Source organism: Hermetia illucens, chromosome 2, assembly GCF_905115235.1.
Source record: "Hermetia illucens chromosome 2, iHerIll2.2.curated.20191125, whole genome shotgun sequence".
In the NCBI taxonomy this organism is placed as follows: Eukaryota; Metazoa; Arthropoda; class Insecta; order Diptera; family Stratiomyidae; genus Hermetia; species Hermetia illucens.
In genome coordinates this window covers 163,349,505-163,421,593 of record NC_051850.1, presented here as the reverse complement: position 1 = coordinate 163,421,593, position 72,089 = coordinate 163,349,505, and positions in this window count along the sequence as shown.

The window sequence follows — 72,089 nt, the reverse complement described above, 5'->3', positions numbered from 1 at the left end:
AGAAGTTCACTGAACTTTGTCCAATCCGTTTTCCTAGGATTCCGCCTTTGTATCACAGACGAACAGCATAACGGTGATCTGAAATTGGGACTTCATCTAGTACTCCTTTTTAATCAACTCTAAGAACTTTAAAACTTTAAAGCTTCTCTCCTCTAGGTTTGCGTTTGCCACTGCCCCAACAAATATGCTGAGCATTAGCATCACAGCCTATTAAAAATTCAAGGCCACTTGATGCAGCATACACTACCAGATCCCTTAGTTCTTGCGTTGGCGGAGGGCACATAGGGTAAGTAGGCAGAGGCAACTATAACGTTTCTCCTTTTATTATTAACCTGGTATTGTAAGATGACCGCAACAAGGTCCTGGGAACAGAATTGTCTCAGCATGGTTGCCGCTAACAATTTTGACATCAGAACGCAGGCCCTCGGTCTCGAGGGTCCTTCATCCTCGTCTCCTTGAGTGATCCAATACCACAGATTCTGTTAAAACGAAACCATGGCTCTTGAACCAAAAATACAGTCCTGCAACTTTGTCGCCAGTAGATTGAAAGAAGCTTTGGCATGCTGCAGGTTAGTTTCACTAACTCTTATGTTTATAACCATAAGGGCAGTCTAATGTGAAAACCGCTGCTAACTGAAAAGTGTGCTGCATTCAGTGTGGATCTCACCGGAGTTACCGGCTTGTCCTCACCTTCCACCGAAAGTTCCGCTTTGATGCGTCCGATTTCTCTGGAAATTGACACACTTGGTGGTGTAGTAACGTCCAATGTCCCCAGTGCAAAGAACCTTCGCTATCTTTTGCAGTGTCGTCGGTTAAAAGCCCTCCCAGGTTCACGGAGTTCGGGCTGCATGAATCTATTTTCACATACCGGCGTTAGACCAGTTGCGTCCGCATTACCAGCTTCCCTTCCTTCCGTTTTTCCGGGTACAGGCGGAGAAGAAGGTTCTGACAGGCAAGCTTGTAGTCCCTTCTCCTTTGCCCCGTATTTTAGAAGAATTAGGTAACAGTATCACCGACCGACCGGCCCTAGCCCGATTTCCAGTTCTCTCATTAAGGGAGTTGCTGTACTATCCTTTTTGGCTGACTGCGCTGCAGACACCGGGCTCCAATGAAGTGGAGAGCCTGTCTTCCACAGATTTCTCCGTGGGGGGAACATGATTTTTTCTTTTGATTTACAAATTTCTTCCGCAAAGCTAGAGTATATGCGCTACCGTCTTTTCTGAAAGTTAGGATTGCCAATCTAAACTTCTTCCACTGTTGAATTGGAATAACTTATGTTATTCTCCGAATTTCGTGAGATAAAAGGATTTTAACGACTTCTCTGATAATGTGTGTGTTATACAGAGTCACCTCCGGTTTCTTGTCTAGTCCGCACCCTGTGACGCTCAATAAATTGTGCCTTCAGAAATATAAAAGATAACTAACTATACCCCCCCCCCCCCCCCCCCCCAAACAAATTATAAGTTTTCCTACCACAACATTTCTTTTCTGTAACTTTGAAACTACGTCACATCGCAGATATCAAAAACCTTCTGAATGTAATTGAAAAAACGAAGAACATCTGTTTGATAAATATTTACTTCTCACATATGACTCTCGAATTCCGCTCGGGCATCAACCAGACAGGTGAGTAATCCACCTTGCGACCTTGGCTTGCCATTGTGACCTTTCATCCCAACAACTATACTTCATGGCTTTATTGATTCTATCTGTTTTCTGAATTCACAGATAAAGTTTCTGTGGTGGCAGATTTTATTATATTTTGCGATTCATCGCACAGACGTCAACGCCAATTATCGAAAAGCCAAAATTATTTGCGCCAACACAGATTTTCTAAAGTGCTAAATGTACGTAACACGAGACGTGTAGTCGTGTCCCGTTTTCCATACAATATAAACTACTTCAGTTTGTTATTTAAAAATTTTCCATAAATCGTGTCAAAATGGTTCAATTTGTTGGTGTTTGCTAATGGAGCAGATTCAATTTCTTTCATGCACGCTTGTCACCTCTTCGCACTGTTTCTGTTTAATTTTTTTGGAGAGGTTTTTTCCACTAAATGAGGATTTTTGGTGGAATTTTGAATAAATTGATGAATGCAACCTGCCAGAAAATTAAAGAGATGATAACGTGCTTCAAGAAATATGACTACAAACGACCTTCATTTAGATGAGCCGGAACTTCTGTGTAGTCACATATTAAAAGTTATTAAGATAGAAATAGTTTCAGCAACAGCTAGTTGTTTCTTAAGGAAGAACTAATGTCTAAGAATTGTGTCTATTCAAGTCAATGTCCTTGCAGTAATATTACACGATTGATTAAGCAGCGATGCGAATTCGATTGTCTTCTCTATGCAGCCCCCGAAGATTCTTCTCCAGGAAAGGTATAGATTTGAATGAACATCCTTCCAGAGTATTACTAGGAATCACCGCTAACCATATGTTTGATCCACGTGCTGGTAATCTCCTTGTTAAATCAACCGGATAAAACTCATTCCACATTAAGCAGGTACTTCAGAGCAAGTTCGTTGAGCTCAGCTGGAAGCAGATTCATATGATATAGTATACTATTCTAGAGTCCATAAATCTATACGACCTCGATGCGGCATACCCCTTGGTAAGGCAGCCAAAACGATTCACTAGAAACTAGTAAACTGATCCAGCAACCTGCATCAAAGGGTCAAGCATTTGACTGACATTTTAGAAAATTACCATCAGAAACGATAGCTAAAATGTATCTATGCGTATAAGAACTCCACATATCGGTAAGATACTAAGATGAACTAGGAAAGATATGTAATTGGATCATGGCAATATGCTGAAAGGAACAGAAATGCCTGATGATGTTTAGTTTAATTGTGCTGACTTCATGTTAGAAATCTAATTAATATAGGAAACATTATCACCATACTTCAAACCTCCACACAACAAAGGATAATTCTTTTTTCTAGGGAATTTGGGTCATACGGAGCACAACTCAAGCTGCTTTCCTTCATTCTAAACGCTTTTGTCAATGTCAGTGAGACAAATTCGGCACCCAAACATGAGCTATGCATCGTAATAGAAACTTTCTCTCTCTACGCAAGAAAAGTACATATATTTGCCACTAATGTATTTACTTTCTTCTTTTTTTATTTATATACGAGTAAACGACATTAAGCAATTATATAACATAATGTCCTTCTAAGGAGGAGATAGCAATAACCTTTACCTATGTTGATGATACTGGGAGTTCTAAATCCGCACCAACTAGATGACGGATGATGATCTATGATTAACACTTCTAAAGGAAGAACGGTGTTAAAGGGGCGTTGCTCGTCTTGTTAGAAGCGGTGCGGCAAATGATGTCAAGCAGAGAAGTCCATCAGGCCTATAGAAAGTTTGAAATAACTACCAGGTGGGCTGAAAAGTTCGAAGGCTAACACACAGGTCGCGCTACTAGTGTTAAATCCGTATGAGTTTTAGTTAACCTTCAAAAAACAAATATACAAATTTGACAGCTGTCGGACAATTAGTTTGTGCTAATAAAGCATTGCTTTTCGGCCAAAGAAAATACTGAGTTCATTTTGAGTCAAGACGGACACTGGAGCTAGTCGGCCACGACGAATCGTGAAGGGAAAACCTACAATAAAAGCTCGCTAAGAGTTCCACTCTTTCCGACGGTAAGCTATTAATATTTCTACTTTTATCGTTTCAGACCTCAACTTTTAGCTCTAAAAGCTAAAAAAGAAAAACAGGATGAGCGAAGCACCCACCGGCTCCAAACGCAGGAAAACTAGCGGAGGCGCCACCGATGACGCCCCGACCAGCGAAGTCCTGAAGGGTGACATGGAGTTGGAGTCCTCCCTGCCATCCGAAGACGAATCCGAGTACGCGACGGACTCCGACAGCTCGACCTCGTCATGCGCCAGCGCCTCGGCGGTCGAAATTCAAAATTTTGTACGCGTCAAGAAGGAAAAGCGCGCTCTAGCTTCCAAGCTACGCGCTAAGGAAATGGAGGTGAAATCACTCCACGCCATCATCCGCGACCTGCAGCAGCAAGTCAGCGCCCTGAGACCAGCGAAACCCGGCACCAAGGACGACGACCATTCCGAGACCCAGCATCCCAGCACCTAAAGCAGCCCACCCGAGGCCATCGAGCAGCAACACCGCTCCATCAGTCAACCAAGCCGGCCAGCCGACATCAACCAACCGCAACACCACCTCATCCAGCAACAACGCTTCCAAAGTGAGTAGAATTCCCCCCCTAGTGGTAGTAGCCCCCCCAGTGACTTCTCATCCACAAAGAGAACTCTGCAAAAATCGCTGCCCCATGATTTCCTTATCAAGAAATCTGGTCCCGAGTCCCACCAAATCCTCGTTAAAACCAAAAAGGAGTTTAATAACACCAAAAAACATCTGGTCGATAGCAAGACCAAGTTTTACACGTACACGCCCGCTAGCGAGAAAACAACCAGCCTTTTCCCCCCAAGAAATTATGGAAGACCTGCACGACCAAGGCGTCCATAACATCCTCTCGGTAAAGCCATACCAAACAACCCGTGCCTAGATCGAAAACCGCACGCTCGATCTTTGCCTCATCACCTTTGATGCTACCTTCGCCGAAGAGCAGCTCAAAAAGGTCAGAGCCGTCCAACGGACCATTGTCCATTTCGAAGAAATTCGAAACAGACAGCTACTGCAGTGCAAGAACTGCCAGAGAATTGGCCATGCCGCGCCAAACTGCAATCTTGACTACCACTGCGTGAAATGCGACCAAGTGCACCCACCAGCGGCCTGCCCCAAAATGGCTGAAGAAAAGCCGAAGTGCGTGAACTGCGGCTCAAACGAGCACCCGGCAAATTATCGAAATTGCCCCACTTTTACCTAAGCGCAACGCGCAGAGACGTACTCGCACGCCTCAACCACCACCGAAACAGACACCCCGCCCAATCAATACTCCCTCCTTCGTACGTCCAACAGTGTCGTACGCGGACGCCACGCGCACCCAAACGACCTCCTCGACACCCACCGCCAGATCCTCTAACGCGGTACCAGCAAACGTTAGCATGAAGCAGTTGTTCGACATGTTTTCCATGATGGTCAGCTCTCTAACCTCCAACAAGGGACGTTAGATTTATAGAGCTGAACATCAACTCAATCGTCGGCAGAGCACGCCGACACGAATTTGAGCTATTAAGCACAGTAGGTCCCCGCAACTCATCCTTGATCTTCTGGAGCACGGCGACGTGTTCGATGAAGAAGGAAGAGTCACCCTCTACACAGGCCCCTATTCCCCTTCACAATACGTGAAGCCCAAACCCACCATGAACCGCGTATAACAAACCCCTCCCCCTCCCCCCTTTTCTCACCTTCACTCTCTTTGTGTTACCTCTTCTTACTATCTCTTTCACTCCTTTCTTACCCTTATCCCCGTCCCCGACTACTACTACAACAGTGTGGAGGTTTTCTTTGCAGGTTTTCCTCCAATTTCTTTCAGCTACAGTCAACAACAATCAACATCAACACGTCATTCAAAACATTTAGTATAGACCTTAGATTAAGTAGTTTACTGTTAAGGTCCACTTGTTTAGGATTAAGAATACAATGTACAGAATTTCGATAATAAATAAAAAATGTGTTTCTCTAAAAAGAAAATACTATCGAAGCCAAGGCTTCGCTTGATAAACATTACTCGGACTTTGCATCAGAAAAAGGAACGGTTGGGAAGTTGTTTGTGAAGTTTAAACAGGGTGAAGAATTAACACCGAAGACGATGCACGCAGTGGACGCCCCAAAGAATCTGTTACTGACAAAAACATCAAAAAAGTCAACATAATAATTTTGGATGACCGCAAAATGAAGTTTATCGAGATAGCGGAGGTTCTAAAGATGGAAGGGAACATGTTGGACAAATCGTGCATGAATGTTTGGGTATGGGAATGCTCTGTTCAAAGTGGTGCCGCGCGACCGAAAACAACAATGAGTTGACGATTCTGGGCAGTGTTCCGTTATAAAAAAAACCCGAATTTATGCGTCAATATGTGGCAACGGATGAAACTTGGCTGAACTAGAGGAGGCGATCCTGTCCATGAAGGACAAAAACGCACCAGGAACGAATGGTATTCCCTGAGAAAAGGCCGAAACTCGTATATAAATATAAGCCGAACTTGCTACTCGATGTATTCAGTACATGTTTGACAGCGGTTGTTTTTTCTTTCCGTTGGAAGGTAGCAAGACTGGTGCTGATAAGCAAGGGCAAAGGCGACCCGAGACTCCGCAGCGTATCAACCGCTCAGTATGTTGAGCAGGGCGGGGAAACTGCTTGAAAAGCCACGACTGACTGACGCAGTATGTGCTTCAGGAGACTACTCATAACACAATATGGTTTTAAAGCACGTCACTGTCGGCAAACTGTGCTCCTTGTGACCCTAGACGTAAGAAACGCCTTCAACTTTGCGAGGTGATACCAAACGCTTGAGGCACTGGAAAACAGTTTCCATATTCCAGGCGATGTTGAGTGACTGTCCGGGAAGGATAGCGCAGCATGAAGGCAACTTCGGGGGCTAGTTACCGGTTGAGCAAGCTCAGCACAAACTGGGATCAGTATTAGTAAGGAAAAACCGCAAGTGCCTAGCGCAAGTTAAAGACGAGGGGCTCTGCGAGTTGTGTCCTCCTATCGTATCGTCTGGGAGCCAACAGTAATGGTGATAGCGGGAGTTATTCCGATCGCTCTCCATGATGCTGAGCAGAGACTTATACATATACAGTAAAGGCGAGGAAAATAAGGAAGCTATCGCTTGTGAAGAGCCCGTACTCTCTTTGCATGGAAGCAATTTTCGGAAAAACAAACGAGAGGTAGATCGACCGCGCATCTCATAAATGACGTGCGGCCATGGCTCAATCAATGAGATTGACTGCAACTTAACCTAGCTGATCAGCGAACATGGGTATTTTCAATCTCCCCTGCACAAATGGGGAAATCATGGTCGCCCGACTGCATTTATTAGAAGAGTGTGATGGAAGATGCCTGCCAGACCATTTTGTTCTGCAGAAGGTGGGAACCCCATCGCCATCAGCATCACCTTACGATGGAAAGACGTTTTGCATCCCCGGACACCATAATTGAGGCCATGCTGTAGAGCAGGGACTCGTGGAGCTGATTGGTATGATACACTCAAGGCATTCTTAAGGTGAAAAAGGGAGATGTGGAGAGGAGAAATGCCGGGGTAGCTGAGGCTACTGAATAGGACTGGCCTGAGGTAATGTACTGAACGGTTCCGAGTCAGAGTCCTAATCACCGTGCTGCTTCGGATACAGCAATTCCTCGACCTCACAATTCTGGCATCTGGATGTTTGCCCCTTGTAGAATTTATTGAAAGGTAGAAGAACCCTGTAGAGTATTAGCATACTTTCTAGAGTCAGAACGGGATGACCAGAGGAAAATCTCTAGGCACCCCAGATGCTAGTATCAGTGAGCTTACATATATTCCAAACTTGCACTGTCCCGTCATAATAATAATACCATCAAGGAATGTAACACTACGTCCTAAGAAACTGTTGTGCCTCTTCAGTGATTATCGTATACCTGCAAACTATATTATGTCGTTTAAACCTATAACCAACAAACACTTTATTATGTTCCCTACTTTCCATGCCTACTTGGCATGTGGTATTAAGTATTTTGCCAGGTGCCTGAACCCACTTTGCACAAGTGCCAGACACTGTCCCAGAACATATGCGGAGGTTCTATCACTCACCTGACAAAATCTACAGACAGTGTCCGTAGATATCCCTAACTGCCCAAGGTGATAGTTTAGCCTGCAGCGACCAGTGATTATTCCCACTATGATCCGGGGGTTCTTCTTGGTGTGGTTTAAACAATCTTTTGGGCACTTGACTTCGTATCTCTCCATGAGCACTCTGGACTGTTCCATTCCTGATAAGTTTGCTCAGTAAAGTTCCCTCGGTCGTTCCTCTTCATTTTTCAATGTCGCGGCCATGAACCCATTTCTGACTTCACAAAGTGGTTCCAGCTTATATAGCCGCGACGCCAGTTCGTCCGCTGCTTCATTGCCTTTTAACCCAATGTGACCTTGTTTAGAATTTACCTCGTAGGACCTAAGTGCTTTAATAGCCGTTTGGCTGTTGGTTAGAAGTGTTCTATTCCTTACAACTCGTTTGGAGGTTGAAAGAGGCACATCTGTCTATGGTGTACATTTCCGCCTGAAATATGTTGGTATGCTTACCCGTTGGTTCAAACTGCGTTTTCCTTGGACCAATGACTTCAGCATCTGCTCGCTCTGTTGTAAAATATCCATCAGTGTACCAGATAATCTTTCGCTAGTTTGCTCCAATGTGTTTCAAAATTCTTATTGATGTGGAATCTCGTCGTCATCCCTTATCAGTAGTTCGGGATGCCGCCTAGAAAGAATATCAATTGTCCCTCGATTTAGGCAGCTCCTCGCCTCATTGGTACTCTCGGACATTCTGAAGATCGCGCTACTTGCCTACTTCTATATGTGCAGGAGGAGAGTAGTCAAGGACCTCTAGAAATACCGTGGGGCAAGCCCTCATTGCCCCATTGATACACACGCCAGCCAATCTTTGAAGTTTCTGTTACTCCCTGGTTATTGTGATCAGTTTCGTCCTGTCTGCCCGAATTACCCTGCCATAGGTAATCATTGGCCTTACTATTGCAGTGTTTATCCAGTGCAACATTTTCGGGTTGCATCCCCATTTTGTCTTTGCTATGAACCTGCAGCTCATCAGAGCCCTTGTAATTTTCCTACATATGTTTTTAGTATGTGTTTTCCAGAGTAATTTTTAATCTAGTGTGATTCCCGAATTGTTTACCCCTGGTACTCGTCTCACCTTCATGCCATGTAGTCTAATGGCTCTCAGGTGATCAAGCTTGTGCTTCCTATGTGAATGGTACCATATTGGACGTGGGTGGATTTATGCACAGCCCCGCCATTCTGCACCAGTTACGTGATTCGCAGTCCGGTTTCAAGTCCGTCACATAGGGTATCCTCATATTTGCCCCTACATATTAAAGCAATATCATTAGCGTAACACTAGACCAGTATTTGTTAACTCTCCTAGGAGCTCATCAATTACCATGCTCCATATTAATGGTGATAATACCCCACCTTGTGGTCAACCTTAAGTAGTATTCATGACAATAGAATTTGTACATGTCGGTACTTCTATTTGCTTACTCTCTGACGTTCGTCCCATCCAGAAAGCCCACTCCATTGTGGGATGTAGGTGATTGTGTAGTAGCACGTTAGTTCTAATATATTTGTCTATGACCTTCTCCACTGTGTTAAGTACGAAGGATTTCGTTTTGCTTCCTCGATTGCGTTGCTATACATTCCCGGTTCACTTCGCACCTTCTTTCTCATCCTGGGAAGATTCTTGCTCCCCCAGAGTACGTCCTTTGATAATTTGACTGTTTTAGGCGGACAGGTGGCCTCATATGTGTTAATGATAACTCTGTTGAGGCCTTCCACCATTATTTTTAGCTCTATTTGACTGCTGATGTCACTACTGACCTGTAGATGAGCACTGCTGCCACTCAAGCGTCTTGAGTAGCAGTCCCATTCTATTTTCCTGTGATTTCTTATTATTCTATTTACTTTCAGTTGCCCGCAATGTCGAATCTGATTATTCTGTGATCAGACATTCATGGCTCATCGAACATCCTCCAGTTGTTGACTCATCCAACATCCTCCAGTTTTTGACCAAGCCTCTCATCAGAGTGTTCACTAGAGTTATGTCTAGTACCCCTTGTCTGGTGGTAAGCATGAACATTGGCGTGTTCTTTACATTATGTATTTCTAACTTATTACCGAGGGTAAATTCCTAAAGACGCTCACCTCTTCGATTAATGTAGCTGTCATCTCCTGAGAAGTACTGTGATGCTAGGACCCCCGAGTTGTTCCCCCGGCTTGGATAGCCACGAGGTCTCCATTTAGAAACCCAAAAGGCGTATGTATCTTAAGTTTATTTTGAGAATGATGGAAGCTCTTGGTTTTTCACAAGAGGAATTTCAAATTCTCAGCATACTTGCCCCCGGTATACCCAGGGTTCTTGACCCAGCACTATTCCAATTATTAGTGATTAGAGCTCTTCTTCAATGTCGGAATTACCCTGCTCCTCTGCAATTGCGGTTCCTTGCGTTTCGCTGTTCAACTTGAGCTCTAGAAGGCCTAGATCCGGTCGTACCACTTCTCCTCTGCTGTGCGCAGTAGATCCACTTCCCTACTCGATCCAGCCTCTAAGGCCTTCGCAATTCCTTCGGAGACCTCGGTAGGCTTACTACCCATCGAAGGTCCACCGAGGTATCCTTCCTCGGTCTCTCCCTCTGCACGTGCGTAGGTATGCTTCCAAATCTGTAATTGATGAACGAGCTACCACGTTTAATTGTCTTCAGGAATCAGTAGTCTATCCCGATTGCGAGGAGTTTTCTTTTGCCCTCCTCTTTACTTTTAAAAACTCCATAACCGAGTGTGGAGGTCTATGCTTTGGGTGATGAGGAAGTATGAATGCTTCTCCGGGAAGTAGACCGTCACTATGTGTGCACCTGGTATATCATCCCCAACACATGTCGGCAGTTCCGTTCACTTCCACTTCTACTACTGTAAGACTTGGTCGAAAACGTATGCTGGTGAACGCGAAATTCTTATTTTATCCTCACACATCTTCATGACGAAGAGGTCTGCAATTTTTTCCTGTTCATCACGAGTGAATATTTGCTCCAGAAATACTTTCGGCAGTGTGGTCAGTCGAATGCTCGTTACCATATTAGCCTAACTAACGGCGGCAATTTCCCCTCTCTTGTGATCCGGTTTTGGTTTCTTGGGAGCATTTCCCTTTTGCGGGCTGATTCCCGCTGCTCCCCGCTTCCTTGGCTCTAATTATGAAGGCTTAGGTAAGGCTTAGGACGTTTCCTGGTTTCAGGACGTCCTTCAGATGAGTCCTGTCTTCTTCCTGACGTCTGATATGGCCTCAGTCGTATCTTTGCTCGTCCTTGCTTTTTGAGCGTTAGTTTGTGTACTTACATGGTTTCCACTAGTATGGGGCTTAAGAGGTCTGCGCCATAGCCCCCTAGCACAATAAGGTCAGGCTTAACCACTGAGGCGACCAGGCATCAGTGAAGCTCCGTTCGAATACTGTCAATTACCAGTGACTGTAAACTATCCAATGGGCACGGTCCGGACTTCGCGGTCTAGATCCACTTTGCGCGTTTTGTTACAAGCTGGGTCACCACGTACAGGGTGTGGCTATCACCAACCACTATCCGCTTTGGTAGATGACTTGGCTTGACTTCTGGAGAGCCACACATCAACCCCAAGAAAGATAGGTTAGCTCCCAGGAGGGCATATTCCGCATATGTAGTCTATTGATTGAATCCGAGTTATACATACTCACGTAATGGCAATAGTGTTCAACCATATCTGAGAGGTCGATAACCTTACAGTGGTACGAACTATATCGGAATGGACACACTAGTGGCTCCCAAATTTCTTTTAGAAAGTAGAAGGGTTTCTTTCCACCTTCTTCCTGAGATGCCTGGATGCTTATTTGTTTTCCACATTATAGAGACTCTTCCTTTTTCCTTTTTAAAATCGGCTAAGATGTGTATACTCAAGTAAAACACATACTTGGATATACGTGTGGGCATAAAAAATGTAGAAGGTCTAAGAATTTAAAAAAAAATTAAACCACGTAAACCACGTAGAAGCCTTCTTAAGTCCTAATCACTCGTGCGTCTATTCAGTTGGATGCCGATACCATTGAATTTCCGCTGATTGATTGGCTTATTATCATCAATGGATGACACCTGGAGGTGAAAAACACTTCTTGAATTTGATTACTTTGTTTGAGTTATTTCTCCGTGATAAACACATAATATTTGCAGAGAAAATAAAAAGTCGTGCCCCAACACTTAATTTCGTCGAAAACACGTTGGCTTAACACTCTTCAGACATTCATGGATGCAACAGAAATGTATGTACGCCCATAGTTAGTTCGTGTGAAATCAGGTGGTCGATCGCACACCGTCTTTAACAGGTAACCAGCCTTCTAATTTGCCTCCATCGGAGTCTCCCATTCATTGGTTCGACTGTTTGTTGGATAAATTGTCTGATGCATGGGAAATGCAAACAAATCCACTTCATACTTATGTCTGTTTGCTTTCCTGGCCTCCACTCCGACGTGAATTAATCGTGCTCAACACCGACCGGCCGGCGGCTCATTTGACTTTAATTACTTGAAATTCTTTAATTTCATTCATCGATGAAATTGAAAATAGCTGACTTCCTTTTTGCCCTGGCCCTATGCAGTCCTTCATCCAGAAACTTACAGGGTCCTCTGTGGCAATGACCAATTTAACGCATATTATCTTTCATTCCTCTTAATGGTTCCTCCAAGATTTCCACGCTAAATTGGCGATTCGGATTTGCATTCCCTCAACTGCGATCGTAACATGAACCTCAGATCCTGCTAAACCCTTAATTAAATCATGCAGAAAATGTAAAATTCATATGATGTGTGCGAAACTCGATACTTTGAATATCGAGTTTTCGGAATGGACTGGACGGCAGTAAGCATCGAAAGCTAAGAACGTCTCCGAACTATATGCCGAGTTGGAAATCAATAGCTTTGGTAATAGAATATAAACCCAACGAACCATTTCATCCTTTGGAAAATGTTGGCGCGACGAAACATAGTGTTCCACAGGCTTGTCTGCGTTATTAAAAGGCACCCGTTCGTTTTAAGAAGGGACATAAGTAAAAGATCCTCTCACTTGGAGACACGTTAATAATGTTACTGTCTGCTTCCCTATTTAGGACAACGACCAGGGAAGTATAAGAATCCTGAAGAATCATAAACGGATAATGATTTTGCCCGCCTTGCATTAATGTTGCGCATTCAATCAAAATTCCTATTCATCTTTCCTTTGAGTCGCAGTCCTTTTACCTGAAACGTGATTGATAGTGTCGCTGCGATCCCATATGTGGTTCAATCAACTGAGAAGAAGGGTTCCTTGTGATTATTACCACAATTAAAGTCGAATTTTGCAAATCATCTTTGGATGCGATCCTTTTGTTTCTTTCTCTTCCGCACTCATGATCGTGTTGGGTTACGCATTTTAAGGGTTATGAATATTCAAGGGCGATAATCAACATTTGTGCGGAATTTCGCAATGACGGTTTAAAATTACGATTGTCTTGCAGTAAGGATGCTAATGGAATTCCTGATGACATGGCAAATTATGAATGAATGGCAGTATCGGCTACATATAAGTAATCTTTAATGGTAACTGATAGTCTCAATGCCACTTCACTCTTTTGCGTGAATGAAACCTACCCGCGGTAGACGTGGTACCCTATCGATGGATATAAACTAATGATGCTTCACAACTTACCGTGCCAAGAATTCGATAGGAAACATGATTAGCTGTAATTTCCTATATTCTATTGTAAGTAGATTTTGCATTGGATGCTCTCTTTGGACTGCAGTGCCGTATCACAAATAATTTCCATGTACATCCTCAACTGGCCTCTGCTTCTATTGATATGACCTTGTTCCGACTTCATTTTGCTCTAAAGGTTGACTCAACTGGAAATTGATCTAATGGATGCTACAATGTAAGTTCCTAGTCTCCTTTTTGCTAGTGAAAGGTACGATGAAGTTAAGCTTGCTATTAGTCTAATGTTAGTGTGACTCCAGATTTCAAATAAATTTAATCACACCTGGTTTTGAACCCAACTCTCTCCTGAGGATATCAAATACGTAACCCTGTAAAAATTAGGGTTGTACTTATCTAATTCTCTGGTTCTCTTCTTTTCGTTTCGGCGATAAGTTAGCTCTGCATATTTCAGGCAAATAACGTTAACATTTAAATAAGAAAAAGTTGATTTCTTCTTATTTGCAAATACGTATTTCAGGAACAAGCTGTTCCCTTCCTTAGAACCTGATCAATTAAGGTATTTTGTTCTATTCTACTCCCTATCTAACATGTATATATGGTTGCCCTTCACCTCTTAGTGGAGTATAGTGCCATCGGTCGCGGTTACCTGAAATGCTCTTCAGCTCCCCCACGACTTCTCGAGACGCTCGCACTCGTCCTCTACTGTTCTACGCCAAGTGCCCTTGGGGCGACCCACTTGTCGCCATCTTGGGAGAGTGGATTCCACTGCATGGCATAGGCCGAAATGCGGTTGTGACCTGTTCACTGCCACTTCTACTTTCCGATCACATCGCGTACGAGTGCGCTGTTAATGCGTCGAACAACATCTAGTTCAGTGAATTCGTTGGCAGAAGCCATCTTCTAAATGTACAAATTGATCGACGCCTTTGAAACTCTGCCCATTAAAGCAGATAGGGAGAAAGTGATGACCCATCAGACGAAGAACCTTGGCTTTGTTAGTGTTTATCTCCAGTTCAGCTCCACTTGCCTCTCTTTCTAAATCCATATCCATTTGGTCGTTGAACCGTTGAGAGAGCAAACAGATGTCATAGCCCATTGCACTCCTTCACGTGTTCCGGACAAGGCAGCAAGAACATTACCGATAACAAGAAGAAATAATAGCGATGACAGGATACAACTCTGGCGGACTCCGCTTTGGACCTCAAAATCTTGCGAGATTTTACCTCAATGCACAACATGACATTTTGCGCCATCATATATCACTTTGATAATAGCTATTACTTTCTCTGGAATGCTCCTTCTGCGTAGAGCACTACAAATATACTCCCTGTTCACGCTATTGAAAACTTTCTCGAAATCCATATAGAGCAGGTACAACGAAAATCGCACTGTTCCGAATTGATCCGTTGGGTTTTGATGTGGTCACTCCTGGAGGATGGAGAGCGGAAATCAGGCTGCCCTCTGTTGATCAAGCTTTCGAGAGGTTCTTTGATGCGTTTTAGAATTATTTTAATCATTATCTTTACAACGAATCTTTCACTCTCTGGGAAAAGTCTCGGATTCCCAGTATTTCCGTACAACTGGAAGCAGCAAGTTTGCAGTGACTGCAGGTGGGGCGATAAATAACTCTGCGGGGGGACCGTCAACACCAGCGGCTTTATTTCGTTTGAGTGCATTGATGGCGAAAATGATTTCCCTTCTGTTTGGAGGAACAGTCCGTATCCACATGTTACGATTACTGCCCACTTCACCCACCAGAGGAGGAACCTCACCTGATGTAATTCGATTAAGAAACATGGTGAAGTGTTCTCTTCCCCTCTTCAGTTGATCATCATCGTGGATGAGAAGTCGGCCATTGATGTCTTTCACAGGATCATTGAAAGACAACATGCAAGCTCTTTTCTGATGCGGTATACGATCCTAAAATCATTGTTATCTGTGTCATCTTCCACTTCCTTGACCAGCGCAATAGTAAATCCTCTCTTGACACGGCATATACTACGCTGATATTCTCGGGATTTCGCTCGAGATGGAGCATTTTTGATAGCGGCCCAAAGCTCCTTGATATTCCCAGGAGCGATACTCTCTATTTGCCGTTCGACCAGCAAGATAGTGACAACTGGGTCATACCCTGTGAGAAGTGGCGGACGCAACACGCAAGAAAACATAAGCGAGCATCAGATGTTGATCCCTTTCGAAGCCGATGTCAACGCCTCTCTTGTTATAAACATCCAACCGGCAGCTTCTAAATCTACAGCTGATCAATCTGATTACTCCTATGGCGTCGGTCAGTTGAAACCTAACTGACCTTATGGCAGGCTCTGTGCTCCAACAATGTGTCACCAATGACGAGGTCACCATCACTGCTACAGTTGCCAAGACCGTGTTTCCTCATCACATACCCGAGCACGGTGTTATTAGAATCCACCTTGGCATTCGGATCACCCATCACGATCATAATGTCACCCTTTGGAAGCTTCTCCTGAACTGCATTTAATTGCTCGTAGAAAGCATTCTTCCGCACTATATTGGAAGTATTCGTTGGTGCGTTGCATTGTGCAATTGTTATGCTCCTTAACCTGGACGTTTGCTACGACTTGGTTTTCTAGTGTACTAAAGCACATTGCCATAAGAGAGAGAGGAGTACCCTCCAGAGTCCCACCATTTTACTTCGCTTAGTACCAAAATATCCATACTCAAGTTGGGGAAAACCAGCATTCTGAGGTTCTCAATACCGTTGTCGAGAACCGTATGCACATTCCAGAAACCAAACATAGTCCGCTTTCGATAGCTAAAGATCATTGCCGTGAGGTCACTCCCAATCCAAAGCGTTATTGGCGTTTCGATAGCAATAAAGTTTCAACATTTGCAGGTTGCTAGCGCACAAATTTCTATCGCTTTTAGCCGCCTCTTACAGCAAGCAGGGAAGGCTTTGAGTATATTCTTAAGCCCCAACTCACAGGGTCTCCTGTTGCCCGTGTTGTGGTTCAATCTGTTCCCTTCCAGTGCACTTAGGATCGCCAAGCTCTCTTTCGCATCCAACTTTCTACTGTTCCTGCATTCCGGTACTCTAAGGTAGTGCGGAGGCAGAGGGGGCAGCAACCCTGCTGCGAGATCAACACCAAAATCGCTAAATGGAAACCTCCACGGGGTGACACCGAGAAATGTGGTATTCACTATGGTTTACTGCCCGTGATGCAGTAGGTGGGTCCTGAGGCCTCGCACAAGGCTGTTGGTAAAGTCGTCAAGCACTATATTAATGTACTATTATGTTTTACATATTGGTTTCATTTAGTTCTGTGAACCCAAATCACAGCATTGGTACGAACATGCTGAACCAATAGCGCAATTTAACTGAGGGATATATGAAGGTTCGAAAGAGACAGGTGAATTTTGATTGCGTCAGCTTAGGAGGAATCTTTGGCGAACTTATGCCTCGGGCGAGAAGAATAAAAATAATCTATGAGCGATGCCATAACCGTCGGGTTGTGGATAAAATTCGGCTCAATGGGTTGCGGTAGGCGGGTCACTTAATCCGTATGGATGAGGATGATCCACCCCGGAAAGTCTGTAAGGCAATATCTATGGTAGAAAAAGAATACGAGGCAGACCCTACCTGAGATGGAGCGATGCCGTAGGTCAGGACGCCAGACAACTTTTAGGAATATCGAACTGGTGGACCTCCGCACAAAACCGAGATGTCTGAAGTTTCTTATTAAGGCAGGCCTAGACCGGATACCGGTTGTTGCTCCGTTGATGATGATTCCTCGGGGTTGAGCAATAGTCCAGGCATGTTTTGTATGGACTCAATAGTGGAGTTGGACTCGAGGTGGCTGTAGTGTTAAACAAGCCAACGTGGTTGAATTGCGCCACCAGTGAGGGTCTCGTAAGGTGCACCGTTCGAAAAATCTTCCATCTGGTTTGCCAGAAAAACGCCGTCTCTTCGGAGGGTAAGTTTTGCCGAAAGACTTAAGCAGTCCCAGTGAGAGGTGCAGTAGACACAAGGTTCCCGCATTCTTTGTAGACCTCTTCATTGTCCCGTGTAATGTGATGTGTGACGCTCAAGGATGTGCCATGCTATCATTGATTTAACTGTTGTGCTCTTCCTATTCTATCTCCTGGCCGTTTTCGCTTCCTTCTCGTGCTCTACCCAGCGTATCAAAACCAGTCTTTTTGTTTATCCTACGTAATACTTTCTACAATCTGGACATGTCACTTTATATGTCCCGCTGCACGATCCTAGTCTGCTTTTGAGCTGGTGAATTTTACTCGATGGCACCATATCGATGTTTAACTCGTTCATCGTTTTTATAAATTTAAATTATAAAATTGCAGAGTGTGTGACTCCTATTCTTCTTCTCGCTTCCAAGTTATAAACCAGTGATGTCAGTGCCCTTATTTTATGCCGTTTCGTCATTTTCCACATAAGTCTTTAAATAATCGACGTTCGGAAACCATTCTTAAATTTGGTGTCGATGATATACTGTTGCTCTTTCCTAAATCTTTCAGCAGGGACACGGGGTAAAACCGTAAGGTGGGTGCCGTTTCGACTCCAGATGGCAGCGGTACCTGATATGTGAGGTGCTAAGTTGCCCCCTCCCCCTAGATAATACCCAATCAATTCTGATTTCACCGCAGTTAAGAAATTTCTGCGCGTATTGCTGCGAAACTTTCACCATAGCGAGTTTTAGCCTTGAGAACCTCGCAGAGTTGATACTAATTCGGACATTGGTTACATCCGATCATTCGCGCTTAATGGCCTCTTCTGCTGCGTTCTTTTCTGTGAGCCAGTCAAGATCACGAATTTTCAGAGTACACGTAGGTTCTAAGTTGGAAACAATAGCTTCCTCTCACAGTAGCTTCTCAACTGCTTCACAGAAAGTGTTTGTTGTCTTTTTGCCTAATTCGACGAGGGTTGTACTATCCTTTGTATTCCGAATCGAAGACTCTTCTGCTCCTATGTCTTTGGGCTTGATCCTATAGCCAATTTCGGTGATAACTTCCACAAAGGTCTTGCCTTCCGCCGGCGTAATAGGCAGAGCTGGCGGTCTAGTCCTCCTTTGTTTTCCCACCTTTTCTTTTGATGCTCCACCATTCGTGTCCGTCTTAATTCCAAGTGGAGGATTTTCTGGCAGCGTGTTGCTGCTTTTTGTCCCTCTCCACCTTTTTGTAGTCTCACTCTCCCCTTCCTCCTTTCGTTTTTCTCCAACTCGCTCTGCAATGGGCGATCTGCAATCCGTTTGGCACTTACGGTGTTCTCAGCGAGAGCGCGGTTGCCTCTGTTTTTTGGGCACCTTGCTTTGCTCTCCATGTCTGCCTGTAGTATGAAATAAGATTCAGAAGTATCACCGGCTCCATCCGCCCGTTTTTCACGCCTTTGCTGACTTCTTCTGGAGGAACGTTATAGACCGCATGCACTTTACAACTGCCGTGCATCCCTTAATTAGCCTTTGCTCTTCGGCTTTCGCGAGAACAGTTGATTGCCCTTCAACTCAGTTTATATTCGAAGCCCACGAAGCTCAGTTTCGGCGGTTTCCACTTTGCCTTTTTCCGGAATAACAGCGTTGTGTTGCGGTCCCCGTCCGGGGTGCATCACTTTGCGAGTTTCTTCCATTATTTGGCTGTGCGCGTCCCGATATCTCCTAGGGTATTCCAGCCCGGCGTTTTTTCCCTAATTGGATAGTCAACAGGCAGGCAGACGCGTTTCGACGAAAACTTCGACGATACTGAACTATCAACTGCATATGCGGAGCAAATGCAAGTCCGCTTCTCTCGCGAATCTTTAAAGATCCTTATAAACTATTGCACCGGTAAGAAATGCATTCTTTTTAGGAGCAAAAAATAACTGTGACCAGCATTTCAGTCACAATCAGCATATATGTATATAAGTATTCCCCGTATTCCCGCTTAGAAGATATTAGCGTAGGTAGATAATTCAGATTGTGTAAATATAGTCTTCAAGCAAACGACCGCAGCAGCGCCAATAAATTTAGCATTATATCTTGCAAATGTACTTATTCATAAATTATAAGCTTAGATAAATACAACCTCTCTCCAAATTATCTTTCGTCTTCCCATCTCATAATATATGAATCTCATCATCTTCAATTAATAGCGCTTTCTTGATTCGGAAGACTCTTTCGTCTAACACGTGAATAGAGTCATTTCAGTGTTCATCATTCATAGTGGATATCTATGTAGGTATGCTGAAGGTACGTGAACTGAGGTACTCATTCCTCCAACATTTGCATTTAACACCGATGGCATGCCTAGGCACTACCTATTGAAGACCAAAATCTATTCGGCTCTAAAGTATCAGTGCTCCATGATTTTCATGAGGGACGACCGCCCCAAGGTGCCATAGTAAAGAAATTCCAAAAGGAAGAATCAGACCTTCAGTGGCCGCACGTCGATACCAACCAAAGGCCAAGAAGCCAAAAGCCATGAGTGCGCATAGCATCAAATGGCTCAGCGGCTGCACTCATGGAACTTGGCTATCTTCCGATTGGAACGCGAACGTGCCTTCTGAAGTATTGTTCGCACAAAAACAGCAAAAACCACCATAAAAGGAAAAAATAAGGAGTATTACTGATAAATCACTTTAGGAGTGTGGCCTGGCATCAACGAAATAGTTGACGGAGTGGATAAGGCAGCCTCTTCGCCTTCACTTCAGTCTGCATTTGAAGTAGAGATAATCTGTCCCTGGTGACCCCATAATTTCACCATAAGCAAGTTGGTTGGATCTCCAAAAACCAAGTCCATTATGATGCACACTGATAACTTCTTTGCTTCCAATCTTCAATCCAATTCCACAATCCTGTAATAACCGATCCCTTGAGGACTGAACTTCATTGGATGGAGAACTGGAAAAAGAACAGCACGAGCCTGGGAACTTGAGCTTACTGTTTGTTCTCACGGCCTTTATATGACTTGAGGTAGGATTTCAAAACTACTTTAAGATAAAATTGCAGGCTGCTCTGGCCACAGTCGGCCCAGCGTTCTTGAGCCGCTTGTCTGAGTTCTTCATCATTGCAAAAGTGGTATAGCCACGCTTCATCTTGGTCGTAAATGTACATATTTGAATTTATAGGTATACGTATGCATCTGGAAGAAGGTACCGGCTCACAGTGGTATGTTGGCTGAAGCAATTTCTTTAAATTGTTCGTTTGTAGATTAGAACAATGGATTTGAAAAAAATCCTTACTAAGAGGAATAGTGTATTGTGATTTGAAATTATCTAATTGGTTCTTGTTGAAGATTGATGTGGTATTGCAGGGGTAGTAACAAGTTTTGATATTCATTTGAATCGAATATTAGCGATATCACGGCTTAATATCATCATTATCATCAATGGCGCAACAACCGGTATCCACTCTAGGCTTGCCTTAATAAGGAACTCCAGACACCCCGAGTTTACGCCGAAATCCACCAATTCGATATCCCTGAAAGCTGTCTGGCGTCCTGACCTATGCCTCGTCAGGTTAAAGAGGACGCATGTTAGGGCATCCCTTTGTCTTAGACCGTTGTTGATGTTGAATAGCATCGAGAGTGATCTTACTGGTTTTATCTGGAATCGCAAATTGGACAGGGTCAGCCTAGTCAGTCTTATCAATTTCGTCGGAATACCGAATTCCCTCATGGCCGTGTACAGTTTTACCCTGACTATGCTATCATGGGCGGCTTTAAAGTCGATGAAAAGATGGTGCAACTGATGTCCATATTCCAACAGTTTTCCCACCGTTTGTCGCAGAGAGAAAATCTGATCTCTTCTTCTGTTTACCTGGAGTGGAGCCTCTTTGGTATGGGCCAATGATGTTCTGGGCGTATAGGGCTATCTGACCTAGCAAGATAGCGGAGAATATCTTATAGATGGTACTCAGCAACATGATACCCCTACAATTGCTGCACTGCGTGATATCTCCCTTTCATGTATGGTACGGATAATGCCTCTTTGCCAGTCGTCAGGCATGGATTCGCTGTCCCACACCTTGAGCATCAGTTGATGAATCACTTGGTGCAATTGGTCGCCTCCATGTTTAACCATGTTATTCCATCGGCTCCAGGCGACTTATGATTTTTAAGCCGATGAATTGCACGGATTGTTCCTTCTATGCTTGGTGGTGGCAGTATTCGTTCGTCGTCTTCAGTTGGTGGGACCTCCAAATCGCCGATGTTCTGGTTGTACAGTACAGTTCATCAAAGTACTCAACACATCGCTCCAATATTCCCGTTCTATCGGAAATCAGATTTCGCTCTTTGTCTCGGCAGGATGAACATCGAAGTGTGTAAGGCTTCATGCTGCTGACTTGTTGGTAAAACTTCCGCCCTAGTGCGGTTGCTCGCTGTACTTTCCGAGTTCACAGGCCTGCTGGTTCTCCCAGGCTTCCTATTTCCGTCTGTAAAGTTGCTTCTCCGCTCGCCGGAGATTGTGATAAGTCTCCGCGCGTGCTCGCGTTCTTTCTACGTTCCGTTGCTGGCTTACATTCATCGTCGAACCAGCCGTTCCGACTCTTACGTGGTTGGGACCAAGTATGTTTGTGGTTTTATTTATGATAACGTTCTTCAGGTGGTTATGAAGATCATTTGTTGATGCTTCATCTCCGGGATATCTGCTGGCTGAGATTTCCCCCGTATGGATGCTACGGAGAGCTGTGCTGTAGATGGCTTTAGTGTTAACTCTCACCTGATTGTCAGAGGGGATTGTAGGTGGGGTCGCAATTCGAGCTCGGAGCATTATGCCAACGAGATAGTGGTCCGAGTCTATATTGGCCCCCCAATATGTTCTGACATTCATCAAGGCTGAGAGGTGGCGGCGTTCGATCAACACGTGGTCAATTTGGTTGAAAGTGGTCCCGTCTGGAGAGGCCCACGTATGTTTGTGAACCGCTTTCTGTGCAAACCAGGTACTTCCAACAACCATTTCGTATGACACTGCTAATTAAATAATCCGCATGTATTTTGTATTTTGGTCTAAGCTATGGGAGCCAGCGTATCGCCTGAATAAGGGCTCCTTCCCTACTTGGCTGTTAAAATCCCCAATTATGATTTTGATATCATATCTGGGACAGGCTTCGAGGGTTCGTTCTACTGCCTCGCAAAAGGTATCCTCCTGCGACTCTGCAGTCTCCTTTGTAGGGGCATGAACATTTATGAGGCTTATAATTCTAAACTTGCCTCTCGCTTATATTTTCAAAACCGATAACAGCAGGTTTCATTTTTTGGCTGACTAAGAAACCTACTCCGAGCACATGGTTTATTGGATGGCCACTATAATATATGGTGTAGCTGCTCTTCTCCAGGAAACCGGTCCCTGTCCATCGGATCTTTCGCACCGCTGCTACAGCAGCCTTCTGTTGTACAGGGTATCGGCTATCTGCTCAGCAGCATTCGGTCTGAACGTTCCACCAGAAAATACGCAAATCGTTAATCCGTTGTCGTTGTCGGGTTCGTCGTTGTGTTATCAGTCCAGTCCGAGGCTCCTTCCGTGGCTTTGTAACATCGGTTTTCCGTATGGAGTTGTCGGCCCTACCTAACTCCCAACCTGGAGGACCAGTTGGTACCTTTTGCCCCATTTTTAGGCGCGGGAGACTCGCCTTCATCCTTCTCCGTATGCAGTTTTTTATGACGAAGAACTCCCAGCGATTACCATGCGGAGGTGGAGATAGGGGTTAGTAGTAGAGCGTTTTATGTTGTTTCAGCAGCCGTTATACTCGTGGGTGTCAATCCACGTTTTGCCCTGGGACGCCCTGTCCTATTTTACGGCGGTGGAGTAGAAAAACGACCAAGCGTCATATGGCAAAATCACGGTGGAGACGCAGGTGACGCCTCTCCAATATAAAGTAGGCAAGGACGCGACAATCGTGAATTCCTTGGTGCCCAGCAAGCCGCCCACAAGAAAAAGATCTCCTCGCCAAAGAAAGCTAAGATGCTGGGTGAGCAAGCTGAGATAAAAGCTCGAAAAGCAGCAGATAGTAATCGAGTGCACACACCTAGACGAGGTCACATCATGAGAGGATATTGGTGCTGCGCTAAGGGAACAATTCAACCTTAACGTAATTGACGAAAACCCGATAAAGGGAATGAAGAAGGCGTATGGAGGTACATAGACCGCTATTATTAGCTTATTCAAACAGGGATCACCGTGGGCAAGGATAGGGATCGTGTGTTGATTTAGGGAGCAAGTATCTCTCAAGAGATGCTTCTGATGTCTCGATTTCGGTCACTTTGCAGAAGCATGGATTAGCAGCAAGATAGATCGAGAAGGTGCGGGAAGTGTGGTAATTAGACCCATCTTGTCAAAAACTGCCCCGGAGATCCAAAGGAAAGAAGACTGCACTGGGATCTAGAAAGGAAGCAGATGACGGGCAAATTGCAGATGGTGGCAGGTGCCCGGCATATAGGAGGGAGTTGCATTATGGGGCCAAATAAGATTGATAGAAATCAACCTCAACCACTGCGAGACAGCTTAACGCTTACTGTCACAAACCTTTCTAGAGTCGAATGCGGACGTGATGGCAATATAAGTGAAAGACTACGTAAGTGAAAGACTTATCTGGAAACGCGGCGATATGAGCATGCGCACGGCAGGAAATTAAAAAAACAATGACATTGCCGGGAGCCCCTTTTGGGCAACATTGTCGCAATATGAGGAGATGCTGGGCGGCTTGTTGCAGAACGCTAGAGACCACGATCCCAAAATCATTGCCAGCGGTTTAGGGCCTTAGACGGGGGAAGTCGAGTGACGAACACTAGGAGTCAAATGTTTGAAACCTTCGCGAAGCTGGACGTCAGACTAGCCAATGTTGGATGCGTGCCCACTTTCCGAGGCAGAGGGTTAGACTCAATAATCGATCTGAATTACCTCAGCGCCTCGTTGGCAAGAGGGATGGTCTGACGGCTGAGTGGACACTACATCCACAGTGACCACCAGGCCATCTTTCTCGACATCACAAGTGGGGAAGGGGACGGTCGAGTCGATGCTGAAGTGGAAAAACCAGGAAGGCTGGGGTGTTCACTGGAGCCTCCGAGGAAGAGACTTTCTTGGCGATTTTATAAGGAGGTTAGTTACGGCATGCGACTCTACAATGCCACAACCTAAGTTCCACCATAGTAAGAAACCAAACTACGAGCGGGGAGGCTTTGCCAAAGGACAAGAGGGAAGCCAGAACATCGAAGTCAGATCTGCGATCTTCGAAGTAACCTCAAGAAGGCTATACGGGAAAGTAAGCGGAATTGCTACAAGTAGTTGTGCCTTGAAGCAAATACGAACCCGTGAGGCTCTACGTGCAAGATTGTAATGAACGAGATTCGTGGACCAAAATCATCCCACATGCCTGCGACTTTTGGAAAGTGGACCTTAACCAACGATTCAACAGCACGTTCTCACAGTCCCGGGGTGCCTGACGAGGAATTACGAGAGATTTGTGGACGAATTGTGGATAATGATAATAATGATAAGGTTCCGGGATTGGATGAGATTCCGAATAAAGCCCAAGTTTGGTGCTAAAGTCAAGCTCGCATGATTCATAAGCAGTGGGTTTCGCAGTGCATGATCCGTGTTCGATGCAATATTCGTCGTGGACAAGGTTCGGGAGGCATTGGGCGCTGTAAAATGCTGCGTGGTGGTGACGCTGGATGTCAGGAATGCCTGCAACTTAGCCAACTGGGGTTGGATTACGTATACCCTAACTACACTGGGTGTCCCTGGTTACTTAGCTCGGGGACTTCTTTGGTACGAGACGGACGACGGGCCAAAGGAATATGTTGTGACAGCAGGTATTCCACAAGGCTCCGGGGGTCCCTGCTTTGGAACATAATGTATGATGGAGTACTCGACCTTCGGGTGACAAAGGAGGCAGCATCGATTGGTTTTCTAGACGACCTGGCGATGGTAGTAGTTGCGGAACAGCCCCAGGACGTGGAACTGTATGGAAGTGAAACTATTTATGCCATTGAAGCATGGCTACAAATGTTGAAACTGGACCTGGCATAAGATAAGGCGGAAGTGGTATTGCCAATTGCAAGAAAAACGATACCGCCAAAATCCGGATTGATAACCACGAGCTCGTTTCAAAATCGATCATTAGATAACTGGGGGTAATAATCGATGCAAAGTTGAGCTTGAAGGGCACCTGAATTATGTGCACGAAAAGGCAGTAAAGGCTAGCTCATCTCTAGCAAGGATAATGCCTAATATTGGAGGACCAAAATCTAGTCTAGTCTAGTTTCTTATCGCTGAGCTGATCGATCCTGCTATATGCGACTCCTGTCTGGGCGCATTGGATAACACAGTGAACCAGGGAAGGGTAAAGTCGGCATACCGGCCAATCGGACTGAGGGTGTGCACTGCATATAGGACAATATCCGGTGAGGCAATATCTGCCATCGTGGAGGGGACGTTTCAAAACCGAGACTATATCGCAATCGCATAAAAAACCTGAGTATATGTGAAAAGAATTCTAGAATTAATAGAATATTTCAAAAACGATTTATTGAATTCGCTGATCAGAAGCGAATAAATGGGTTTTTGGACCATATATACCCGGCTATATATTGAAAAACAATGTTCATATTTCCTGAAAGAAATATTGATTTCAACAATGTAGTTCGATATGCAACCAAGGTACCAGAAGTTTGAAGTCAATGACTACAGGCACAACCTCATAGCTGATCAATAATTTGCAACTCAAACCAGACCAATTTTCCAACTCCCCAATGAATGCATGCATAAGAATGGATGCATTCTAGGTTAAAGTTGTTCACGACCGAATGCATCCTCTACCAATGATTACCATCGGCTCAAATGGAAATAATTATGACACGATCGGATGCATCCCAATTCATTTGGTTGCTCCACGCCGCACACGACTGACCGCGCGTGTACACACAAAATCCAGCAATGTGTGTAGTCAGTCGTTCAGGTAATCTTTTTTCTGGAGTTTGGAGTATCTGGTTACAGGTTATATTGTTTCTCGCTACGTTACGTTCGGTTACACATTAGTCGCGCGATCTTCATCAGTGTCATTACCATCTGTTCGCTTGGCTTGCTAGCGGCAACCGTCGATTGGCACGCCGATGCCCCAATGCTGTCGAATGCATACCACCATATAGGCAAAGTAACCAGCCAAGCATTCCGCGGAAGCCGACATGAGTTTATTTTAATTAGGATCGAACGCAAGAAGCCTCCAGTGACCCACAGGCGAAAACCTAAAATCACACTCAACAACACCCCCTTTGAGCCATGGACGCAATCAGCTCTTCGCAAGAATGAGGTTTGCTGTCTTTTCAACGACTCGGTCCACACTTGAGAAGGGTTCTGAAACGATTGACTGGGTCTGCAGTCAAATGAATCTTCGTTTGGGTCATTACGCAGCCATTCTTCAGGCTGAGTGCGGCCTGTAAGAGTATGTGCGGATCCATGCGGCTGAATCTGGACCTCGTGCACTAGCTCCACTCAGTAGAACCTCGACGCCAATGGAAAAGTGAAAAGACTGAGTGAAGCCAAGAACGAGGAATTTATTGTCTGTTGCGAAATGCGCAAGCGTGTATAGTGTTAAAATTCAAATTACATACACTATATGTTGCTCCATTCCCTTACCAGTGACCCACGCTCCAGTGCATCTCGCTGATTCGGATATTTGTATTCACTTAGTGTCGAAATCAATAGTTGTTTCTGCTCCTCAGAGTATACCCTCGCCTCATCACCGTCGAACCGATGCGCAGATTGTCGGCGATGTAAATAGATACAATATGCATATTGTAAATTCATAAATTTTCTGAAATCATCACCGTGATTTTCCATACGGACTCACTCTACTTCAATCATGGACTAGCTGTCAGTAGAATACTTGGATAATAATTCAAGAGATATATCCATAAGAATGTTCATGTTGATATATGAGTCCCACTTTCAACATTATTCCAAAAATTGCTGTAATAAAAAGAAAACGCCAACTTTTTCCAATTCCTACATTCTTCTATGATAAGTTCTGTGATCATCCCTTATAATTGTGAGGAAGGGGTGACTAAACGAACTAGCAATTTTTGGACCACCAGGTGCATATTGTTATTTCCTAGTTCGGCTAAGACTTTTCCCCATTCTGGGCTAGAATAGTGGGATTCTGGGCTAAACACTATTTCCTAATGAAGCGTTGCGCTGCTTCCCTCCTGTAAGTTTTGCGCGAGTAACAGCGAATTTGCCAAATTGATGTCACTACATCTGGACGTGAAGTCGCACTAGAGTTAAGCCAGAGAACCTCAAGGTTAACTTGGTCATTTTCGGTCATTTAGCAGCGAATTCATCTTATGATATTATGCGTAAACATTGAACAACTCGCTAAAGCATATTAATGAACCCTGGAGTGTTAGTAGAGACTTCTTACAAGAACACAGCCATAAGGTGCACTCAGAAGTGTGTGAAAAAACTACAAAAGGACCACAAATGAATTAATGCTTCCAAAGTAATTATTAATGTCGCAAGAGTCTTGAATTCCAGAAGGGTACCAAAATGCATTCTGTAAACAATATGTCCTGTGAGTTGGGACTTAAGATACTTTCAAAGTGTTCTTTGCTTATCGTAAGAAGCAGGGCTACCAACTTACAAATTTCGAAATTCAATTTCTTCCGAAAGGTCTTCGAGAGCCTGAACAGGGCACGTGCAGCACCGAAACAGAATCTCAGAGCTACATTTTGTCACCGATACTTTTTATTTTCATTATCGGTGACTTTCTTCCTGCTGACTTGGCAGGAGGACATGGAGGAGTTCAATGAACGTTATTATCTTTTCTCAAATTACCTCGACTACGCTATGTACTGGTTCTTTTACCAAGTCGTTGACCATGGCCAAATGGCTCTGGATTTGGAATAGAAGGCAAGCAGTTTCTGACTGAAGATAAACACTAAACTAAAAAAATTTTTCAGTTTGACAGGTCATTGCATTCTTCCTTCCTATTTGCAATAATGGGCATTATACCGAAGGAGTTGATCAGTTTGTACATCTAGAAAGCTATACTTCTGCCACGTTCTCTCTGTGCTACAATATGTGGTGCATATATGGAAAGTGACCACTACCGTTGCTCAAAACCTCCTAATTTCATCAACTCATGACTGCGTCATATCATCAGGGTATTCCGACGTAAGACAATAACTAATAACGTGCTTAGCCGGCGTACCGGCCAGATACACACGGACGCGTCTGTGGAAAGGTCGCACATAAGGAAGGGCGACAACCGTTTGAACTCTATGTCTAGATTTAATACGGTGGAACTACTCTGGGTACCTGGTCACTGTGGCATAGAGGGAAATGAAATCTCGGAGGCTTTAGCGAAAGAGGGGTCAATCTCCCCTATGCCGGGACCGGAGCCAGCAATTGGGGTATCAGTAGCATTGGCTAAATCTGTTTTCAAAAACTGGGAACAAGTTTCCCATAATGACAGGTGGCAGAGCCTAAATGCTGCTATACACACCAAATTTTTCCTGCCAGAACCCAACATACGTACCGCAAAGTTTATCTTGTCGAAAAGCAGGAGGACTTGCAGGTGTATTGTGGGCATTTTGACAGGCCATAATTCACTAGCTGGGCGGGCATATGTTCAGAATAGGAATTACCGAAGATGATACGTGTCCCTCCTGTAATGAGGAAGCGGAATCCACGGAGCATTTCCTATGTGAATGCCCCGCCTATGGACGCATCAGGCATCAGATCTTTGGTGCCGATGTTCTCCAATTACGACGGGTAGCATCACATCCACTAACGGAAATCCTACGATACGTTAACGAATCCGGAATATTCCGTTAGACGGGGGACGCGAGTACAATGGGCAAACACGGCCTGAGTGCTCTGAAGCTGTAGCTTCTCCCCACCATACACACACACCCACTATCTTAGAAGTAGCACGCTCCAGAACTACGTGGAGTAGAACAAGAAAGAGAAGAGAGCAAGCTTCTCGAAAAATTGAAGAGGCTGTAGTGTCCGCGGCTCAATGACGGAAGCGATATTTCATTCACCTTTTTCGGAGTCGATTTGACCAAATAATGTATTCGATAATGTGTAATAGTCCCTCTATCCTGACATTTTTCTCTACCCCTTTAGTTTTCCCCATTTATCCTTCTTTAGTTCACAAATCCCATCCTGTCTTTCTTTTATACACACTTCAACTAATTAAATTTTCTTCGTTACTTTTAAAACAATCCTACAACTGGTTCATTTTCGCTATATTTCCTAGTATAGTTCAATTCTTTATTCTTTTCTAAATTTCAATGAGTGCACGTCAGAATTGACCGTCGTGACTTGCCCATATTGCACATTATTGAATGCAGGCAGGCGAATTGAACATGGCTGAGAGGAATGATTTACCGCGCCGGTTAACACAACTTTGTACGTTGCTGTTGATGCTGAGAGGCATGAGCTTCGAAGTTCAAAGCCAGATTTAGCGGGGCCGAGACCGGTTAATGGATTGACAGCACGACCCGCGACTTTACTTGTGGAAAAGTTCTTGAGAAGTGAACATGAAGTTCATAAATTTTAATTTGAAACAAATATAAAGATAGAAAAATTGCGAGTTTTCACTTTCGGAGTGATTTTTGTCGTCTCACTTTTTAAAAAAATGCATTGGGAACTTTTCTTACTGAATTGAGCAAGCAGTGATTGATGGGGTTGACAAACGGACAATATATGCTGAAAGCAGCACTATCAAGTATCGCCAGTATGCTCTTATCAGTAGACTAAACATATCCCCGTAATCTCCTATTCCTGGGTGCAAGGTTTCGATAAATCACCTTACATACAGCATTATGCCTGTTCGTGTATTGCACCTGTGCATAAAAGTGTAGCCAGAAATAAGAAGGTCCAACGTCTCTAACGTCGAACAACACATTCTGCACTGGTTGTTTCCCACCCGCCCTTTTATTATTAGCTTTTCATAAGCTCGAATGGAACCACGCCGTCCTGAATGGCAGACATAAATCCCTCCGTCTCAGCAAAAAGCTCCCCAGCACACAACTATCTGTTCGACAAATACAAAGACAATTCACGTGTTAACCGTACATTGCCTTCAACTTCCATTCATCGATCCGCTCTTGGTCCAACTTCACCCTACTCAGAGGGTCCAAAGATCGATCCTTCAAGTTAAGTGGAGTCAGCCCACAGTCTGTCTTACAGACGGCTGTATGCAAGGAACTCGCCTGCTCTTTGCTGTAAAAATAAACGCGTTGCGAGTTGACTTGGCGATGATGTTGTGCCACCATGTCAACCCTACCGCGCCTACCTCCAATATCACGAGGCAGTTTCATCCGGTCGACTGCAGAGTTTGGATGATGCATTCGGAATTTGGACACAGTTGCCCGTATCCGTCGCTGTGCATTTTCGAATCGGTTTTCCGTCAACGGCAATATTCTGAATGCATACGGCAATGGGTGGTCAAAGTGTATTATAGCTTCCAGGACGAAATGTGGATTGGTACCCACAATGGAGCATAAAACCTGGGAAACACCTGCTGAACCAACACAGCTTTATTACCAAACCCTATCGCCGGTCCAGGTGGTCCGGTCGAGTCTCCCGCGCCTACGGAGGAGGACACCTTCTACGGGGCAGTAGAACGAACCCTCGAAGCCTATCCCAGGTATGATATCAAAATCACACTTGGGGATTTTAACAGTCAAGTAGGGACGGAGTCAACATTCAGGCGATGCGTTGGCTCCCATAGCTTACATCAAAATACAAACGAAAACAGACTGCGGATTATTCAATTACCAGTGTCACACGAAATGGTTGTTGGAACTACTTAGTGTGTGCAGCCTTAATGAATGTCAGAACATATAGGAGGCCAATATAGACTCGGATCACTATCTCGTTGGAATGGCGCTCCAGACTCGACAAACAACACCACCCAGAATCCTCTCTGACAATCAGGTGAGAGTTAACACTGAAGCCAGCCACAGCAGGGCCCTCCGCTGCTCCTTATAACCGCAGTGAACAGAGATCCTGGAGATGAAGCATCAACAACGCAAAAAAAAGTCAGAACGGCTAGTTCGACGGTGAATGTAAGCTAGCAACGAAATGGCGCGCGCGGAGAGTTATCACGAACTCCGGCGACCGGAGAAGCAACTTCACAGATGGAAAAAGGAAGCCTGGGAGAACCAACAACTCTGTAAACTCGAAAAGTACAGGGAGCACCCGCACCAGGCGCGGAAATTTTACCGACAAATCAGCAGGATGAAGCCTTATACATCTCGACACCTCGATGTTTTTTCTGCCGAGACAAAGAGGGAAATTTGACTTCCAACAGAATGGGCATATTGGAACGATGGGTTGAATATTTTCATCAACTGCTCAATAACCAGAACATCGGAGAATTGGACTTCCGGCCAACTAAAGACGATGGACAAATTCTGCCGACACCATGTATAGAAGAAGCAGTCCGTTCAATTCGTGGGCTTAAAAATCATAAGTCGCCAGAAGCCGATGGAAGTACAGCTGAATTGGTTAAATATGGAGGCGACCAATTAAGGTGTGGGGCAGCGAATGAATACCTGGCGATTGGTAACGAGGCATTATCCGTCCCATACATAAAAAGGGGGAAATCATACAGTGCAGCAATTATAGAGGCATCACGTTGCTGAGTACCCTCTACAAGATATTTTCCTCTACCTTGCTAGGCCGGATAGCCCCATAAGCCCAGAACATCATTGGTCCACACCAAAGAGGCTTCACTCCAGGTAAATCAGCAACAGATCACATTTTCTCTCTTACCATCTTTTCATCGACTTTAAGGCCGCCTATGGTAACATCGCCAGATGTACACGGCCATGAGAGAATTCGGTATTCTGGCGAAATTGATAAGACTGACTAGGCTGACCCTGACCAATGTGCGAGGCCAGATGAAAGCAGCAGAATCACTCTCGAGATCATTCGACATCAACATCGGTCCAAGACAAGGTGATGTCTCTATGTCTTGTTTAACCTGGCCCTGGAAAAAGTGATCCGTGATGCAAATGTAAATGCGTGGGGAACCATCTTCATTAAGTGCACCAACTACTGGCCTATGCTGACAATATCCACATCATGGGAAGAACAACCGGAGACGTACAGACTCCCTTTATCCAGATTGGGCAGGCGGCGCGCGATATTGGGCTACACAATCATGAAGCCAAGACAAAATATATGGTGGCAACGCCTGTACCAAAACCTAACAAACCAACAAATCTATGAGCGATACCATGACGTCAAGTTATGGATAAAATCCGGCTCAATGGATTGAGGTGGGCGAGTTACTTAATCCGTATGGATGAGGATGATCCAGCCCAGAAAGTCTATAAGGGCGGTATCTATGGTAGAGAAAGAAGATGGAATGGAACGATGGCATAGGTCAGGACGCCAGACAGCTTTTAGGGATATCGAATTGGTGGACCTCGCCGCAAAGCCGGGATGTCTGGAGTTCTTTATTAAGGCAGGCCCAGACGGGATACCGGTTGTTGCGTCGTTGATGATGATTTTGCTCGCCCCTAGTTCTTGTAGATTCTGGAGATTGAGTTGTATGCGCAAGGTTGAGGAGTCGTCTGAAATGGGACGCCCATCCCTCATGTGTTTCATTTTCGTCTCCAATGATTGCCCTTTTAAGATTTTATATAAAACAAAACGTCTCTGTCTGTCTGTCAAGCTCACTTTTCTCAGAAATAGCTCAACGAGAGAGTGGGATATCAAAGCGAAAGGACTCGATTAGTACTTTCTGAAGCCGATATTGGTTGCAAAGGCGGGCTTATTTAAAGGAGTCATTATAAGAAATTATCCAACGAAAGAAAAATCTGAAAGAAATCACGGAGGTGCCACTATACACGGATTTTGGATTGAAATTCACACCTCAGGGTATCCACTAATGTGTAGGCTCAATTTTCTTTAACTCTTCAATTCTTCTTATTTTCGCTTATCTTGCCTTAGTACATTATTAGCTACTCGTCGGAGATTTTCGTAATTTTCACTTTTCGTCCTTGTATTTCCCTTTATATGTTGTCCGTATGCCTCGTTTTCCTGACATTCGTCTTCAAATCCATTATTTCTCTTTCTGATGCCACGTTTAAGGCCCTTTGGCTTCCCCGTGAGAATCTGGAGAAGAACCTAATAGTTCATAATCTGTGTATTCGTAATAAAAAACCTGCCGAGGTAACAAGAACAGAATTTTCTTGAGCTATAGGTCATCACTTACCTGAAAAGTAGAATCGTTCTTGGCCTTCTATGGAAAGTTGAAAGATATAAATATTTGACAGATAATAGAAGAATACATAAAAAGAACGCAAAGAACCCCGCTTAAACGCTAAATCCAAGTTGTGTTTCTTGCAACTTATCCAGTTTCTACAGATTTATGCACCTATTTTTTCATGTAAAAGACGGCCTAATCTTTCCATTGCTGCCGACAGTATATTTTTTATTCAACAAATATCAATATTTTGAGGAGGAGGGATCTCTTCTTCAGAGAATATTAGTCTAAGAAGGAAGGAGGAAGAGGGCAACTGGTCCCCGGGATATCGATATTAGATGAATAAAAAATATACTGTCGATAGCAACGGAAATATACGGCTGTTTTTTTGTTAATAATAACCAAGCCAGACAAAACAACATTCTCAATAGTAGAATTACCTATTTTCTGCCTACGAAGTGAAGAAAGAAGATTAATTTTAAAATTCTGAGCAAGGACAACTGCTTTATTTGTAAACCATCTTTTCACAAAAATTTATAGTATGGAAATGATGTCTGCTTATTTGTCGCCAAGTTATATAAGTACTTGGCCGTGACCAAATATCTGATAAATAGATTTGGCTGGAATAAAGATAAATCTAAAAAAAACAAAGCGCTTAGTCTGTGGAGTCATCCTTTAAATTCACCTTGGATACGACGGTAGGACATTGATTTATGATGATTTAACCCGGGAATGTTTTAATTTTTTGAATCTACGAGGCATAGTGATATGAGCCCAACTTCTACTTCACAAACGCGCAGGTTTAGAACAAAGACGTGTTTGGGGTTGGTACTTTAGATTAACGAATTTCAGCAAAAGGCAAAAAGGTAAAAACTGTTCAGGAACTGACCTTCTCCTCTGGTGACCTAACGACTTCTTTGTTTTTTTTTCAACCATTTAATTTAACTATTGTTTATTTTAGACATATTTCTTTAAGGTCTGGTTTGTTTCGTAATGGGCTTATTTTTGTGTGCTTATTTTAATGGTATAAACAACGCTATTCGAATATTCTTAAAGTGTTATACCTAAAACCTAGTCTATACATTGGTGGACAGTATATACTGCCTTGTCTAAAGATTCATTGTGTTTAATCGAATCTGCTTTGACCGGACGAAGTTAACACTATTCTGGTTCCCACAAGCAATTCTCCCAAACAGGTCGGCATTGTTATGCTTTGTGCCGATGAGAACATATACTAATCCAAATTAATGGAATATTTTAAAATCAAATATCGTCAACTTTGCGTCATACCAAGTTCGTCAACATAAATAACCTGCGTATGTTTACTTGTAACCTACCTCAATTCTAGCCAGAACACAACAGGGTCCCACGTAAAAACCTAGCCATTAATCAAACCTAGTCATGTGCCTAGCCGAACGTATGTACACATATCAGCGGATAGTCAGCTCAAATACTTGGGTTTCCGTATTGATAACGCCATTCGAGCTCAATTTAAAATTACAAAGAGATCTAAATAAAACAAATCCGAAAAGCGGGCGAACCCAATAAAAATTATCACATACATACATAGCTGTAATTTGAAGGGCGCCAGCCACTCGACACTTTATTTTGGCAAACAAGAGTACACCGCTGTAGTCACGTAGGTTGAAATTCGGGTACTTTGTGCCCCATGAACATGCACACAATGGTGGTGATGAGATAGCTGCGTTTCGTGGCTCTATTTGGCTATTTAATATGAGTTAGCCACTGCCTTTGACGTATTGATACACTTGGACATGTAGCTATTTCCATTGACCAATGCCGCATACGAGTCTGACCTGATTCAAGGGTTTGACTCAACCAACCAGAAACCTGACATCGTGAAGGTCACTTGGGCCCAGCGGAATACGCGTGACTTAGCCTATTGGGCTTCCAAAATGATTTTCAATTTCTTGATTCGATACGTATGCGTTTATGGCCAGAAAAGTAAATATTATGATGTGGTAGGGACTATTGACGGAGGCTAGAACTAATATTGAACAAAACCGTGAAAAACAGATGGAAAATTTTTGGAAAAAAACGGGAAAATATGTACATATTTATTGATTGAATAGTTAACAGGCATTATTTCATTGAACCTCCGAAATCTATTTATAGATCTGTAACAATCGTTCCGGTGAGTTATGGGTTAAATTGAAAAATGGTGAAGGACGTGTTTCTCGTATTTTAATTTACTGAATACAAGGCTGCGATTCACCCCTTGGTGGGGCATGGCGCAGCGGTTGACCACACATACGCGCCATTATTCACTGTCCGTTCAAATGTGTTTCGACTCCTTCCACAACTTCCTGAGATGCCTGCACTCCTCCTGTATTGTTCTGCGCCAAGTGCTCTTGGCGCGACCCGTCGGCCATCTTGTGGCAGTGGCTTCCACAGGATGGTATAACTAGCAATGCAATTGTCGCCCCTCCTTAATGTGTAGCCTATCCACTGCCACTTCCGCATTCTGATCCCATGCCCACGGCTAACTTTCTTATGCCCCCACAAAGTTCTTTGTTCGAAATCATATCAGGCCAGTGTACCACGATGATACGTTGCAGTCAAGTGTTCACGAGGGCTTCGAGCTTTTGAATAACAGTGGAGGTCACTCTCCATATGCTTTTATAATATAGCAACACAGAGAAAAAATTTGCATTTCCAATTTAATCGTGATGTTGAGATAACTGTATTCCCAGATTTTAGATAATGCAGCGTAAGTGGATCTAGCGGTGTTAATGTGTCTAGTGTCCAGTTCGGTACCACCGTCGACAGAAACCACACAGATAGGGAGAGTCCGAGGACCCATCGGAATGAGAACCTTGATTTCGTTGGTGTTTGTCTTCAGAACGATCCCCTTTCACTCTCCGAGAAAGGTCTCGGATTCCCAGGATTTCCGTACGAGTTGAAGTTGCCTATCTGCAGAAACTGCAGGTGCAACGATGAATAAATCTGCAGAGAGATCGTCAAGCCCAGTGGTTTTACTCCGTTTCAGAGCATTGATGGCCGAAATTATTTCTCTTCTGCGCATGTTACATTGACTAGTCATTTAAACCGCGAGAGAAGGAACTTCCCTGGATGTGGTAAGCCTAAGCACCGCGGTGAAGTGTTCTTTCCACCTCTGCAGTTGGTCGTCCTCGTGGTTGAGAAGTCGACGGTTCGACGGTGCGTTTTGCGGTAGCTTCTGCTTCGCTAAGAAGCGCAATAACAAATTCGCCTTTTGCCATGGTGCACATTACATTCAACTTCCCTTGATTTCGGACGCTATCGGAGTTCGTCCTCGTCAGGCTCACCATCAGCCGCAGCGGTCAGTAGAACCTTCAATCTCTTTCGTTCATCGATCCGCTTTCACGATTCCGTAGTCCAGACAGATCTTGTGACGCCTCTTCGAGACGTATTCGACCACTGCGTAACAACCGGCATTATTCATTGTTTATCGATATCCTCAGGCAAATTGCTCAAGGTATTCGCCGTCTGATCAGTAAGTTACATCTCCTCACTGTTGGGCGACAGCTAGCTTATATTAGTGATGGATTTTGAATTTGAGGGGTCGCAATTTTCCAACTCTATGAGAATTGACGAACGCAACACGCAAATGAAGGTAAGTGACCATTAGATAGTGGTTCCTTTCAAGACCAATGTCAGCGGCTCTCTTGTTACGCACATCCTCTAGAAGACAACTTCTAAATTTACTGCTGATTGCAAGGTGGACAATCTGATTGCTCGTATTACGACCTTTGATGAGCCTCGTGCTCACACAATGTGCCACCAATGACAAAGTGGTGAAAACCTCAGAAATCCACAAATCTTCCACCTTCATCGTTACGGTTACTGAGAGCGTGTTTCCCCAGTACATGTTCGATCAAGGTGTAATCAGAATCCACTTCGGCATTATGATAACCCATAACCGTCGTAATGTCACCTTTAGGAAATCTCTCCTGACTTGCGTGTGATTGCTTGTAGAAAGAATCCTTCTTCCTTCGAGTTGGAGAAAGCGAGCATTTTGATTCCGCTCGATAGCGTTGTCGAGGAGCATGCGCACTTTCCAGAAACCAATCATAGTCCGTTTTCGGAAGCCAAAGGTGTTTAGCGTCAAGTCAACCCTAATCCGTGGCTCTGTTGATGCATCGATGGCAGTAAAGTTTCGAAGTTTGCGGGTTGCTAGCCCATAAATATCTATTCCTTTTAGTCAACATTTATAGTTCACATATCGCCAAAATCTCCATTCAATCCAAGAACAATCAGCCCTAAATTAAAGTTTTACCCGTGTTGGTGGGCTTAGCAATGTGCATTGTGCCTTTACGCTTATTCAGACCCTTGTATCACAAAAGTACGATATACTTCTTTAGGGCGCTCCATTTGTCAATAGTGATAGTGTCAGACAGGGCCATTGGCCAACATTTTTTGTGTTTTCACTTCATCACGTTCAATACCATAGCCGAAATATCCAGTCAAAATCACTTTCTCAATATTATTTCATTTACATTCTAACTAGGCCGATAACTTAAACTTGGTTTAAAAGGGAAAAGGAAAGCATTACCCAAGTCATGTTGACATAAGGTGTAGGAGAATATAGATGCCGCTGATAATAGATAATGTAATAATAGTAGATAATAACTCTCACATGATCGCTTCCATTTTCTCCTCCGTCAAAGCTTTCCATCTACCTTTCTTGCTGTCCATATCTGTGTCTTCCGGGGGCCGTGCAATAGAAGTCACTTCCTGGGCTTATTGTCTGCCCCGTACCAGACATTCTTTTCCTGCAAGGTAATTCTCCTGAATTGGGCACGCCAAACCCGTACTGTCGGTCGGATAGGTCATTTCCGCTTTTTCAGATGAATAAAAGTTTATTGGAGGTCATTATCTTCAGGGCGCAGATATATATGAGGTACCAGTATCAGCTTCAATATTCGGCGGACAATTAACTTGACTTTAATAACTCCTCCAAAATGTTTGTTAATCGGTTCAAATCTGTGGACTCATTGTCGCTAATTCTCCCACATACATATTTTTTCCAACACTTCAGTGGGACCCTAAAATATCGAACTTTCATGGGACCGCTCCACAACCACCCCCCCCAGCATGTACGTCGCTATACCTACCATCACAAAACTCTTAAATCATTACCAAAATCCAGGCAAGTTTCATCTCTTACTGGTGATATGGAAAACCACCGTAATATGCGAATACGGACTACTCCTCCAAACAGAAGCGAAATTACTTTTACAATCAGGGCACTCAAACGGAGCTATTCTGGTGACCTTGATAATCTGCCTGCAAAAGTTGTCCGTGCTGTAGGATAGACTGACGAGGAATATAGCGTAGCCTCTTGTCTGTTAAGACCGTTATTGAGTGGTGATAGACACACCCTGTATAAAGTGACCCAACTATCAACAAAACGCTATGGATTTAAACTGTGGAGTTGAAAAACATCTCCCCCAATCCAGAGTGTTACCCAAATCGGGTCTATTGGATAGTTTGCAGTAGGGGTAACTGACTCGAACGGAACCTCACTGATCGTCGCCTCAGTGAGTAAGTTTGACCTTGCCGTGCTATGGGGACTATGGCACAGGGGAGTATACGAATGAAAATAAAAAGAACTGCAACCTTACAAACTGACCAACCAGGCGGAGACACATCTCCGGAATACTTTCGTCAAGCAATGGATCCAAGGTCAAGATTGGCATACTTTGCGGGCTACAGCCAACAAAGGCAATTGCTCAAAAAGTAGGGACCAGCAAAAGCACGTCTAAGGACAGTATATCAGACGTTAGGAAGGATACAGGTCTCGGTGGCGCAGGTGCTAAATGGTACCTGCAGTATCTGAAAGAGGGCCTGAAACCAAAAGATGCCCTTAAGGAGGCTCAGGATAGACCTTATCCATCTTTATCGGAGCCAAGAAAGCGGGAGCAGTGGAGAGTAACCTGAGAGGAGGGGAAAACCCGGGTAGATCAGGGATGGAGGCTGCTAATGCAAGGGTATACTGCCAGAAACCTATCCCGAGTAAATACTCATGCGTCAGGAGCAGAAAACTATCGAAAACCTTGTCGACAAGTTTGTGTTCACTGGGATACGCCTTCGACCAGGTTACATGCTGGTGGACTGCGCGACGGAAGACGCTGCGGAGTGGCTTAGAACTATAGTTCCCAGGCTGGAAAGGAACAGAACTCTCGACATGTGCTGGGGATGATACATCAGGAGCACACACGATGACAGTGTTTCTTCCTAAAGCCACAGCAATAGAGACGAAAGATCTCATGGGTCTTCTAATTGTTCAGAATGAGGGAAAAGCCGAGGAAAGACACTTCGGAGGAGACATCGGGTGGAAAACTCGGAGTCGAATCTCGGAAGCCATAGAGACGAAAAGGACGGGATCAATCAGTGAAGTAAGTGCTTCCCAGTAAAAAGTAGAACCTGGGCGACCTAGACCTAGGTCTTCTAGGGCTTAAGGGGGACAGCGTCGTGCAGAAAAGCATCATGTCGGAGGAGGAGGGTGATATTCCGACAGGGGAGAAGAGTTCCAAACAATAACAGAGCTAATGGTCAGCGCTAAGATAGCCCAGATAAACCTCCACCATACGAAAGTTACATTTGCGGTAATTGCAAGGGCAAATTACAAGGAGAATATTGGAATAGTGCTGGCTCAGGAGCCCTGGGTGTACCGGGGGCAAGGGGGTCTACAAAGAGGTAGCATGCAGTTCATTTGAGACTCGCCTTGCGAAAAATGGAGACGGAAACCTTGTGGCTATCCAAATTTCACGGGAAGCCGGAGAGAGCAATCGAGAGGCAGTCGTGACATCGGGCTACTTCCCAGGAGACGACATCCGAATCTTACCGGAATTAGTTAGACTGGTGAAATATTGTGAAAGGAGGGCGCTAGCATTTCTCGTCGGCTGCAATGCCAGCGCCCATCACGAAATCTACGGAAGCAGCGACAACAATCGAAGATGTGACTACTTTCTTGAATTTATTCTTAGCAATATAGTAGAGATATATAACATAAGGAAAATTTCAACATTCGTGACTAGCACTAGACAAGAGGTACTATATATAATTCTAGAGAATGCTCCGATGAATGGGCTGGTCAGAAATTGGAGGATTTCGGATGAACCCTCTATATTTGATCACAGAATAGTCAGATTCAACATTGAGGGCTACTCCGGAATAAAAAGAATAATAAGGAATCCCAGGAGACCGAATTGGGATTCCTACACAACGAACCTGAGCACAACATAGCTCACCTACAAAGGGGTGGTGATATCAGGATCGAACTGAAACTGGAAACAGTGGTGGAAAACCTCAACAAAATCATTATTGAAGCATATGAGGCCAGCTGTCCGTCTAAGACGATTAAGTCACCAAGGGATGTACCCTAGTGGAATAGGAACCTAGTTAGAATGAGAAAAGAAGTACGAAAACTCTTGAACCGGGCGAAACAAACCGGGGACTGCATATAGGAACGTGATCAGGGAGGCAAAATGGAACAGCTTCAGGGAATTTTGTGAAGGATCGAACAAACCATAGAAGAAATCAGGCTATACAAGCCAATAGCCAAAGTCGAGGCACACGGGCAACATCTTCTGTCTGGGTGAAAAAGGAAGATGGGACATTTACTGAGAATGAGGAGGTCAGAGTACACTTGCTTCTCAGAACTCACGGCATTACGGCGGAAGGGTACAACTATCTACCTGATACCCCCACAACGAACAAAAGGAAATGAGATGAAAATTGGAAACTAGCAAAAGAGGTATCCTTGGAAGCTAGGGTAAGGTGGGCAGTGGGAGCTTTTAAACCAATAAAATCACTCGGAGTAGATGGCATCTTCCCAGCACTACTCCAGAAAAGCATTGAAATCATCTTAGAGTCTCTTCTAAGGAACAGCATAACCCTGGGATATATGACACGGGCATGGAGGCGGGCAAACATGATCTTTACTCCGAAAGCGGATAAAAAAGATCCTTCCCATCCTAAATCTTTCAAACCAACTTGCTTAACATCGTTCGTACTCAAAATGGTGAAGAACTATATAAGAACTAATATTCTAATGCTTGCCGGGCAGGACCGCCAACAGAAACTGCTCTATATTAGCTGACGGATATATTATGGAATACCAGAAAATTCACTGTGTGTTTTGGATATCAAAGAAGCATTCGATAATACATTGCACACAGAGATACAAGATACCCGCAACGGAGTGGAAAACACCCTGACTTTTTGGATGGGCAGAATGTTAGAGACTAGGCAAATAGAAGTACCGACAGGCACAAATTCAATTGTCATGGTCAAGGTTGTCCACCGGGCAGGGTACTATCACCGCTTATGTAGAGTATGGAAGTGGACGAACACAGGTCAAGCGTTACGGTGACGACATTGTTTAATCTCGAGGGGCAAATATGAGGATATCCTGTGTGATAGAATTAAAACTGGATAAAGGGTTACAAGTGCCTGGTGCGTATCGATCCAGCCAAAAACCATCATAGTACCATTCCTAGGAAGTGTAAGCTTGATCACCTGAGAGCCATAAGGTTACAGCACCCCCAAATTATTGATACCAAGGGATAACATCACAACGAGGTTTTACTTCGATGGGAAGTTTGGAACACGTTGAAGTAGCAAAGCAAACTAGGAGAGCGTGGCTGTGACATACGGCTTGAACCAGCAACTAATTACTTGCTATACTGATATATCCTTCACAGCAGAGGAAGCAGGTGCCGCTATCATTCGTCCAAGGAAAATGTACTCGGAGAAAATGAGTATGCACATTAGCATATTCCAGGCGGAAATATACGCAATATACAGACAGACAGGAAACGGGTTCATGGCTATGGCAATAATAAATGAATAGGAACGGCTGAGGAAACTATACTGGGCGTAGTTACCAAGGATGGAGCAGTCCTGGGTTCTTATTGAAGGATACGATCCTAAGCGCACCAAGGAGTGTTTAAACCTCACTAAGAAGAGACTCCGAATCATAGTGGAAATTCTCACTGATCACTGCCGACTAAACTATCACCTAAGGAAGCTAGGGATATTTACGGACACTCTCTGCAGGTCCTGTGTGGCGTGTGTTGAAAACCCTATTAAACACATTCTGAGGCAGTGTTCAGCACTTGTGCAAAGTAGGGTGAGGCACCTGGGAGATTACTTAATACCACATGAAAAGCTGAAACATTTGGAAGTAGGGAATAGATTAAAACTCCTAACCGTTATAGGCTTGCTTCGCATATTGTAGTTAATAGGCACACTATAACCAGTAGAAGGGGCACAATAGTTCTTTAAGGACGTAGTGCAATTTCGGAATATTCGGTGGAGAATGGAAAAATATCGCAGGCGCGGTTTACATATGGTAGCCGTCCCGTCGCGCTTGGATTAATGCGTCCGCAGATAGATGCTACGTGAATCACGCTCGACTTGGACAATCCTCAGATGTGAATAACATTTCAGAAATTTGTTCTGATCGTGCATTCCCCAACACATAGAAAGTTCTCTATATTACTAGTTAGTAAATCAGAGCTACAGGTGCTCCAGCTCGAAATGTGAAATTGCCAATAATAGTCCTGTCGGCGCACAGGCCAGATACAAATAGATATTGGATTTAGAAAGTGCAACCGTTTTAACAGGCCATAAAGCTAATTATAAAGTTGTATTTATTTTGCCAGTGGAGTGGAGGCGTTGGATGTGTACCATTGATACTTACAGCTGAGGAAGCAGGTGCCACCCTTCGTCCACAGCCCCCGCAAAGTAATAAAACTCGTTTCTGCCCCGCTTTTAACCTCCTTCCGGTCGTCTAACAACCTTCAGAAAAGACAGTGTATGAAAAGTTCCAGTTCGCAGTGTGCTTGAATTTCCAGAGCGTCAATCATTACAGCGATTAATTTCGAAGCTTCAGGCTCTATTTTGAGATCTAGGCAAACTTATTTCGGCTATGACGCTATCACCTGTATGTGGGTGCAGTAAACATTGCGTCAAAGCAGAGCCGGAACGCTGACGTGACGCGCGGTAAACAAAGACTTGTTATTGTGTGTAATTGATGGGAACACGCGTGCGATCAATTTCACCAAATCGATTGAGCTGGAAATTTCCCAGTGCCTGTGTCGCCATAGATCAGCTGGCGTAGTCTAGAAGCAATTTCGAGCCGATCTACATCATAATCTATCATTCAATTTACGAGCATCCCAGCTATTGGGGCCAGGCCAATCGTCATAATTAGCGAGCAAATATTTGCTTGAGAAATCAAAAGATTTTCCTCACCTGCATGTTTATTTCGCGGGCGAAAGATGCGCGGTGTGAAAAGCTTCCAAAGTCCCACTTTGATTAGAGGCTCTTCGCGGGAAGGCGAGTCACATGACACGCGATGTCGCGATATGAGCCCGTTGGCGAAAACAATTTTTTTGTCCAGCAAAGTGCTGGGTGCGCACGCAAGCAGGTGACTCACCGGCCAGGAACCGCAGAGGAATCAATGTTTACGCACTTATCATCCACTTGATATTTCCGAAGTGATGACGCTGCAGAAGGGTCTTGTCCTCTGAGTCAGCCGCCTGTTTTCCCCAACCAGAGTGGACCGCGAAAGTGGCTGATGGATCGATATCCTATCTCAGACCACTTTCATGAGCAATTCGTGCGCACTATTGTATCTTGGCGCGTGTCTCGACATCGCACTATCTACACGTGATAGCTATTCAAGCTATTTCACAAGCGGATTCGACGGAATGCTGTGGTAGTCATACATTGGAGAAATATTCAAATTATGAAATATGCCATTTTATTGTGGCTGAAATAATTTTGAAACGTGCTGAGTTTTTATAATGTACTTCATTGAGACCATTCCAATCTGAAAAGAAGTTATCCCTATGAAGCAGGAGTGACGCTGAAAGAATATCAGGGGGAAGCGAGGAAAACTGAATTCGATTATCGCGGACTTTTTGGCAAAGTAATTGGACTCAGGACTCCCAGCAGTCTCAACGAAAAAAATCACTTCGACCTGGTTTAGGTCTGAATTTTCGACGGATTTCACTTCAATATAATTCGCACTCATATGATAAACTTGGGTGTTAAGCCCAAAAAACAGGAGTCCGTGGACCAGAAGAGAGGAAGTAAGTTGCTTCCCATATGGTCCGTTTCATCATCGAGTGGATGCGGGCTGAGGACTCCCATCATCCTCGACAAAGTAATCTATTCTCGCTAATGTTCTCGCTTAGGTACCATCGAAATCCATTTTATTCACAACCTGACGGTCACGGAATCGTCCATCCTCAGGTAGGGGGCTAAAAAGTCTTTGGAGGATTATTCTTTCGAACGCGGCCAAGAGTTCGCAATTTTTCTTACTTAGAATCCAAGTCTCCGAGGAATACATGAGGACTGGCAAGATCATAGTCTTGCACAGTAAGAGCTTTGACCCTATGGTGAGATGTCTCGAGCAGAAAAGTTTTTATAAGCTGAAGTAGGCTTTGTTGGGTGACAACAACCGCGCGGGGATTTCATCATCGTAGCTGTTATCGGTTGTGATTTTCGACCCTAGATAGGAGAAATTATCAACGGTCTCGAAGTTATAGTCTCCTATCTTTATTCTTCCCGTTTAACCAGTGCGGTTTGATGTTGTTGGTCGGTTGGTTTTCGGTGCTGGCGCTGCCTTCATTGATGTGCAGCCCAAGATCCTGCGCCGCCTGCACGATCGGGACGAAGGCAGTTTGTACGTCCCGGGTGGTTCTTCCCATGATGTCGAAATCGTCAGCATAGGCCAATAGTTGAGCGGACTTAAAGAGGATCGTACCCCTTGCATTCATCTCAGCATCACGGATCCCTTTCTCCTGGGTCAGGTTAAAGAGGACGCATGATACGGCATCCCTTATCACGGACCGTTTTTGATGTCGAATGGTGTTGAGACTGATCCTACTGCTTTTATCTGACCTCGTGCATTGGTCAGGGTCAGCCTAGTCAGTCTTATCAATTTCGTCAGGATACCGAATTCTCTCATGGTCATATGCAGTTTTATCCTGGCTATGCTATCATAGGCGGCTTTAAAGACGATGAATAGATGGTGCAACTGGTGTCCATATTCCAACAGTTTTTCCATCGCTTGCCGCAGAGAGAAAATCTGATCTGTTGCTGATTTGCCAGGAGTGAAGCGTCTTTGGTATGGGGTGTAATCATTGATTCAGATTAATAGGAGAATCGCTCAAAAACTCCCCGCAACATCGAGCACGTATGCAGAATGATGTGCTTCTGCATGGTTTGAACCAGATTATGTGAGAGTCTCAGGACATCAAGGGAAGCCATGAGGGATTTAGGTGCAATACTTGTAGCTGACAACATTATGGGAGCTACAACCAATATCTCGAGACGCCAAATTTCTTTGACTTTACAAGCCAGTGGCTCATAGTTCATATTCTTTTCCACGTATTTCCGTTCAATGTTGCGATTATGGAGGTGGAAACATCAATAATATACGCGGAGTGATCCGTCTTGTCAACTAAAAGCATATCAGGCTTGTTGAGTAGAATATGGCGATCAGTTAGAACTTGCCGGTCCCAATACGTGCTGTAAGCAGAACTATTCAGCAGTGTCTGGAGCTGATATCGGTAAACAGAACATGTTCCAGTGATCAACCCATACTTCTATGCAAGGTTTGGTGGATCACCCTACATACAGCATTGTGCCTGTTCATGTATTGCACCAGCACCATTATAATGCAGTCAGAAATGAGATGGTCCAGCGTCCCTAATGCCGAACCATTCACTCTGCGCTGGTCGTTCTCCACCCGCTCTTCAAGTTAAGTGGAGTCGGCTCACAGTCTACCTTACAAATAGCCGCATGCAAGAGACTCGCTTGTTCTTAGCTGTAAAAATAAGCGCGCAGCAAGTCGACTTGGCGAGAGGCAGAGAGAAACCGTAGCCGTCTTCGTCCCTCTTTTCATTTTTGAACTTTGGTTGTTAAACCAAAAAGAGGAGCCCGTGGACCATAAAGAGTGGGAGCAAGTTGCCGGTCCGACATTAAATGGATGTGGACTTAGGACACCTCATTCCTTATAAAGAAATTGGCGATGATTTTGTGCCGCCATCTCAACCACGCCCCCACCTTCGATGTCACGAGGCAGGTTCATCTGCTCCACTGCAGAGTTTGCATGATGCACTCTGAATTTGGACATAGCTGTCCGTATCCGCCACTGAACGTTTTCCAGATCGGTCTTCGTCCACGGCAATATTCCGTATGCATAAGCCAGTGAAGGAATAGCGAATGCATTCAATGCGTTTATATTATTCTTCCCCGAGAGATGCGATTTCAGTACCACCTTTACACGTCGCAGGAATTCGGGCAGCAGAGCAGCCTTCAGATCACCAACTCGAGCATGGGTTCCTTGCTGAATTCCTAGGTATTTGTAGAAGTCTGTCTCGATCATTCCCCTGGAAGATGCCTCTCCGTATACGAATGGGCTCTGAGGTATTGGCAGGCACTGATAAGGTGGTATGGCACCCTTCCATCACTGTCACCAACAATTTATTAGGTTCGGACTAATGCGATATAGAAGTAGGACATCGATTAGCCAGTTATGCGGTATGCTGTCGAAAGCATTGGCATAATCGATGTAGCAACTAAAGAGGTTTTTTTGTCCTCTATTTGCTTGTCCTACAACTGCCGAGACGATAATAAGTTGCCCTTTGTAACCCCTTGACCCGACTCAGCAGACCTTCTGCTCCTCCGACAGAATATTGTTGGTTTCGAGGTGCGCATTGACCCTTCCACTAATAATGGACGTTATAAATTCGTAGAAAATTGATAAGCGAGTAATCGGTCTTGTGTCTTTCACCGTGTCCGTTTTAGGCACAAGATAGGTAATTCCCGCAGTGAGGAAGAGTGCAAATTCATCTGGTTGGCAAATGACCTGATTTATACTATGTGCCAATCGGCTGGGTGTACTGATAAATTTCTCATACCAGAAATTCTTCACCCGATCCAGACGAGAACACCTCCAGTTCTTCGAGGTGTTTATGGCTCACCAAACTTCCTCTTCGGTAACATTAACAAAATTCATGTCACACGTGACTTTTGCCAGAATTTTGGGAGTAGCTGTAGAAGCATAGAGCCTGGGAATACTTGGTCTATGCTGAGGATCCATTTCCGAGAATTCTATACACGCTCTTTGGAATTCGTTCCGAACCTACATCGAGACTTCAGCTGCACAGTCGAGAAGAGTGCTTCAACGAGTAGTAACATCGTTGCCTGCAGTGCGGCGTGATGCTGTTGACGTCGCGCTCCAATCGATTCCTGGTCACCAGTTTCCGCGATGACTTCAAGTCAAAAAGTGCCCTGATGATGGCGGTTGTCCGTACCGGACTTCAAATTTCTTTTCCTCCTCATTGGATGGATTGGCATTTTATCTCTGGCCAGATGTGGTAATAACCTCCTCAGTGAGTAATCTGTAAGACTACAAAGTTCCTACACTTTCCTCACCTACCACCTGAGATGCAGCGGTGGCGTATAGCTATTCAGACTGAAGCTATCCATCCCTCCTCCTTTCACAACCGAGCTTGGGATCGGCTACGGCTACGCAGACGAGCCGATATTTTTATTTTTACTTTTCACTTTCCAATTTAGCCCGAATGTTGATTCATTCTATAAGTGCGTGGCAAGTCCCGTATTGATTGGATTTCAGGATCCGTGAGGGATGAAACTGTTCAAAGGACCCCCCCTCCACACATACGTGCTTACAGAACCCTTTGATAAAGCTTCCAGATTTGGTTTTTTTTTTTTGTTTCTGGGATAACTCTTCCCTCTTGGTCATCTCCGGTCACACAGGATGGTTTTTTATCCATCGCTAATCCCATTTAGTTATAACAATGGGTCTATCCCATTGATCCCGTGCGGTCAAGTCGCCATTTTAGTTTCTTCAAAGCTTTAATGGGTTTCAGATCCTAGTGTGATACCAATGCACTATGGATAAGGCAAGTTTATATGTATGAGGAGGAGATGCAATGTCCAAAATGAATGTCCAACATTTCCGAGCTAGCATAGAGGCATGCAAGAGGGTGCCGACAGCACACTTCAATCGAGCTGCACTTGAGTGCTGGCGGAATCACAAGGTCAGCTTTGTGCTTCGCCATACTAAAACCGAATGGTCATTCTGGCCATCCCAGTAAATAATTTGTGCTTCCGTTGTCGTCGTTTGTGTTAGGAATAAAATGTGTGTGAGGCGTTAATTAAAATAATTGTGAAAGTTTGACATTATATTAGGTTGGCGAAAAAGTAATGTCGCATTTTGTCAATAGATGGCGACACTTCAACATATCTTGTGTTGCGCTTTGAAGACGACAATCTGGGCTACAGGTGTCTCTTTGACAGTTTTATGATCGTACGTTTCAGTCTCAAGTTATAGCGCGTCAAGGATGGAGTCCACCAAAGAACAAATTCGTCATATTTTACATTTTTACTACCTGAGAGGTAAAAATGCAACGAATGCGGTCAAAAAAAATTGTGAAGTTTATGGGTCCGGTACTGTAACGATTCGCACAGCACAGCGTTGGTTCGATCGATTTCGTTCTGGTGTAGTGGATTTCGGAGATACACCCCGTACTGGTAGGCCAATCGTCGTAGAAACCGATAAAATCGTCGAAATCATCCAAGTAGAGCGGCATGTGAGCATTCGCTCAATTGGCCAGGAACTGGGTAAGGACCAAAAAACCGTTTGGAACCATTTGCAGAAGATTGGATTCCAAAAAAAGCTGGATGTTTGGGTGCCACACGAGTTGACGGAAAAAAAACTCTTGGACCGAATCAACTCCTACGATGCACTGCTAAAACGGAACGAATTCGACCCATTTTTGAAGCGGATGGTGATTGGTGATGAAAAGTGGATCACGTAGGATAACCTCAGGCGGAAAAGATTGTGGTCGAAGCGCGGCGAGCCGGTCCAAACCATCGCCAGGCCCGGATTGACGGCCAGGAAGGTTTTGCTGTGTGTTGGGTGGGATTGGAAGGGAATCATCCATTATGAGCTGCTCAACTATGGCCAGACCCTCAATTCGGTCCTCTACTGTGAGCAACTCGATCGTTTGAAGCAGGCGATTGGCCAGAAGCGGCCAAAATTGGTCAATAAGAATGGTGTTGTGTTCCACCAGGACAACGCTCGGCCTCACACATCTTTGATGACCTGCCAGAAGCTACCGGAGCTCGGATGGGATGTCCTATCGCACCCACCTTCCTTCCATCCGGTCCATGCAAAACGCTCTTGGTGCTACTAAGTTGGCCTCAAAGGAGGATTGTGAAAACTGACTGTCTGAGTTTTTTTGCAAATAAGGAGGGTGGGTTTTATAAGGGGGGATAATGAAGTCGCCTTCTAAATAGCAACAAGTTTGCGAACAAAACGGCGCATATTTGGCTTAAATCGGATAATTTTAAGTATGTTAAATAAAGCGTCAAATTTCAGTCACAAATACGACATTTCTTTTTTCCCAACCCGATATAAACGATCAGTTAAATGACCTTGAGAACATGTGTAAAAATCATTAAAATTGGTGAGCAGGCGTCTCTTTTAAATAATTATAACAATTTACATCACAATTTAAATCAAGGCATGTATAGGCGCCTAAAAAGCACTAACGTGAATAACATGCCAATCATGGGGCCATGCTAGTTTTTAAAATATTTTAATAACTACACGACAAGCATGGCGAGCGACGGGTTTGCTCGTTCGTTGGTTCGTCAGAGCGTCAAGGGCTGCGGGTCAATGTCGACGTGCACAGTAATAACGAACGACCGCAATCATGACTGTCGTGATCAACTGCGCCAGTCACGGCCGCTTCTCATGAAATTCCGTGATTTCCAAGTGCAAATGCGAAGTGGCGTAAACAACACGAAAGTAAAGCGATTAGCGCTGCCTGAGCGGAAGGTCAGCCTCACAGCCCCCGTGGCCGCCCCCACCTGTTCCGCGATCTCTGCTCAATGACGCCACTTCACCTCCACTCGCGTACAATCACCCTGTCCTCATACATCCTCCGCGATCTTGCTATATCTCGCGGTTCAGGCGTGCCTACTTTGGGCACGAAGCCGCCAAGCACCAAGCACAGTCTTTTTTAGAGCAAAGCTGATTAGGAAGGTGCAATGTTTATCAAGATCTCAAGTTTGTTCTGCGATTATCAGGCGTAAGGCCGCCTACAAGCGGCTGCCATAATGCTTTATCTGAAAAATTATCATCCACAAAATAACTTGCTTCCATGACCTGAAATTTTTTATCAGCACTAGCGCAAACAGCCTTCTGATTGTGCGCTAAGACGACAGGGAAAAGTCACGTTTTCGGCGATGAGTTGCCTTGAAGCCTCTTAGAAATATTTATCAATAATTTTCTAAAAATAACCGGGAAACCTCATTACAAGGGGCTGTGGACGGCCCGAATGATTGCTGCTGATTTGCTTTCAGCTTTCAAAGGCTGCTCGCTATTTGGCACATTCCTCTGGGGCCCGCCGATTTTCGGACCACCTAAAAGCCCGAAATATATCTTTTTGTTCATTCTAGGACGGCATAGATGCTCGGTTAAGTATCTCATATCAGATATTCGAGTTCACAGATGCCAACTAATGAGGAAATTTCGCTAAGTTACGCACATCTTTACGCATTTTGTTTCAGGTTCAATTGGAAACGAAATTCGGATAAACTATAATACAAAGATATGATTGGCACTATCTGGCACCTTATTTCCTACGAAATGTCAGAGATACAAAGGCACACAATTTCGCAAAGTTTCAAGAAACCCATACTTTGCTTTGTTTTTTTCATATCAGTACTTCGATGTTTGTTCAATTTATTGATATAAAATTTATTGAGATAATAAATGAAAAGTTACTTTGCTTTTCAGCAAGTAAGCGTCACTGGGAGTCTGTTTGTTGTGAGCTTGCAAAAATTAGAATGTAAATTAATAGAATGACGACCTGATGAGGCTTATTGACTTTATCAAGTTTCAGGTGAAATCCCCCGAACACAGCAGCTGAAGTCATTTACAGTATATATGGGCGAATCACTATGACTTTTAGATTTAATTACCTATAAATCCCACCATCCGATACTTTCCATGACTTGTAATTTTCGGAAAGAATTTATTTTATAAAGCATTTTCTCTCACAGTTCTGTATCTTCGCATAATTTTTCTGTTAGCATCCGAGAAAGAGATGCGACATTATCTCAAAACCAACGCATCTTCATCGATGACCGTTAGTTTATCTTCTTGCTCTAAGCGCAATAAAAACTGAGTTTACTTACTTGATTTTTATTTTAATTGCCAAATTTACAAATGATAGTGTAAACAGGGAAATTGTTCATCATTGTTGAGTCTGGAGTCTGTTTCTTAGCCAATCTTTTAAATGAAAGCGATTAGAAGGTTTTTGGACTGCACACAAAATTTTCCATTCAAACAACAGATACTGGATTTCGGGAACAATTTGTTTCTCGATTCAGTGTATGATCTTCTCGCATGTTGTAGTGAATCAATCATGGCTTCATGCCAATACGTGTTTTTGAACTCCCCACAAGACTTTTTAAGAAAGTTACATTTTCCCTCAACTGCTTTGGGTTAAGCAGCGCTAGAGCAGCATTTGGCCTCTGCCACCTATCATTGCGGGAAGCTTGTTCCCAGTTTTTAAAGACAGTCTTAGCTAATGCTACTGATACTGCAATTGGTGGTTCCGGTCCTGACATTGGGAAGATTAACCCTTCTTTTGCTAGAGCATCCGAGATTTCATTTCCCCTCTATGCCACAATGACCACGTATGTAGTTCCACCATATTGAATCTAGAGATCTGGAGAGTTCAAACGGTTTCTACATTCCTGAATGATTTTTGAGGTGATCAAATGACTACTCAACGCCCTCAATGCAGCCTGACTATCATTGCTGATTGCGATGCGCGTTTGCCGCCCTTGTCTATTGTCCCCCCGTGTATAGGCAAATTTTGCAGTTCACATAATAGTGAATCGATCAGCATACTCCACAGAAGTGGCGATAGCACACCTCCTTGGAGGAAACCTTTCGTTGCTTCTGCTGTTAGGTATCGATCGACACCCACTTCAGCAGACAGCAATTTCTGTGTTAGTACTGCATGGATCCACTTAATTAACGCATTATCAAGACCATGTGTTCTGGCGACATCACAAAGTTTTTGAAAAGGCGCACAGTCAAACGGCCCTTCAATGTCCACAAACACCCCATCGCGTACTCACCTTTCCGAGTTGCGCCCTCTATCTTTGAAACCAAAGAATGGAGAGTACACTCACAGGACTTTCCACGCAGGTAAGCATGTTGGTTTTCATTAAGTGGGTGCCACCTAAGTGCCTTCCCACAAATGTGGCGTTCAATCAATCTCTACAAACCTTTCAGCAAGAATGAAGTCAAACTGATCTATCTGAAGTTCTTCGGATTACAATAGTCATCTTTCCCAGACTACCTTAATCTTCTGCCAGCAAGACTTGCCAGATAGAATATTTCTTAGCAATGACTCTAAGTGCTCCACATCTTCCTTTAGCATTGATTAGATGTCATCCTTGCCAGATGCTTTGAAGTGTTCAAAGGACAGTATGGCAGCTCTTACCTTTTCATAGGTAACAACTACTTTCGCAGTGCTCCAGTTCACCTTGCAGCACTTGTGTTGAAGGGGTTGCAAGGACCGTCAACTCTCCCCCTACTACTTCTCCCGGATGGTATACTTCCATGAGGGTCTGCACTGATTTGCATAAACTTGAAGTCTCTCTTTCGCGTTCCAGTGCCTCACAGTACGGTCTAAAGGAATCTCCTTTCGAACATCTAACGAGCCTCTTATATTCACGCTGTGAGTTCCGGAAGTTTAACCAGTGTTCATTCTTATTGCTTTTGCATGCTCGGTTCAGAAGTCTGCTGGTTGATTTCCTGACAGAGCCTCAGTAAATAGGACTGGCCTCTTCATAGCACTCTAAAAGCATGCAGTTCAGAGTTTTCAATTCATCTTCCAACGCCGCGAAGAAGTTTATTGAACTTTGTCCAATCCGTTTTTCTAGGATTCCGTCTTTATATTACAGACTGTTGGCCCACAATAGTCAGATTGAATTCTAGGTATCGATAATCTAGCAATGAGACCACGTCTAGCACTCGCCAGTGTGTAATCAACTCTAACAACCTTGAAGTGCAGATTGTTAGGTCAATTACTTCACTTCTCCTTGGCCCCACGTAGGAGCGCACCCTACGTTCGCAGTCATCTATCAAATCGAACCCATGGCTTTTGCACCAGAAAAATGTAGGTTCAGTCCTGCAGATTTGTCAGCTTCGCTGCCAGCAAATAGAAGGAAGTTTTGGCATGTTGTAGGTTAATTTGACCAACTTAATCTAATATGTAAAGGAAAACAGTTAGAAACGTATGTCGCAGTCCGCGTGTGACGGGGTTTCCCTCACACCGTACCACCAGAGACTCGATCCCTATGTGTTTGATTTCTCTTAGAAAAGCCGCAGTTTCCATGTCCCAATTCATGAAAGGTCTCATCTCATCGGGCAGAGCATTCATCTGTTTTCCACTTAACATCCTCACTGGCTTCCGGTGTTCATTTTGCATAGATTCGATCACTCGATGGCATCAAGTCAGCTCCGTTCAAGCCTCCGGCTTCCTTTCCTTCCGCTTTTTCGGTAAATGGTGTAGAAGAAGTTACTAGCAGGTGGGATTCTGTAGTCTCTTCACCAGTCCGAACCGACATATGGGGATTTCGCCACTGTATGCGCTATCCTCCGCACACAGCTCAATTTTGGAAGACTGCGAAGAAGATGCTGCAATTTGCTCTATATTGTGTGAATCGAAAACCATCATTTTTATTCGCTCTCAAAGTGGAGATGGTGCTCTACAGTTTCAATCTATCTAGGAAACAGTGGAGCACCATATGGTGACTTCCCCTGACCACATTCAGGATGCTGGTGCAACCCCTTCCATGAATTGAATTCTCGGCCAAACTAGCAACCATTACTGTCGATCTGAAAGGCGTCGCTGGCTCTCGACCATCGTCATATCCATCGTGTGATTTTCAACAAGAGAGTAGGGCCCGTGATCTGTGGAGATGACCAGCCTCTCAATCGCCCCATTGCAGTTCTATAGGCGCTCCCTCACCAAATTACATCCGCTTCCGAGCAGAGCTCTTTAAAACATTTCCTCTTGCTCCGTTGGTTTTTGCGGGCTACTTTGTAAACATGCTCCTTTTGTTCCTGATCACTCCTACCTACTGCCGTCTGAACTGTTCATCTGGCTCGGCGGCAGGCTGATCGAAGGTGGCCAAATCAATATTCCACCAGTTGTTGGGTCTTCTACTGGGAAATGAGCGCCTCCTAGGCATGGACGCGTCATATGCCTTGGCGATGCATTGTGTGGTATGGCGAGCTTTCTCCGTGGGGCTGCCTGCCTTAGTAGGTTGGCCTAGCCACACTCTCTTACAATGCTTTTGTTGTTGGTGTAGTCCTCGCTAACTTGCCAAGATATACGATGTACCAGTACAGGGCTGACAAAGGTCAAATGTACGATTGAGGCAGACCCCGCTTTGCAAAAGATGCTTGCATTACTTTCATTGTACAAAACAAAATCAAACTAGGCAAAAGCCTGTAGTAGACTTCGGTCCCTTGCGTAACCACTCGAGGGCTCAAGCGCTGAAGTCATTGGCAATCACTTTTGAACTTCGCCCCCTTGCGTTGAGAAAAAGGTTGACTAACATGTCTTGACCGTCACGGTTTCTATAGGGTTCCATTTGAGATTGATAAGAGGTCTGTTCAAGTAAATCCTGAGCACCCTTGCAATGATTGAGGTTTATTAGAATAAGACTCATTTTTTCATTGAATTCAACCCCTTACAACATATCACACACTACATTCATTCTCAAATTTTGCATGGTATCGGATTTCGACTTGGTCCCGGTAATTATCACTTACGGCAGTCAAGAAATCCTCCAATCCCTTCTAATCATCGATCCGCTTCGTCAATGAACTCGGGTGATATACCCAAAAAAAAGGGCTTTGATGGCAACTATAAACGGATTACTCAGTGTATCTACAGTCCGATAGGCAAGATAGTTCTCTCGCTGTCAAACAAGAGCTGGGTCACACAAGCAGTGGATATTGAACTCGGGGGATCGCAGCCCTCCAAGCGCGACGCAAGCAAAGCGAACGTAAGCGACCATTAGATGGTGATCCTTTCGAAGTCGATTTCAGCGCCTCTCTTGTTACGTAAGTCCAGAAGACAACTCCTAAATCTGCTGCTACTTTTGGAAAGCTCTGTGGTCGAACTACAGATACCACAAATGACTAGAGGATAAAATTTGCAGAAAGTCACAAACCCCCTACCATTATCGTTACGGTCGCGGAGACCTTGGCATTCATATCACCCACCACGATCACAATGTAACTTTAAGGAAGCCTTTCCTGGACTGCGTCCTTCTCTACTCTATCGGAAACCTCCATTGATGCACAGTATTATAGTAGTAAGTATATCCTTAACCTAGAATGGAAAAAGCACATTGTCGCAAGAGGGAACCAGAGGCTACTCTCCAGAGACCCACCACCTTACTTTACTAAAGCCCAGAATGTTCAGCTTACATATAACGCTGAAATTCTCGCTCAAGTTTAAGAAAGCTGTTCTGGTGACCCTCGATACTGTTGTCGAGGAGTGTGCACATATTTCAGAAACCAATCATAGTTCGTTTTCGATAATCAGATGTCGCAGCCCCTATACGAACCTTTGTCGTTGTCGTATCAATGAAGTTTTGAAATTTGCAGTTTGCTAGTCCACAAATTACAGTCACTTTTAGTCGTATTTTTCAACACACAGGAAAAATTTTGAATCTATTTTTAAACGTCCACTCACAGGATACAGGGTTGTGAAGGACCTCGCTAAATACCAGACGATTGCCGAAAAGTATAAAACAAACTTGCTTGCGAAACCAACTGATGGCAAAACCTACCACTTTACAGCGCAATCTGCCTCAATAGGTCCAACAGAAAATTAAGAGAAACATGTGTACAAAGGCTATATAACCTTTACAAAATAATGAAACTGCAATGGAAAGCCCACGAGACAAGAACTGCGAACCTCTTCCAGCGGCAAATTGGCACCGAAGGTGTGGATTAGTGTTGAAGCCAGGCTGTCGGAGATGGTTATCGAACATCTGGATATTTAGATGGATTCCGTGTCATAATATGCTAAGACCAATTCTCAGGGGTCTTTTTCGGTTCGGCATTGGAATACCCGGGATGGCGTAAAATTTAAATTCGTTCCATTCGACAAGATTTCCAGAAGACCGGTTGCTGGTTACGGAAGATCAGGATGGATAAGGACAAGGTCGTCCAATCCTTGCGTCTTCGAAACCTCAGGAATCTCAACGAACGACTGGGTGGTGATTAAGGAGAAGCAACTCCAAGTGAACAGCCAACATTTTCTACTCCGCATAAATGAAGAGTGCCGTTTGGAGTCAGAAACGTGAAGCTCTAAATTTTCCCGTACCCAAAACTGGATGACGATCTTCATGCAAACAACATCACCAACGAACTATAAAAGAATATAGAGATCGACTACCCGAAAGCGTAATAAACTTGAAGCGCTCAAATTGCGCCTCAGCTTATCTGCTGGTCTTCCTCCTAGAAGACGACATTGATGTCGCATTAATACTGGAACATTGGGTTAGACGAGGCCGAACCATAAAAAAGACACTAGTCGCGACAGACCTTGAGCGTGTATCCTCGCCAGGAAGAGCCTGTAGTCTCTTCTATGTCCAAACCTAATATTCAGCGACCTAACGGTAGTCAAACTGAGAAATCGAGAACATCTATCTTTTTCTCCTTTTCTTACTTGGCTTACGACCGATCAGCCCTACCAGAAGTATTACTATGTCCACCATAGTAGCAGACAAGGCCAAATAAGATTGCGACACCACTGCATGGAATATGCTTTTGGGCAGGACGGAAATCAACGAATGAGGTGAGTTTTCCTTTGACTACGCACTATCCATGTGTAACGGGGACAGAAATCAGCCTTCTATTTCTCCAGCTCGAAAACTGTGTGAACTTTATGTAATCTTATTAACCGACAAAAGGACTTTGATTGTAGAGAACTGGATAGTGTCTGACCAGAGATCCTTCATAGATCACAGTTCGATACTTTTCATTCTAAATCACACTGTATGGGTCTCCCTTTTTAGATATGAAGAGAATCGATTGAGGGAAGTTTCATCAGGTTATCCAAAACAAACCGTTGTGCGAATTGACAACATTGGCACGACAGACGAACTAGAGTCAAAGATCGGGGATTCGTCTTAAAAATCTGGTGTCCATCAAAATACAGCAAGAAAACGTGTATACCTTGGTGGAATGAATATCTGTCCAATACAGGAAGTTGACCAGGGAAGTGTTCACCTTCAGGTAACCACACAAGGAATGCTTGAAGGTGTAAGTCGGCCAATTGGCAGGAAGCGGTACTAGCTGGACAATTGTCAAAATATTGATCGCACCAGTCAATTTGCGACGCTCAGTGATATTCTGGCTAAGAAACATAGGAGCCTATCGTTTCAAAAAAATGTAGCTGCTAATCCATATGTACTTCTCCGCTATTGAGGAGGACTACGAACCAAAGATTTGCTTAGAGGGTATGCAGCCCAAATCATATGAGAGTATCAAGTCAGTAGTTACCGGGGATAAAATCTCCGGACCAAGATGGTGTAATACCAGTCACGCTAGGGAAGCAACAAGAAAGGGCTATGCTGTAGATTGTAGAGATTTACCGACGGTTTTTCGTATTGAAGACCTCAGAGTGCGTCATGGAGAACCCCTTAATGGCCCCCTCTCTAAATCTCAGCACGCTTACCTTCAAGGCAAATCCACAGAAGCCGCTATTCACATGGTGAATAGCATAGTCCAATGGTCGCTACACTGCAAGCAATATACCCTCCCTGCCTACCTCAGTACCAAAGCCATCAAAGGATCTTTAACAAGAATAGGATAGGAGGAGTATCTTACGATACAATCCGCTTTTTGAAGGCAGATTTAGTCTTGTATACTTTTGCATATGGAATGAGGACTGTACTGGAACCGGATATAAACAGCTTATATCTTTCGCACTAAAAAGATTTCACTTGAGAAGATTAGCTAAATGTGATAATTCAGATGGCATATCTCGAGTTGTAAATGATATCAGTAAACGCAAAAGAATTTCTTTCCACACTTGATATCTGAGCAACCAAGCCGGATGGATCGAGAGACAGACAATCTCATTTTTCAGCTAAATGAATGCAATTCTAAGAAATGCACATTCATCACGCGAGTGTCTCCATTTTTTCGCACTGATGACGCCATCGTTCTCATGCACCCAATATTTCGGCAGTTGCTGACTCCGTCGTCTAGCCTTCTACCGTTTTCTGCCGGCCGCCAATTCGACACATTCTCGCCTGGTTTATCGTCTATGCCGGAACTAGGTCGTTTGGAAGGCCATTATAGGCATAATCACGCTTGACGATAACGCACACACTTGGCTGGTGCGAGTTGGGACGTGGGGTTGGCACCTACTTGTTCACTCGTGGCTCGCAGTTGCTAGATATGTGAATAAGTTGGTTCGTGAGAACAGTATCGTTTCTAGAATTGTTTGCTGCGACTATTACGTCAGTGGAATTCCCTGGAGAAGCCGTAGACCCACACAGCTACGCTCCATGCCAGATCTGCGGATCACTTGCCTCATCCGCCGTCTAGTGCCAGCTCAGGCAGTCACACGCGCCGTTCATTTGCATTTCATGCGCCTTATCCAGTTCACAGATTGGCAGCGCCTACATTGTCTATTGCTCTCAACCCAATCATGATATTCATGAATTGGAGCCAACAGTGAATGTGGCGCTTAGAGACAGCGACATAGCCATGGGAGGTGTTGGCGGAGCAGCAAGAATTTTTAGATACTATCATAGCAAGCACCGAAGTGTCTCCCAGAGTTAGATTTGAAAGGGACAATGGACAATGGTCAGCAAAGCAGCAAGGTCACAGAAGCAACCATACATCCATGAACGGCCTCCAAATCACAGAAGAATATTTGCTGCATAATTACCTTCACGATAGCAAATCTACGGTGATTGGAGGCAAAATATATTTTGATAAAAAATGTTGGTCATTCTCTTCCCAGGAACAGGCGGTTTTCTGAAAGTAATGGGAATAATCAAGGATCGTAGGTGTAGAATCTGCTAGTCGACACCCACAAACGGCCCATTAGGCTATGTTGACAACACTGTATTAGGGAAGGCGGTCAAACGATGATTACAGCGGGGGCTACTATGTACGCAAATCGACAAAAGAAGTGGAAGAATGCGGGGGGTGGTGTCGGGGGCACGTTGTTTTCGTGTTTGAGCTAACCGCGAGCCACGTGCCTAGATTGCTTCTATCTAATACCCAGCAACATTCAGCGAGCAATAATAGAATAAGCGCTAATAGCTGATAAAAGACTTACCGCACCCGAAGGGGGCGACGAACGTTGACGCTGGCGGCTTTGAAGCAAGTGCGGCATGCAGTAATCGTTCGGGGGGTGGCGCGGACGACGGCTGTATACGGGCCGCAAAGTGGTGCCCCGATGCCCACTCTTAAATGGCGCAAATATAAATATGCAAATCATCTGTGCGTCATATTTACTGTATTCAGAGACACAGTCGATTGCCCGGATGCGTGGTGACTGTGGGGCCAGCTGCAAAGATGATTGCGGCACGATTTCTACAGCAGCCACTATCTGTGTTTGCGGTTGGGTGGTTCATGCTTTTCCGCTCGCTTTTCTAGCCCGCGTCCCACGCCATAATCTTATCGCAGCCAAGACCTGAACGGTTCCAAAAATCCCAGAATACTGGATTCCGAAGCTTCTTGCCTTGTTGTGAGATAAGGCTATCTTTGGGGGGTGACCTTGAAAAGACCTTGCCACTAATAAACACAAATATTACTCGTAACCAAGTTATAGACACCCCTTATTGATATCACTTTTCCCCATTTGGCCGGATTAATCCAGATTTGAATCCGGGTGGGTATCGGTTTGTAATCCTTTTTTCAAAGTCAACAACCATAGATAAATGGGTATTGAGAGTTCAACGCTTCATTTGAAGGAATAGCTTTCCAGTATGCATGACAACTGTAATAACGTACTATTTTCGTTTACTTCCAAGCTACATTGAATATCAAGGAAGCAACGAATGCTGGAGTTTAACATCCATAAACTACCCTGTGCATGGGTTTGACCGCTGACACCTAGTGAAGTCAATGTTATCATGATGCCTAATTGACTGAGCTAAGGAGGAGCCAAGTAAACCAAGGGCTATCATGTGAATAGTTCGACTTATTCATTTGGTAACCATTCAGTCATGGGAAGCATGTACTGAATACTGTATTGAGGGTGGATAACATAAGCGACTGCAGCAAGCGAATAAGGTGTGTTCATTGTGAATGAAACTCACTCTACGCACCACTAATAGAAGGGAGGATATCAACGACATTCAAAGAAAGGAAAATGATAGGCTGGATGCAAGTAACACTATCAATCCGATTAAGAAAAGAGGGAAGCTTTTTGACTTGGACTACATCCCTAATATTTTTTTTTTTTAGTAGGGTAGGTGAATGCATTTACGCACACAGTGTTGGACTCCCGATTTGGTACGTCGTCGGACTACCAACTAAACACCTCCCCATCGTCAGAGAGGTAGCCTGGAACCGTTTGTCACATTACTTCGGGCTAGTCCCCGAACTCTCCCGCCTTGCGGAGCCTTTAAATCAGGGAATTCTTTTCACTAACGGGAGGGGAGAGGAGGAAGGGAGCTGTCAGTTCAAGGAATCCCCTGCCATCCGGCTCCTCCACCGGTCGAGTTCTATCTTCTTAGCAACGTTAAGGGCCCGAACGTAATGGGCAACACGGTTCCCCCCGTCTGCAGTCCTCAGCATCTCTTCGACAACATTGTCGAAGAGATGCTGAGGACCGCTGACGCTCCTTAGCAATAAGGGGATCACTCCCGCGATCACCGTCACGGCCGGTTCAGAGACAGTGCAGTATGCAGACGCCACCCGCAAAACTCCCCGTCTCTGTACTTGCGCGAGGCGTTTACGATATACCTCCTTGTTAAGAGCGCCAGCCCATACCTCTGCGCCTTAGAGAAGGACAGACTGCGTTGAACTCATCAAGAGACTTCGCCTGCTAGACGTAGAACCCCCAATGTATGCCATTAGCCTACTTAACGCCGAAACTCCAGCCGCAGCCTTGTTCGCTGCTGCTTTGGTTTGTTCAAAAAAGCTCATCTTTGAGTTAAGAGTCAATCCAAGGTACTTTACCGCTGATTTTGACTCGATTATCGACTCACCGAACGATATGGGACATAGGTCGGAATTCTCTTTTTAGTCAGAATGACTACTTCGGTTTTTTCCAGTGCAAGGTTGAAACCATGAGTATCCATCAGCTTACCCGTCGCATCAATATGCCGAGTCTGCTTTGCGCCTGTTCGACAGTGCGTCCAACAACAAGCGCATAGCCGACCAGGCGCGACTCCTCCGGCATGTCCAGTTTCAGTAGGCTGTCATAGGATGGATCCCTGTGCTACCCCCGACGTGATCATCCCTAATATTAGGTTGTTGCAGATGAAACGTTGGATTTTGCAATGAAGTTAGTCAGGGGCACTGATGGTGCCGGATAGTCCCGTATTTGATTATGGTATCATTTTAGTTTTAAACTTCGTTGTTGATGTAGAGAGGAAAAATAAAACAAGTCGGGAAACCGGAAGCTGGACGCTTCAGGTACGAAAGGTTTTGTGTATTTCTTAGTACGTAGCACGTAATATATCCATATATTATGTGAGAGTATCCACTTTCGGGTGATATTGACATTCATAGTTTTCAATTTTCAAAGAAGCAACAAATTTGAGGTATTATAACTTTGTTAGTAATAGCGTGATTTCCACCAAACTTGGTAAGATCATGCTCTATATTATAGCCTATATCACTGCACTTTCATGGTACTAGGATGAACTTAAGGGGGGTTTCTAACCAATTACAGAAAATTGTAGTAATATCCTATTATTAACTTTATTTAAACAGATATCGGCATGGAAGGTATTTCGGAGCCCAGGCACCATATAGTGGCAGCCTCCTGATTTTTTTCAGATTTTTCGGTTTGGTAGTTTCTGAGAATGGCCCCCTTAAAGAAGTGATCACTTTCAACCCCCCGCGCTCCACACCCTTCCAACGAATGTTAAAACTAAGATCGGCTTTGAAAAGTACTAATCGAGACCTTTAATTTGATACCCCACATGACTATATTTGATGAAAAAAAATTTTACACCCCCCTTTTGCGTGTATGAGGAGCCCCCCTTAAATTCGTCGTAAAAGGATGTAATTCACTGTATGCGTGAGCGTTCACAGTTCCCACCTTTCTGCCAAATTTGGTCTCAATCGCTATAACCGTCTCCGAGAAAAATGCGTGTGACGGACAGACAGACAGACAGTAAACCGATTTTAAAAACGTACAAGAATTATGGTCGAGCATAACGGAAACGTTGTGTTACGAAGAGAGTCAGGCGTTGCATCGTCTTGACACCAACGCGGTCACCGAGGCTGTCATTTTTTTTTTCTTCGCCAAACGGGGCTTTTTTCCTGGAATTCGGCATCGAATCGGCCCAATAGTTCGACATATTAGAGCTCTGTGATCTTTTTGCCTTTCTACAGGTTATCGATTCAGATCACACCTTGTGAATTCCAGTAAACGGTGATCATTACTTTTTCGCCCGATAGGGCTGACTTCGGCTTCTTCGGAGTACATTCGCAGAGTGAAGTCTACTGTTTCCCCTGTTACTTGGCCTCTGGTGTACCAGTGAACCCACGTTTTGTCGACGGTTATGAAATGACGCAGAAAATTCTTCGGAATGCGCTTAAACAGCGTCAAATGCTGCTCTGAAATTGTTTCACAGTTGCGCTTGCTGTCACGAGTGAGCAAACGCGGTACCTATCGCACCGATAGATTTCTCATGCACAAAATTTCATGCAGGATATGACCTACACGGTCTTTTGCAATGCCTACTGTCTCAGCTAGTATGCACACCTTCAATCGGCGGTCTATCAGTACGAGATTCTATATTTTTGTCACGTTATCCTTCATGGTAGCCGTTTTCGGGAAACCTAGGCATAGCTCATTTGGATTTTTTGCCAAATCGCCCCAGAAAGTGTGCCTCGAGTTGAAGTCACCACCAAAAATTTGGTACTTTTGACTGGAGATTGTTAAAGATTTGTAAGTCTTGGCCCAGTTGTTCAGATGGTGAGTTGCATTTGAAGTAGACTGCAGCTATTAAGACGCCTCTACTGTCGGTGGTTTTAACTAAAGCTGCTGCCGCGGAAGAGGTTTGCAGGTTTTCGATGGCAGCTTCCTCAAATTTATAGTCTTTTCTGATTAACAGGGCAGTACCGCGGTTGGTGTAGTTCCCGATAATATTATAACTGGTAAAATTTATATTGTGCCTGCTTCGTATTTCTGAAACACAGTAGAAGTTCACTATATTGAGTAGGGACAATGAATAAGAGGTTTCCTGATATTGATGACGAACTGAAAATCTTGACCGCGATATTGTTTTGGGAAAGCCATGTCGTGCCAAAGTGGATAGTTCAAGAATGCAAGCAAAAAGATACTCAATGGAAAAAGTGGATCAAGCTGCAGACAGAGAGATGTGTTAGATATAAGGATTTGAAAGATTGATTTGTTAAGCCAGGAAAATTGAAGCTGAATTTGGGCTCGAATCGGTTTGAAATGCGCTCTACCGCGAGGGTAAATTCCACCCCAGAACTTCCGATTCAAGTTATGTTGGCAGAGGTGATTAATTAATTCGTCTGGATAAATTTAGAAACAACTGCGAAACAGACCAGGCACGTTCGTAGAATTCCCACAATTTCCAGCGGAAGAAACAATGCGAGTACCAATCGCAACGTTTTTATCTTATTTGTGCGCCAAGACAAACTCTACTTACAAATAAAAAATAGAACAGACGGCATAACAGTTAAAAATATAACTTTATTTATTGTTTAATAAATTAAAAAAAGCAAACAGAAACGTGTTGATGTTAAATAATCAGCATCTTTATCCCAGTGGAAATCTTTTGACATTTACTTTTCACGTGAACTGGAAACACGCTCGCGAGATTCACTTCGTGGATGCTAAATGTGATACTGATGGGCTGTTGTATGCGGGTAAACAAAAAAGACTATCTCATAATAATATTGGAAAATTTCAATAATCAATACTGGAGACGCTTGCAATCTTTGGAGTACTTGTATGGAAAATAACATTCATTGACGTCAACCGCCCGTACTGACCGATGAGCTCACTTTTTTGAACTAAAGTTAGAAGTTTCTAAATTGGTTATTTCAACTACGTCTAATAAGGTACATCTGGGCCGTAGTATCTGTATCTAATCTATGGAGCAGCCATGTTTGTTCTTTTCACTAACTATACTTATCAGTCGGAACCTCTCTAGAAATATGTTCTTTTATATAACTATTCTGTGCCCTGCAATTTTGGTAAAGCTTATTTATCCTGACATCTATTCTACTCACTACACTTTCGTTATTACTCAAAGAAACCATGAGTACTATAAGACCATGGTAATTAAGTCCACCCCAGATCCTTTTAAAAAGAGTGCCGTACTCATGAGGATACCACCAATAAGAGAGCCAGCTGAAGTGGGAAAAGTTGATAGGCAGTCCACTGATTGTCAAAGACCCATTCAGTGGAAGACAGAACGAAGAGATACCGAAAGGGGCCAGTGTTTTTCTTACTGGGTCGGATTTGTGAACTATGTTAGCCCATAAAGTAGAGATGAGATATCCACCTTAACATCCGGGTATTGATAAGAGTGATTAAACCGTTCTACATTAGGTCATTGTAGCAGCAAAGTATCTAAACAAGTTTGGAAGTCACACGGGGGCGAAGATGATACCACCCCAAGACAGCAAATTGGTCCTAGGAATATCAGCAAACTATCAAGAGGGGAAATGCTTATTCACTAGGTAAGCTAGTGGGAATGTATAGATGGTAACTACAATGTCGGTAGGAGCAAAAGAATCTACCAAGGTTAGAAAGAAATGATCGGAAACTCTGCGCATTCCAGGTTTTTATTGTCCTCAGCAGGAGGAGAAAGCAAGAATCTTAACCTATGCTTAAAACTACTGAAAGATGGGAAGTTTAAAAGACCAAGCCGTCCTGCATTATACCTTCGACAAAGTCCAAGAATCGGCGAATGGAAATAGATTTCGAGCTCCGCGAAGGGTACATTGTCTGTGTCGCGAGTGCGGCAGGTGGTATCGTTAGAGGCGTAGCAATACATTAGACCTAAGGAAAGTTTAAAAAATGTACATAAATCCAGATAGATTCTACGCTGTTGCAGGAAGGGGGGTGTGCAAAAAGCGGAAGCGGGAGGGGTAGTCCACCCGAAGAAAGTTTTTCTTAAAGAAGGACGGAACAGAACAGGAGGGTACTTTCCAAGAGGGAGTTGAAGAGGGTTAAAGAGGGTTGGATGCAGTTAAAATCGAAGGAGGGGCGAAGTATAAATTCCAACAATTTTGTTGATCGATTGGTGACTTCGAGACAGTGGGTAGCGAAGCGGAACTTATTGTTGAAAATGACTCCAAGGTCTTGGGTGGAGTTCTGATATGATAAGGAATGTCCGTTAAGAGAGTAGGAAAAGGAAGTGGGTGGGGATTTGAGCGAGTAGCACATAGAGTGGCCTTTCTGACATTTAGCGCTAAACCATTGGCAGTGCACCGGTGGAAAAGTGTGTCCAGGTTTGATTGAAGAGAGGCAGAATACATAGGCGAAGATATAGCGGAAAATGGCTTAAAGTCGTCGACATAAACCAAACATGGAAAAGTAAGATGGGGGGGGGGGCGTCCTCCAGAGCATCAAGCCGGCGCTGGAAGTCTAGCATCGTCCCGTTCGGCGTCAGGTAAACGTTTAAAAACATTATCCCTAAACACCGGTTCCAGACAAAAACCGTTCCCTCGACTTTCGACAAGAACGCGAAGTCGAACGTTTTCCCGAACCCCGATCGCAGCGGTGCCCGATAAGTCGAGATGCCATGAGGCCGGGTCCTTGTTTCGATATTGCTCGCTAATTAGCACTAAATCAGCATTTACTTCCGCAGCGAACTGTGCTAGCAACTGGTGAGCAGTGGCACTCTGGTGCATGTTAATTTGTAAAATACGGTTCATGCCGTTCGCACCCTAGCCCTTTCTAATTCTGCCCTGAGGTGATACCTGACCGGGCATTGGTTACCTCTGGATATTCACGCTTTATCTCCTCTTCCACTTCGACCTTTTCCGTGAGGCAGTCAAGATCCCTCTAGGCTGGAAACAAGAGCCTTCTCCCCCAATAAACCCTTGACCACTTCGCAGAACGTACTCTTGCTAGTCGTCTTTGGCCCCAGTTCGACGAGAACTCCGCCAATCCTCGTTTTCCGTGTGGAAGACACCACTGCTTCGTTTTCTTCATCCTGTAACGTTTCCTTCACCCTGTAACGGATTTCACTAAGGACTTCCACAAATGTTTTGCCTTTCGCCGGCTTTATGAGCAGAGCCGACGTTCTAGTCCTTCTTCGTTTCCTGGTCTTTTCTGTTCTTGGCTTTTGGTTTGCAGCCTCCTTGTCTTTGGACGGATGTGTTCCTGACGGCGTAGTCGGTTGTTTCCTTTTTCCTTCTTCGCCTTCTTTTTTTGGGTCCTGGAAACTACTTCGATAAAGTCTCCTTCAGGCACGTCATCCTCTTTCCACTTTTGACCCAGTTCGCTTTGTAGTGGGCTATTTGCGGTCCGTTTGACGCAAGCAGCGTTCTTAGCGGGGAGTGCGGCTGTTTCTGCTCTCCAATCGTCTTCCGCTGCTCCTCACGTTCACCTATAGGAGAAGATGCGGTCCAGTAGTTCCTCCAGTACCATCAGGCCGTTTTTGACGCGTTTGTTGACGTTCTTCTGGAGGGACTTTGCCGACCGCATACGTTTCACCACTGCGGATTTCCTGATAAGCCTTTCCTCTTCGGCTGTAGCTAGGACGGTCGACTGCACTTGCACTCGGTTTGTGTTCAAATCCATCTGCTCAGGACTAGCGATTCTGACTGAGCTTTCTTTCGGAACAGCGGCTCTACAAGGTATTCACGTTCCCGTCTCCGCACGGTCAAGGAGAAGGCTTCCTCTTTATTTGGGTGCCTCGGTGTCACATCGGGTATGTTAGCCCTTGCTGCCTCTTTCACTGCGGTGAACGACGCATTTTTGTGCTGCACCCAAACGCACTCAGCTTTTCCTCCTTCCCTGTTGTTTCGTCGATTTTTTTTATTAATTTATGTTTATTCTCCACGGAAAACTAAAAGGAGCTTGATGAGCGTCGTGAATGTGCACATACACAATAATGAAATCGGACACGAATTAAGGCGTGATACATCCAACAAAATTGGAGAAGGGCGGAAAACGAGGTCGAAAGGAATCTATAACAGGGGTTCGCGGGGGAATGATGTCCGTAGGGAAGTGTGAATGATCTGAGAAAGTGTTAATCCTACACATTGTTTGCAATCTAAGATGCCAGTGTCTTTCTAAAAGTTCCGAGAGAAAGGCTCGGTATATAGAAAGTGACCCCAAAAACTGCAAGCATTTTCTCTAGGAACTCAACTGACCGTCATTTCGCGACATAAGTAAACCTTGAATCAAATTGAATACCATTAGAGGAACGCACCCCTTTCAATCTTGTAAATTTACCTTGACTACGAGCTGTCGATAACGCTTTTCCGTGTGCTTTCCTTTGATGCAAGACCTCTCAATAACGTAACATTGTTTGCGTATTGCAATTGGCGCGGCATGCCTGTGTTTTGGCATTATCTATCAGTGGACGCGGTTATCACTTTTTCATTTAATGTTGAAATGGAGTAGCAATTACTGTACGTATTATCAGTCGCCGTTGATTCCATAGAAAAATTGCCAAGGATGATACTTGAACGTACGTCTGAACTAGTGGCCTTGTTATCGTTCTCGCCAATGATAAACCACAAGCGAGTTCACTTACAGAACGAAAAAAACACATATTTATCAGGAATATCGCGAGCGTAGATAAATTAGTTGGAAAAGCTTTTAATAAAGGCTTGGGCAAGTGGTTCACCTGCCACTTGTCACACTGTTTGAGAAAAACAAGCCATGGCTTGGGGCCGGCTACGTGATTGCTTGCCTCTCTGGTCAGGGGTACTGATAAAGGTATTAACTTAGACAGGGTGATTTCGTTTCCTACTATTTACAATCCATGCGTTCATATGTTTACTCAAAAATGAATCAATCTTGAGTTCAGGCGAATGAATGTTTCAATAACATCAAACTGAAAAACACAGTCATGTCACAGTCAGAAAACTGAAAGTAAGCCTCATTGAAACCTAAATAGTGGAAAACTAACAATATGAAAGAGAGAATTTATAGATGCTCTCTACTCTAGAGTAAACGAGAGATATGTACATTATAAAAATCAAGGCATAAAATGGGATGCAGAACTTTGTCAACGACAAACCTTTCTTTTTGAAATATTGTCTACAACCTACACATGAAGTTACTTCAAAATTGACATTTTCTTCGTCGACTTTCTAATTGATTTTCACCACACGTATTCCGATGATATAATCCCTGTTCACGCTATCCAAAGCATTCTCGAAATCGAGCAGGTAAAGCGAAGATCTAAATTTCGCGCACTGTTCCAAAATGATCCGTAGGGTGTTGATGTGGCCTATGCAGGAGGATCCGGAGCCTGCTCTCTGTCGATCAATCTTTCGAGATGTTCTTTGATGCTTTCGAAGATTGCTTTAGCCATTATCCTCCAATTGTAACACTCAAAAAGGGTACCTTTTTTGGAATCTTAACGATCATCTCCTTCTTCCACTCTCTGGAAAAGGTATCGAATTCCCAAGATTTCTGTACGAGTGAAAGCAGCAAATCTGCAATATCTACAGGTAGAGTGATAAATAATTCTCCAGCAGACCGTCGACGACTTTACGCCATATGAGTTCATTGATGGTAGAAATGATTTCTCTTCTGCTTAGAGGAACAGTCCGTATCCGTATTTGATCCATCGGAGGAAGAACCGCACCGGATGGTGAAATGTTCTTTCCACCTCTCCAGCAGTTCATCATCGTGGATGAAGAATCGATCGTTGACGTCCTTCACAGGACCATCGAAAGATTTGCGACCACATGTAAGCTGTTTCGCGGTATGCATTCCTGCAATCTGCGACATTTTCCACCTCCCTCACCAGCCCAACAGCAAATTTCACGGCGTACATTGCGCAGAACTTCCCGGGATTTCGCTCGATATCGTAGTTCGAGTGCGTTAAGCCTGCCACCATTCGTACCGGTCAGTAGAGCCTTCAACCCCTTCCGTTCATCGATCGGCTTTAGTGAATCCCCAACCAGATCTTATGACGCCCCTTCGGAATGTGAACGATGACCTGGGTAGTACCCGAGAAAAGAGCGTTTTGATATTCTCAGGCGGGTTACTCAGTAGATCTGCTGTTCGATCAGCAAAATAGTTCTCCCATTGTCTAGCGGCAACTGGGTTGTACAAGCGGCCGATGATGAACTAAGAAGGTCCCAACTTCCCAACTCTACGAGATGTGGCGGACACAACATACAAACGAATATAAGCGACCATCAGATGTTGATCCTTTCGAGGCCGATCAGCGCGTCTCTTGTTGTCGATCTTTTTTCCTCTTCCGTTAATGGGTCCTTTTCGCTTCCTAATTGTCTTTTAAGTGTTGCGTCTTTGCTGGATCCGACTACTTTTATATTGTATTTTTCTAGAAAGGATTTTATTCTATAAAAGTATTTGGATAGTGATATGCTCACCCATTTTGTATCGACTAGAGTGCTTTCATGTTCGAAGAATGTTGAGTGTTGGCTCTTCCATATCTGGTTTTGCTTTTTCTTAATCAATTTTTCTATTATTTTGGCGGTGTATTGCTGATTGCTATATCAAGTATGAACATCCTTTCTTTATGGAAGCCCTCCTTGTTTAAGGGGTATGAGCAGAGCCGGTGTACCATTGAATTTTTTGGGTTATGGTATGAGCCGAAGTTGCTGGTATCGTTCTTTGAGTCAGCATAACTATTTTCAAGACTACTTGTTTAATTTTGCTGTCTCCTTCTTCCTTTTCTTCAGCCTTTGTCCCGTTCACAAGCGGGGTCGGCTCGTCGTGATCGATTTCGTCATTTGGTTCTATCGAATGCCTCATCCGGATGCAATCTCGAAGCTTTGAAATCCCCGTTCAGCGTATCAAGCCACCGTTGTTTCGGCCTGCCTTTTGGTCGTTTACCCTCGACTTCGATGTTCAGGTCAATCTTGCCAAGTGAATTCTCGTCAGCACGAATTGCGTGACCATACCATCGAGGACGCCTCTCTCGCAATTCTTCCCTGATCGGTGCAACCCCATAACGATCGCGGATATCCTCCATTTCGTCTCACGCCACTAGTCCAACGTAACATTTTTGTTTTCATTACCGCAAGACGCCGTTCATTGTATTGTATAGTCGGCCAACACTCAGAACCATAGAGGGCAACAGGACGGACGACATTGCGGTAAATTTTAAATTTCAGACGTTCTTTGATCGATCACAAAGAACACCAGTTGTGGAACGCCACTTCATCCAGGTTGCGTTAATGCGTGAAGTAATTTCATAACGCAGTCCTCCATTGGCTGATAGCGTTGGCCCGAGATATTTAACTCGCTCAGTTCCGGTCAGGTCACTGCTGTTGACAGTGATTGTGCCTGTTTCATGGGGATCGGTCTTCAAAAATTCAGTTTTGTTTAAATTCAATCTGAGACCGTGTTGCATGAGGCGTTCATTCCATTTTTGAACAAGTTGCTCGAGATCATTTTTGCTATCAGATGCTAGGAAAACATCATCTGCATAAAGCAGTGTGTAGGGCGCTGGACGTTGGATATCCCGTGTGACGTTGTCCATAAGAAGAACAAAGAGGCGCTTCCTTGATGAACACCAACAGAGATACGAAGTGGTTTTGATACACCCGCCATACTTCGAACTTTACTTTTCGGATCGTGGTAGAGCAATTGATCCCAGCGCATGAGTTCTTATAGCACTAAGTGTTGTCGTAAAGCATACCAGATAAGTTCGTGTGGCACACGGTCAAACACTTTTTCTAGATCCAGAAATGCAATGTAAATAGGGCGATGCTTCTCACGGTGTTTCCCCATGAGTAATCGCGCAGCGTGTATCGCGTCAGTATTTCCGCAGTTTTTGACAAATCCGGCTTGATTTATTTCAACGATTTCGCGAATACCGTTTTCAAAAATGCGTTCAAAAATCTTCATGGTATGTGAAAGTAACCGGATCGGACGGTAATTTGAACAATCTGCTGAACTACCTTTCTTTTTTCAAATTGGACTGTGGCACTTTGTGGTGGTATTCCACCTTTTTGAATAACCCGATGAA